At 35.9% G+C, this 72,089-nt stretch overlaps 1 protein-coding gene and 1 pseudogene across 1 annotated transcript; both read left to right on the top strand.

The window, feature by feature from the left end:
* The first annotated feature begins 37,649 nt into the window (after positions 1-37,649).
* LOC118913533 (olfactory receptor 4F3/4F16/4F29-like) lies at positions 37,650-46,214 on the top strand (annotated as a pseudogene).
* Positions 46,215-56,859: 10,645 nt separating this feature from the next.
* Positions 56,860-57,834, top strand: LOC118913497 (olfactory receptor 4F3/4F16/4F29-like). The gene has a single exon (XM_036887530.2). It carries the CDS (start codon positions 56,863-56,865, stop codon positions 57,832-57,834), a length of 972 nt encoding a protein of 323 aa, XP_036743425.2. The 5' UTR covers positions 56,860-56,862.
* Positions 57,835-72,089: the final 14,255 nt, after the last annotated feature.

Raw genomic sequence — 72,089 nt, 5'->3', positions numbered from 1 at the left:
TACAACGGAACTCACCAATTTTCCTGAAATTGATTTCAAAATAAAAACTATAAACATGCTATGGAGGTACAGAAAATATTCAAGAACTCAGGCACAAATTTATGTCTGAGATTTCATTATTAAGAAATTCCATATCTGAAATGAAACATACAATGGAGGGATTTAAAAGCACATTAGATGTAGTAGAAGAGACAGTAAATGGAATAGAAATTAGAGAGGAGGAATACAAAGAAGCTGAGGCACAGAGAGAAAAAAGGATCTCTAAGAATGAAAGAATATTGAGAGAACTATGTGACCAATCCAAATGGAACAATATTCACATTATAGGGGTATCAGAAGAAAAGAAGAGAGAAAAAGGGATAGAAAATGGTGTCATGGAGGAGGTAATTGCTGATAAGTTCCCGAAACTGGGGAGGGAGATAGTCTCTCAGGCAATGGAGGTTCACAGATCTCCCAACACAAGGGAACCAAGGAAGACAACATCAGTACATATAATAATTAAAATGGCAAAGATCAAGGATAAAGACAGACTTTTAGAAGTAGCTAGAGAGAGAAGAAAGATCACATATAAAGGAAAATTCATCAGGGTATCATCAGATTTCTCAACAGAAACCTTACAGGCCAGAAGGGAATGGCATGATATATTTAATGCAATGAAGCAGAAGGGCCTCGAACCAAGAATACTATACCTGGCAAGGATATCATTTAAATTTGAAGGAGGGATTAAACAATTTTCAGATAAGCAAAAGCTGAGAGAATTTACCTCCCACAAACCACCTCTACAGTGCATTTTGGAGGGACTGCTATAGATAGAAGTATTCCTAAGGCTGAATAGATGTCATCCAAGGAATAGACAACGAGTACAGAATATGACTCATAACATAAAGAGAATGGAGGAGGAAAGGCAGAATATAAAAGAACCCTTAGGTTATGCTTGTAATACCATATGAAGTGAGTTAAATTAGACTGTTAGATAGTAAGGGAATTACCCTTGAGCCTTTGATAACCATGAATCTAAAGCTTGCAATGGCAATAAGTACATACCTATCAATAATCACCCTAAAAGTAAATGGTCTGAATGCACCAATCAAATGACATAGAGTTACTAAATGGATAAAAAAAGAAGACCCATCTATATGCTGCCTAAAAGAGACTCACTTCAAAGGCAAAACATACACAGACTGAAAGTAATGGGATGGAAAAAGATATTTCATGCAACTAACAGTGAGAAAAAAGCAGGAGTTGCAGTGCTTGTATCAGACAAAATAGACTTTAAAACAAAGAAAATCACAGAGACAAAGAAGGACATTACATAATGATAAAGGGGTCAGTCCAACAAGAGGATATAACCATTATAAATATCTATGCACCCAACAGAGGATCACCTACATAAGTGAAACAAATACTAACAGAATTAAAGGAGGAAATAGAATGCAAAGCATTCATTTTAGGAGACTTCAACACACCACCCATTCCAAAGGACAGATCAACTAGACAGAAAATAAGTAAAGAGACAGAGACACTGAACAACATATTAGAACAGATGGACCTAACGGACATATACAGAATACTCCATCCAAAAGCAATGGGATACACATTTTTCTCAATTGCACATGGAACATTTTCAAGAATAGATCATATACTAGGCCACGAAAAGAACCTTACTAAATTCAAAAACATTGAAATTGTACCAACCAGCTTCTCAGATCACAATGGTATGAAACTAGAAATAAATTACACAAGAAAATGAAAAAGCCCAGAAACACATGGAGGCTTAATAACATGCTCCTAAATAATCAATGGACCAATGACCAAATAAAAACAGAGATCAAGCAATATATGGAGGCAAATGACAACAATAATTCAACAACACAAAATCTGTTGGACGCAGCAAAGGCTGTGCTAAGAGGGAAATATATTGCAATACAGGCGTACCTCAGTAAAGAAGAACAATCCCAAATGAACAGTCTAAAGTCACAGTTAATGAAACTAGAAAAGGAAGAACAAATGAGTCCCAAAGTCAGTAGAAGGAGGGACATAATAAAGATTAAAGCAGAAATAAACAAAATTGAGAAGAATAAAACAATAGAAAGAATCAATGAAAGCAGGAATTGGTTCTTCAAGAAAATAAACAAAATAGATAAACCCCCAGCCAAACTAATCAAGAAAAAAAGAGAGTCTACACACATAAACAGAATTAGAAATGAGAAAGGAAAAATCACTAAGGACAGCACAGAAATACAAAGAATTAGGAGAGAATACTATGAAAAATTATATGCTAAGAAACTGAATAACCTAGAATAAATGGACAACTTTCCAGAAAAATACAATCTTCCAAGACTCACCAAGGAAGAAACAGAAAATCTGAATAGACCAATTACCAGCAAAGAAATTGAATTGGTAATCAAGAAACTACCTAAGAACATATCCCTGCACCAGATGATTTCACTGCTGAATTTTATCAAACATTTAGTGAAAACCTAATACTGATCCTCCTTAAAGTTTTCCAGAAAGTAGAAGAGGAGGGAATACTCCCAAACTCATTCTACGAGGCCAACATCACTCTAATACCAAAACCAGGCAAAGACACCACAAAAAAAGAAAATTACAGACCAATATCCCTGATGAACATAGATGCAAAAATACTCAACAAAATATTAGCAAACTGAATTCAAAAATACATCAAAAAGATCATCCATCATGATCAAGTGGGATTCATCCCAGGGATGCAAGGATGGTACAACATTAGAAAATCCATCAACATCATCTATTACATCAATGAAAAGAAGTACAAAAACCACATGATCATCTCCATAGATGCTGAAAAAACATTCGACAAAATTCAACATCCATTCATGATAAAAACTCACAACAAAATGGGTATAGAGGGCAAGTACCTCAACATAATAAAGGCCATATGTGACAAACCCACAGCCGATGTTATACTTAACAGTGAGAAGCTGAAAGCTTTTCCTTTAAGATTGGAGACAAGACAAGGATGCCCCCTCTCCCCACTTCTATTCAACATAGTACTGGGGGTCCTAGCCACAGCAATCAGAGAACACAAAGAAATAAAAGGCATCCAGATTGGCAAGGAAGAAGTCAAACTGTCACTATTTACAGATGACATGATATTGTACATAAAATACCCTAAAGAATCCACTCCAAAACTACTAGATCTAATATCTGAATTCAGCAAAGTTGCAGGATACAAAATTAATGCACAGAAATCTGTTGCATTCCTATACACTAATGATGAACTAGCAGAAAGAGAAATCAGGAAAACAATTCCATTCACAATTGCATCAAAAAGAATAAAATACCTAGGAATAAACCTAACCGAGGAAGTGAAAGACCTATACGCTGAAAGCTACAAGACACTCTTAAAAGAAATTAAAGAGGACACTAATAAATGGAAATTCATCCCATGCTCTTGGCTAGGAAGAATTAATATTGTCAAAATGGCCATCCTGCCTAAAGCAATCTACAGATATAACGCAATCTCTATCAAAATAGCTACAGCATTCTTCAATGAACTCAAATAGTTCTAAAATTCATATTGAACCACGAAAGACCCTGAATAACCAAAGCAATTCTGAGAAGGAAGAATAAAGCTGGGGGGATCATGCTCCCTGACTTCAAGCTCTTCTATGAAGCCACAGTAATCAAGACAACTTGGTGCTGGCACAAGAACAGACCCATAGACCAGTAGAACAGAATAGAGACTCCAGATATAAACCCAAGCATATATGGTCTATTAATATATGATAAAGGAGCCATGGATATACAATAGGGAAATGACAGCCTCTTCAATAGCTTGCGTTGGCCAAACTGGCCAGCTACACGTAAGAGAATAAAACTGGATTATTGTCTAACTCCATACATAAAAGTAAACTCAAAATGGATGAAAGACCTGAATGTAATTCATGAAACCATAAAACTCTTAGAAAAAATATAGGCAAAAATCTCTTGGACATAAACATGAACAACTTCTTCATGAACATATCTCCCCGGGCAAGGGAAACAAACACAAAAATGAACAAGTAGTATTACATCAAACTAAAAAGCTTCTGTACAGCAGAGGACACCATCAACAGAACAAAAAGACATCCTACAGTATGGGGATGAATATAAATGACATCTGGTAAGGGGTTGACATCCAAATTATATAAAGAGCTCATGCACCTCAACAAAAAAAAACAAATAATCCAATAAAAAAATGGGCACAGAATCTGAACAGACACTTCTCCAAAGAAGAAATTCCAATAGCCAACAGGCACATGAAAAGATGCTCCACATCGCTAATCAACAGAGAAATGCAAATTAAATCCACAATGAGATATCACCTCACACCAGTAAGGATGACCACCATCCAAAAGACAGACAACAACAAATGTTAGCGAGGATGTGGAGAAAGGGGAACCCTCCTACACTGCTGGTGGGAATGTAAATTAGTTCAACCATTGTGGAAAGCAGTGTGGAGGTTCCTCAAAAAGCTCAAAATAGAAATAGCATTTGACCCAGGAATTCCACTCCTAGGAATTTACCCTAAGAATGCAGCACTCAAGTTTGAAAAAGACATAAGCACCCCTATGTTTATCTCAGCACTATTTACAATAGCCAAGAAATTGAAGCAACCTAAGTGTCCATCAGTAGATGAATGGATAAAGAAGATGTGGTACATATACACAATGGAATATTGTTCAGCCATAGGAATAAAACAAATCCTACCATTTGCAACAACATGGATGGAGATAGAGGGTATTATGCTCAGTGAAAAAAGGCAGGTGGAGAAAGACAAGTATCAAATGATTTCACTCATCTGTGGAGCGTAAGAACAAAGCAAAAACTGAAGGAACGAAACAGCAGCAGATTCACAGAAGCCAAGAATGGAGTAATAGTTACCAAAAAGAAAGGAACTTGGGAGGATGGATGGGACAGGAGGGATAAGGGGGAAAAATGGGCATTACGATTATCACACATAATGTAGTGGTGGTGGTGGGCACAAGGAAGGCAGTATATACAGAGAAGACAAGTAGTGATTCTATAGCATCTTACTACACTGATGGACAGTGACTGTAATGGGGTATGTTTGGGGGACTTGATAATAGGGGGAGTCTAGTAACCATAATTTTTTTCAAGTGATTGTATGTTAACGACATAAAAAAAATAGAACGGTGTTCTGGAATACTGGAAATCAGTATCACAATCCTATTTCCAACTATTACCTCACTTTCTGGCTTTTCAGTTACTGAACACCCTTTAAGTTAACATATCCATCATCTCACATAGTTAGCTTTTTTTCTTTTTGAGGTGAGTACACTTAAGATCCACCTTCTTAGTAAATTTCAGGTATACAATACAGTGCTGTTAACTAATACTAAATGTTACATCCCCAGAACTTATTCTTCTAAGTGAAAGTTTGTACCCTTTGACCAACATCTTCCCATTTCTCCTAGACCCCAAGCCCCAGCAACTACCAATCTATTTTCTGGTGAGTCCAGCTTTTTTAGATTCCACAGACAGGTGAGATTCTACAGTATTTGCCTTTCTGTATCTGGCTTATTTCACTTAGGGTAACTTCTGGGTGTATTGCCAAAGGAAATGAAATCAGTATTACAGCTGCTTTGCTCAGGCAGACAAAAGGAGTGACTGGAGTTTACATTCCTTCTGCACGAGTCCTCTCAGTCCTTAGCTGCTGCACAAGCATGAAACCCCAGCTGCTTTGACTCCACTTGGGATAAACTCTAAACTCTGAGTAATAATTTACATTCCAGAGGTCTCCTGCAGGATCTGTCTGAGGCCTGGACTTTGTGTAAGACTGCACACTTTCTTGGCTTTCTTCTTTCCCTGTCCTGCTTCCCCAGTGCCCTTAAGTAGTTCCTCTTGGGAGCATTTTCTTTCTTTCTCTCTTTCCCTCCCTCCCTCCCTCCCTCCCTCCCTTCCTCCCTTCCTTCCTTCCTTCCTTCCTTCCTTCCTTCCTTCCTTCCTTCCTTCCTGCCTTCCTGCCTTCCTGCCTTCCTGCCTTCCTGCCTTCCTGCCTTCCCTCCCTGCCTTCCTTCCTTCCCTCCCTGCCTTCCTCCCTTCCTCCCTCCCTCCCTCTCTCCCCTCCCCTCCTCTCTCCTTTCCTTCCCTCCTTTCTCTTTTTTGGGGCAAGAACTCAGGAAATATTGCTCCCATGAGCCATTTAAAAAAATTTACTTTTTCAATAGTGATAAAATTGACATGCAACATTGTATTCATTTTACATGTAACATAATAAATAAAAAATTTCAAGTGTACAACATTCAGTATTCATATATATTGTGAAATGATCACCATAATGTCTAGTTAACAATCCACCACCACACATAGTTGCAATATTTTTTCTTGTGATGAGAATTTTTAAGATCTACTCTCTTAGAAACTTTCAAATATATAATATGGTATCTTATAACTGAAAATTTGTACCTTTTGACCACTCTTGCCCATTTTCTCACCTGTCACCCCCTGCCTCTGGCAACCACCCATCTTTTCTATCTATGAGTTCAGCTTTTTTAGATTCCATATATAAGTGAGATCATATATTATTTGACTTATATCACTTAGTAATGCCTCAAGGTCCATCCATGTTGCTGCAAATGGCAAGATTTTCTTATATTTTATGGCTGCATAATATTGTATTGTATATGTATGCCACATTTTCTTCATTTGTTCATCTGTTGATGGACACTTAGGTTGTTTCCATGTATTGGGTAAATAATGCTGCCAACATTTGGGGAGCATTTTCTTAATGAATCGCCTGAAGATCAACCTTTATCTCAGCTGGCTGCTGGGACCTGCCCTAAGAACTGCAGAGCTTGCTTCCGACTCAGGGCCCTTGGCCTTGCTTGGCTTCCTTCCTTCCTCCACCCAGATTTCTTTTTCAAGGCCATCCCCTCAGAGGGGCCCTACTGAACCCCCGATATATAACAGCACTTCTCCTCCCTTCCTATCTTGTTCCTGCTGTTGTCTTCCATCTCAGTAACTTGTTTTATTTTTTATTTCATAGCACTAATAGCTCACTGAATTGCATATGTACTTTTTTGTTTATTGACTGTTTCCCTGGTGTCTGCCCCATGAGGGCAGGGACTTTGTCTCTTTTGTTACTGCTGCTCTAGAACAGAGCACCTCGTGAGCTTAATAAAAATCACTTAAATGAAGTATTACTCTTTAGTACAGTCTGGAAATACAGCAGTGGAAATTTGGGTCAAAATAATAAAATAAAATTACATTACTAAAACTTACATTTTCCTGAAAGTCATATATAATCTTTAGAACTACTCATATTTTTTGGTTACCTCTCCACTGCCCCCCTCTGCCCCATGCAATCTTTGTCAGAAAATGTATTAGTGCTACATGGCTTCCCTGTAGGGGCCCAAATACTAGTGTCATCTTCCAAGTTCTTCCTGAGACTTAACGCCATTTTATATCATATAAATGAAAATAAACTGCAGTGGGAAGAACACAGAATGGTAGTTGTAGCCCTTGTTTTCTGCAAACTAGCTCTGTAGCCTTGGCCATCATACCCTTCCTGTAAAATGACTGGGTTGAGCTGGATCAGTAGTTCTTAAACTGTTGTGTGCTTTCACATAGTTGAAAATTTCCTGGCCCAACCTGAGATATTTTAATTCAGAGGTCTAGGGTGGGCTTCAGATCTGCATTCTTTCCATAAGCACACCAGACAGAAACAGTCTATAGACCACACTTTTAGAAAACTGGGCAAAATGTGTTCATTTATTCTGTCAATCCTTCCACAAACTTTTATTGATCACTTACTATGTGCTATGTGTTCTAGAGTTGGGGATGGAGCTATGAACAAAATAAACCAATCTCTGCTCTCCTGGAGTTTTATTCAAAAGTGTGTGTGTGTGTGTGTGTGTGTATATGTGTGTCTGTGTGTCACACACACATATGATGGGGAATACAGACAAAAAAGATCCCCATAAAAAAAGTATCTACAGTGTTAGGTGGCACTAAGTGCTAAAAAGAAAAGTGAAGTAAGGATGGGGCATAAAGAGTGCTGAGCAGGTTGAAGTGGCGGTGCTTGGGGCTGTAAACAGGCAAGACCCACTGAGATGGCATCTGAGGAGAGGCTGGAGATGAAGCAATCTTGGAGAAGAGCACACCACACAGAGGGAAGAGCACGTGCAAAGGCTCTGAGGAGGGAGGCTGCCTGGTGTGCTGGAGGTTGGCAAGGAGTGGGGGGATGGGGGAGAGCAACAGGAGATGTGGTGGCAAGATCCTGAGAGGCCTTGTAGATCATTTTATAGTCTTGGTTTTATTCTGAGCAGGATCAGAAGCCAAAGAAAAGTTTTGAGTTGGGAAGAATCATGGTTCATTCTACTTTAAAAGATTCACTTCATAAGGGGGCCGGGGTGGAAACAGACTGTGCTAAGTGCTTTATATGTGTTAGCTAATCAATTCTCACAACAATGAGGTTTCACATTCTATTACCTATTGGTTGTCTGAACTGGTGAAAAATATAAACAATTTACTTTATTCAGTTCTTTGTCTTTGTTATTATTGTTTATGTAACTTATTCATTCTCAATGGTGTATAATTTCCTGACCTTTTTTGGGCAGAGGTGTGGTAAGACAAGAGGTAGGAGAGTCACTCTTTCTTCCCTCCTGACACTTCCTTCCATGTGGATGGACATAAGTTCACCCAACACTGTGAAGGTGGGGGATGTCATGCATATCTGATGGGTGAGCTTGGAGGAAGAAAGTGAATATGCCTCTCTCTCCTTCCTGCCCTCATTCATTATTCTCTGTTACTCCAGACACTAAATTTTATAAGGATAGACTTCCACTTGGGAAGGTCTGTGGTGGTTCAGCACTGTTTGTACCTGGGTGGGGTTTACCATCGGGTACATACCTCTATCCAAGATGCCTGGACATCTTGCTTTATCAATAGCAACACTGGTATTTGACCTTTGACCACCTTATTTGTTATCTCTGTCCTTATTGGTCACAAGGTAGAAAAGGGGTATAATTCTTGGGTCTTCTTAAACCCTTGTGATATTCAGCACTTAGTTCTTTGTAAAATAATGTTTGTGGTTTATTCTAAGTTTTTCTTATATAAAATACCTTGTTGGCTGGTCATTCACAAAAATTACAGTAGGTGGCAGACACACTCCATCAAAATCAACTACCACTGTGGTTCTATTAAGGAACTAGCTAGTTTTTGCAATGTCCTATTAAAAACCAGAATGTCTTAATTCAGGCCACTGTAACAAAGTACCACAGACTACGTGGCTTTTAGACAACGGAGCTTTATTTCTCACCATTCTGGTGACTGGGGTTCAAGATCAGGGTGCCAGCATAGTCGAGTTCTGGTGAGAACCCTCTTCTGGGTTATGAACAGCTAATGTCTCATTGTATTCTCATATGGTGCAGCTAGGTTAGGCTGCTTTCTATACCACAGCATCATATGATCTGTACATAGATCTCCCTTTGAGCAGGGAGAGTCTGCAGTACTAAACTTGGGGTGCTAAGAGTAATAGTATAATGAAAGCAAGAAACAGTTATTAAGCATTTACTAATTTCCAGGCAGGTGTTGACTGCTTTGCATGTGCTATCTAAATTAATGCAACAGTCTTATGATGTAGGATTTACTATCTTTGCTTTGCAGGTGAGGCATCTGAGGCCTAGAGGGTTTAGGGAGGGTGTTCAAATTTTCCAGCTAGTAAGTGGAGGTTTCCCCAACACATGTACTGAATCTCTGCATCCAGTTGCCTCAGGGGATTCCAACTTTGTTGAATGAAAGGAACCCAAGGATGAAAAGAAGACTCAAGGGTGATGTGAAAACTGCATTTAAGGATTTGAGGGGCTGCTTTTTGATGTGAAAACTGAATTTAAGGATGTGAGAACATGCTTCCTCTGTGCACCTTCAGAGAGTAGACCCAAGCCAGTGTACAGGCAGTTTCCCCACAGAGGTAGATTATACCTCATCACAAGGAAGGTTTTCCTAACATTTAGAGCAAACATGGAATGGAGCACTTTGTGAAGTAGTGAGCATCTGTGCTTGGAGAAAGGTTCTATCTCTTTTGGTTGTTTTATTAAATTCTCAGTATAACATTACAAAAAAGTCATGCTGGTTGCCTGGCATTGATGTTCAATTTGGTTTCACATCCTGCTACTTGAACTGCAGCAGCACCACTAGGTGGTGTTGACAGAACAGACTTGCCATCTAGATCCTCACCAGATGGGTGACATTAGGCAAACTGCTTAATTTCTTTGTGACTCAGGTCCCTCACCTATAATGGGAATGGTATAAGATTTGTCTCATAAAGTTGTGGGGATTGAGCTAAGTGGCCTCTAGTAAGTACTTGGTAAACATGAGCTATTATTTCCTGACTTGTGATTGTCACTGTTAAGGACTGAGTATTTGTGGCCCCCAAATCCATATGTTGAAGCCCTAACCTTCAGTGTGATGATATTAGGAGGGGAGTCTTTGGGAGGTGGTCAGTTCATGCAGGTAGAACCCTCATGAATGGGAGTGGAGCCCTTATAAAGGAGACCCAAGAGAGCTTTCTTATTCTTTCTACCATGTGAGGACACAGTGAGAAGTTGGCCACCTGTGAATGAGGAAGCAGGCTTTCACCAGACACTGAATCTGCTAGTGTGTTGACCTTGGCCTTCTAGCCTCCAGAACTCTGAGAAATAGATGTTTAAGCCACCCAGGCTACAGTATTTCCTATAGCAGCTTGACATGACTAAGAGAGTCACTGTAGCACTTGTAGAATAAAAAGTGTTTTCATGTTTCTAAATCAACATTGCTGTTATTATTATTATTTTTTACTTTAATCAACATTATTTTTTGTAATTTAAGACCAGTTTTAATCTCAGGGTTGGCAGAGTCCTTTGGATATCTGTAAAAGGAAGTGACTGAAAACTAAATTACATTTTTTGAAATAGTCAAAGTTATTCAGAGCCAAGTCTTTCACATAAGAAAAGCCATTAATCTGGGTTTTTGATGTGTGTCAGGATAAGTTTTGGAATTATTAATTTGTATTTTGCCTTGTATTTATTTCTGCTTCTCCAACTCAAATACACAGCTGAGCCCTTTAGAACTTCCTTGCTTCAGATATTTTCTTTTGTAGGATATAAATACAAATTTTGATGGACTCTTACCTCCACTGAGTATACTTAAGTCCTCGAGGGGTAAGAAAGAGAGAATAAAAGACAAACTGAGAGAGATAAAGAAAAGATGGTGGAGTGGGATGGATATAAAAGTCACCGGGACTTGTGTTTTAGAAACTTGGGCACAGGGAGTCCCCACCTTCCCTAAGACTCAGCACTCAATATGTGCACAGAAGAGGAGAGATGCTGGACTGGAAGGGCTAATCCATTGGATGACAGGCTTCTTAGCAGTCTGGACAGACTACTGAGAAGCTCACTCAGTCATCTACTGCTCAGGATGAAAGATCCTAGGACCATGGCACAACCTGGGAATGTGGAAACCCAAATAATGGATGGAATGGCCTCTCTCTACCAGCCTGGCAGAATGTGGCTGAAAGATTTAAGATGATTTTTAAAAAAGAAAATAAGGCAACACACTATTTCTTGTATCCTCGAATTTGTGGACCTAGAGTCATACTTGCTAGAAATATTTTTTTGGTAAATACAATGTTATGTCTCTAACATAATCAATATTTATTTCTCCAGTTCTACAGTGTTTCGTAAGTCTGTGAGGGCCTCCCATTTTCTGAACAATGACAGTATTATTAGAATATGTATTAAATTTTCTTGGTAGTTATTTGAAGGTCAGTTCTCTTTTGCCTAGACTATTTAAAAAAACTGAGTTATAATCAACATAATGCCCACATAGATTATTAACATAAAACCAGTTTCATTACTTTAATTGTTTTGTTTCATTCTCTGAATTCCTTTGTCTATTATGAGGGATTCTTTGGAAAAGCCTGAAATTAGGCTTGAGATCCTATCATCTCCATGTAATGATATTTTCTTCTCACAGATGTAGATTAGACTACTAGAATATAGCCAATTAGCTTGGCTAAGATCGTACTCCTATAAGAACAATAATAGTGCTGATTATTATGATGGTGAACTAATTGAAGTGACAGAGACAAATGAGAAAGCTACAAAATAAAATCAAAGAAATTGTATTTTTAGATTTATTATTGTCATTTATTCAATGAATACTTTTCTAGAACTTACTGTATGTGCTGTATACTTTTCTAAGCACTTTACCAATATTAACTCACTTAAGACTCATAACAATTTTACTAAGTAGATACTAGTATCTTCTCTACTTTAAAAATACTTCTTTAAAGACACTAGTATCTTTTCTCCTTTAAAGATTCCTTTAAAGAGGAATAGAGGCATAGAGAGCTTAAAGTAACGTGTTTAAGGTTTTGCAACTAGTGATGGAGTCAGGGTTTAAACTAGGAGGGTTAACTCTGGAGTCTATGTTCTGAACCACTATACTACTCTGCCTCTCTCTAACAGGGTCTAATGAGCAGCTGAGAGCATCTTTTTAAGAGAAATAGGAAGGTATGGGTGATCTGTACAATAGGTAAAAAGAGCTTATTCATTCATTCATTCATTCATTCACTTGGTTTCTAGGCTCACATTATTTGGATCTCAGGGTCAATTGCTCTTCAGATGGTTTATGAATCAACTCTGTTACCAACTGTCCCAATGTAGTACTCAGGTGATGAATCTGCCCATCACTTCTGGAGCCAGTTCATGGCTTCACTGGTATTATTGAGTGATTTTTCCTAAGATCAAGAGTCATATTTCTGTCTATGGATTTATCATGCAATGAATGATATAAAAAGAGACCATCTTTATACCTGACATCCTCTTTCAGAGAATCTCTTGAAAGGTCACATACTACACATCTCAATTGTTCTGTTAACTAATGAAGGTTAGGATAATCACACCAATCATTACTCTTTGCCACAAACTGCAATTGCTTCCATTGACACAAGTATCTAACTTTAATTATAGACTCTAGAATCTCAGTTTTCCTCTGGTTTGATACTTATTTTTGGCTGATTGTTTATCTGTAGGTAAATGTAGAGTGCAATGCAAGTTCCTAAGGGCATAATGTTTTGTATAAGTCTCAAGTGTCTAATCAATATACTTGTTCTTTTTGAAGACATCTTGAAACAAAGGGGAGGCTTGGTGACCCACAGTCTCCTGGGACCCTCAAACCAGAAGAGCAGGAGAGGGCAGCTCTAACCACAGGCTGGAAGAAGGTAAACCAGTAGTTAAGCTTACTGTTGTCAGACAGATCTTGGAGATATTTTTTTCTAGACAGTTATTGTCTATGACTATATATGGTTGACACGAACCATTTGTGACTGCAAGGGAGTGTCTATGCAGTCTCTATTATTCTAAGCAGATATCTGCACACTGTCTCTTTCCTGGTAGCCAGTTTCTTGTCTCATCACAACACAGAAGGAATTTGTTTTCTGTGTAGTTCATTACCAAGTAGATAAAAACCTAGAGTGAAGACATGATACAATGTGGTCTCAGTAGATTGTACTACTATTTATAACCAGAACTACTTTACCTACCAGAATAGAAACTTGTGTAGTAATTTGTGCTCAGGATAAATTTGACATTTGTCTAAGTTTTGAGGTTTCCAATACTGAAGTAGATACTATGAAAATCTTGGATACCCCTTATATTATTTTCCTCTCTTTTTCAACTTTCTGAGGGTTCATCATAATTTTTCTCTTTCCTTTTCCTCCACTTTTCTTGTTTAAAAATGCTTCATTGTCTAAAAATCTCCTTGAGTCAGGTCTCAGTTTAAATGACTTTCCCAGGGAAAGCTTTTCTAATGCCAAGATTAGATTGGGTAGCCCCATTAAAAGTATTCATAACTTGTACAATCAATCAGTTCACTCACTTATTAATGGTGTGTATGACAGTTTATATTTTTAATGTCTATCCTCCTATCTACCATTAGACTCAACGAGGGCAGAGATATATCTGCTTGTTTCATTGCTAAGTTTCCAGGGCTGGCACATAGTAGTAAGTATCAACAGTTATGTGCCACACCTTTTCTGATGGTTTAAAAAAATTCCCCTGTTTTTTTCCTCTGTTTCATCAGATACCTCAATGTATTTATGTACAATACAGAATATTAAACCTGGAAGACACTATCAATGGTTATGTAGTATCTAATTCTCCACTCTTTCCTGTAATTTAAATAAGAGAAGTAGGTGCAGATAGATGAAGTGACTTCCACATGGTTACAGAGAACACAGGAAACAGAGCTAGGACCCTCAATCCAATTCTCCTTATGCCATATTACATTGGTCCTCTCCACCCCCTTACTTTCTTTTTTGTCAATCCAGGTATCTAATGAGTAAGAAAAAAAATCTGTCCAAGATGAAGGGAATATTTCTCTTCTCTTTAGTTTAGTCTGAGTTAAGTTTTCATAGCCTTATTTGGGGATGATTTAAAACATACTTTTGAAGTATAGAAAACAGTTAAGGAACAAACATTTTCATAATTCAACATTACTAGGCCAAGTATACATAAAACCATCAGCCCTGAAGGTATAACTTTCCTTAGAGTCACATTGTTATGATGGGAAGGAGGACAAGGTAGTGCCTGGGATGCTAGAATAATCTGACAGGGAATTCATAATCCTGTAGGTCACCGAGGTTGACCTGGCCAGCAGGAAAATAGTCTTCTCTTAACAATACAGGAGCCTTTCTAAGTCAATGTAATTTCCTGATAGACAACATTTCACCCAGAGGAGGAACTAGGGATCTGAAAAAGTCATCCTGAGCAGGAAGAATTATGAGAGGTAATAGGTTTATAGGTATTCCAGAGGGGATATTTGCCTAACAGCCAATGGCACTGCTATTAAAATAGTTCTCCTTATTCTTATATGGAAATGAGTTTGTATAAGAGTGCTTGTATGATACAGTGATGTCTTAATGGTAAGTCACTTCCAAGAACCAAGGGGAAATAATTTTTTATTCAGCCCTAGGTTTTGTTTTCATAAACTGTTACATTGCATTTTTTAAAAGCATGGTTTAGAAATAATACAATAATTGAAGAGATGAAAACAGTTAAAAATGTTGATTACTTGGATGGAAAGTTAAAGGTTAAAGAGTGACTCAAGAAACCTTTAAATGGAACTTTGACCAGTTGTTTTTTATATATACATAATAGAAATTAAATAATAAGTTTGCTACATAAAGAGCTAATTATATGGCATATAAAGATATTTTCTTGATATGATTTTAAAAACACTGTGAATAGCTACCTGAATTCAGTATTTTAGGGACTGACTTTTCTGGAAGGGAAAGGTGGTTATATGACCAACAGGCAACTCTTGAAGCTTGGGGAGTTTTTATCGCTTGTTTTGTTAGCAACTATGGCTGAAATGTATTTTGAGGGGGACTTTGTAGAATACAATTCTAAAACAAGAAAAAAAGACCTGTTTTTTTCTTTAACTTACAGAAAACTCTTGAGTGTTTAAGGAAATGGAATCAACTATATATTTAAAGAAAGTACTAAACAGAAAAGAAGTTCTTCTCCTAGGTAATCTAAGTAATCTACCCCAAAAGTCACTTCAGTTTTCTATTTTTCCTGCAAAATGATAGTTCTAAGTTGGACTGAATCAGCCAAGTAAGATACGATTTTCCTTTTTCCTTGTTTATGATTTACAATCATTCTTTGGAGAATGTCTCACCAAACCTTATAATAGATCTTTAAGGAGCAGAGTAGATTATGATAGTGTAAATTCTAGGACAAAATCCAACACTATTTAAAGTAATACAACAAAATGCAATACTCAACAATGTAAAACACAATGATTAGGCATGCAAAACAGAAAAACATGACCCCTGAAGAAAAGTAAATCAATAGAAACAGATTCAGAAATGAAAGATCAGAAAAGGATGTTAAGAGCCCACTAAGGCATATAACAATTAAATTGCTAAAAACCAGTGATGAGGATAAAAATTTAAAGACAGCTAGATAAAAAGGATTCAATGTATATGGAATGAGAGCATATGTCCTCTCATCAGAAACTAAGCAATCGAGAAGACAATGGAGAAATACTGTTCAAGTTTCAAAAAAACCAAATAAATATACTCTCCATCCCAAACTCACAGTCAACTGTCATCTGGAACTCTCTGTTCAGTAAAAATTATGTCTCACAATTGAAGATGAAATAAACATTTTTAGATCAACAAAAGCTTAGAGATTTCATCTGATGCAGACCCACACTATAAGCAGTGTTAAAGTACTTCAGGCAAAAGAAAAATGATGAGATGGAAATCTGAATGTACATAAAGAAATGAATAGTCATATAAATGTAAATATGTATGTAAATATCTGACTTAACCCCCAATTTTAAATCTCTTTAAAATACTGTTTAAGAGAAAATAGTAACATTGTGTCATGGGGACAATAACAATGTAGAAATACATTATATGACACTACAGAAAGGACAAGACAGGAAATGAAAGTTTCTTCTACTATATGTGAAGTAGTGTAAAATTATTTGACGTTATACTGTAATCAATTAAAAATGTATTGTAAACCTTGCAGTAACCACTAAAAAAAGCCAAAACAAAACCCAGATACTAAGACAAATCACACAAGCCAACTCTTTGTAATAAATATATCGATATTTATATATCTATCTATCTATCTGCCTATCACCTCCTACTGGCTCTGCTTAGCTGGTTAACCCTGACTAATATATGAGTACACACCCATCATGCCGAAATAAGAAAATAAGAGAAAAGTGGGCTTCTAATGTGCTTTTAAGACATGGTGGGATATGAATTATTTTGTTACTGAATTGTGTAATAAAGCATTGTATTATTAGGTGGTGACTAGCTTGCCTTCCCGGCTCCCAAAAGCTACCTCAAGGATACAGCCTTGAGACTGTAATGTGTGAAGACTATCTGGATGGCATATTTAATGGAACCCCGGTAAGTCCTCTATATAATAAACTTACAAGATTTGGAGGGTGGGTGTGGAGATCACTTGTCTTGTGGCCACCGTAGACAAACCTTGTAAATTCTGTTGCTTATTGAATCTGCCATTTACTAATCTGGAGTGGCACTACTACCTCTCTTTTTTGGTCGTTCCCTGTCCTTCCACTGGGGATTGGCTTCAGATTACACCTGGGAAGCCCCCAAAGTTGCAAAGTGTCTAGTGTCTATCAGATTATTATAACAAAAAAAATTAAAAACCAAATTATATGGAAACCCAATAGATGAATTTGAAGCTTCGGGGATAAGTTATCCATCGAGTTCCAGTCTAAGGAGCATGACATGGAGCAAAGGATACGCTTATGCTCCTGTTTTTTTTTCCCAACAGTTTTGCCAGTATTTAGATTTAGACAGAAAAAGTAAAAAGTAAGAGGAGTTTAGGGACAAATAATGAGGAAGAATCACATTGCTTGAAGATTCATATTAAGTAAAGGATATTGGGTTTCCCATTCACAATCCCTCACAGCTAATAAAAATTCAGGATTTTCTAATAAAAACACAAGGGGAATTACAATCCGACATTGCTTTGTATTGCCAATGACCAGTCCCCCTACTGACTCCAGCCTTTGTGCTGTTGAAAACAAATGATCTGTGATTTTTGGTCATACCTTCTCTCATTACCCAAGGTGCCCACAGTTATTTGCAAGAATCCTCAGCTCTTCACAAACCATGGTCTTCCATATACAAACTGGCAAGCTTCTGCACGTGCTATGCTATGATTTTTATATCTCTACATCTTCAACACTTAAAGCCAAGTTGTCACCTGGCTATTGCCTCTTTGATGAAGCCCTTTCATACATTCCAGTCATATTTCATACTTACCTTCTGTATGGACTTTTTAATACTACACTTATCACTCTATTTAAAATATTTCACATGTTTCTCTTATTCATAGACTGAATTTTTTAAGGGAGATCCTGTGTCTGTGTCTCCTCTTCCTCCCCCTCCTCTTCTCTTGTATAATTATCGCCAATAATAGAACTTAATATATTAGAATCTCAATGAGTGTTTTTAGAAGTGATCTGAACTCCACGATCCTTTCACCGTTTTCGCTCTCATCTTTACAATGGTCTATGAACATTTGAAGAAAAATATTTTGTCAAGGGTAGTTAGACATTGCAAATGCCACAAATGAAACAGAAAATACACCCCAACTTATAAAAATCTCTTAAATATTTACTTGGCAGAGCAATAGGCATTTAGAGGTAAGAATATTGATGAAAATCCTTAGATCGGCAAGTGGATTCAGGATAACTGGTCCTTATATTTTTGGTGGCTCATTTTCTTGGATTGTTTGTTTTTCCTAAACCCCCACATATACTTGTATTTCTTTTTCCAACTTGCCCAAATGCATGTATCTAGAAAATAAATATCTAGTTGTGTATGTTTGTGCCTGTCTCATGTGTATGTATATGTGAGTACAATAAAGATGATTTTCATTAAAAAGTAATTAAAAGATATTTTCACGAATCTTAGGAATCTTCACGTCAAGTCCTGAGGTAAAAAATAACCTGATAAAGCATATTTATTCATGAAGTATCCCATCCCCTAGGTGACTCATTAGTTGGCTCCTATGTTGCTCTGTGAAAAATCAGTCTTACTCTGTGTGACCGTTCCCAGCACAGAATGAAGTCATACTGGCTTTCTCTGGTCTATTTGATACCACTTTTCACTACCTTATGATTGCTAAGAGGCTATTTCTTTTCTACTCTGGGGGAATTTCAAATAGCTCCATATGCCATGTGATTTTTCTAAAGATGTTGCTATTTCAGACCTGCTAAAAAACAGGTGAGTGAGAAGGATGAGCAAAAACAGATTCAATCAGATTGTTGTGTTTTGCCAACTAAGACATTTTTTGGAAACTAAATCACAGTTTGAAACCACCACTGAGATTTCAAGCTGTGGTTTAGTTGTGGAGGAGAGGAGGGCACCCAGAGAAGGAATTGAGAACATAGTTGAGTCAAGGACCGGGTTAAAAATGTTCTGCAGGGAAATGACTTTGGTCTTTAGACAGGGAAAGAGCAGGTATTAAGTATTCAGGGATAAGAACCATGATGTGGGAGAGTCAGGCATTGCCCAGGAGGCACACAGGAGTATAAATAAATTCCATGCATATGGAATATTTAGGTTTTGCCCTTGATTCAGATTAGTTTAGCAGTAAACATCCATTCCAGAGTTGGTATTGGTACTGGGTCTTGGTTGTGGAAGACAAGTCGCATGTGGACTAAGCAAACAGAAGTAGGCCATTTAGGCTGTGTTCACCAAAGAAGCAGGAATTGCATGTTTTCTCCTCCTACACTGGCCATTTAATCAGTTACTATAATAAATGACTGAGGAGAAAAAAACCTGAAGTGACAGCTGAGGTCAAATTTTCTAAATTCATTCAGTTGGATCCCAGTCTTCCTAAACTACTCAGAGAACCTTGATATCTGTGTTATCTGTACATCCATTTTTAAAAATTCAATGAAAAACACTTCTTCAACTTAGTTATGTTTCCAACATTGTCCAGGGTGCAGAGCAAATGTCACAATTTCTTCTCCCCAAGAGCTCACAACCTGGTGTGGGGGACAGACTCAGAAACAGAAAGCGACGTGTATCACTGTGAGCCCGGAACAAGAAGAGCTGAGAAGTGCAAAGGTAAGGAAGGGAGGAAGACTTTAGAAATATCTCATTGGAAAAGAAGTGGAAAGAATGGGTGAAACCTTGGCTTCAAATTAAGGACCTGTCATTCTCTATGGCACATGAGGCTTTCTGTTAAGTATTTTCTGAGAAGGAAAACTCAGGTCCTGTGTTTGTGAGGTTAGCATTTCCTTCTGAAGCCTTTCTCTGGGTGTTAGCTGGGGCTCTTAGGAATTCTGAAGATGTAAGCTAGTTTTTATTCCTTTTCTATATTTTCCATCTGGACATGTTACTGTGTCCAGAACTTGAGGGAAGTTTCATTCTTTTTTCTATTCTCTATCTCTTCTGCATTATTCTTTTTTTTTTTTTAATTGAAGGGTAGTTGACACACAGTATTACATTACATTAGTTTCAGGTGTACAACACAGTGATTCAACATTTATATACATGATGATTCTAGGTACCAGCTATCACCATACCAAGTTGTTACACTATTTTGACTATATTCCTTATGCTATACATTACATCCCGGTTACTTATTTATTTTACAATTGGAAGTGTGTTTATATATATATATATATATATATATATATATATATATATATATATATATATATATTTTTTTTGTGAGGGCATCTCTCATATTTATTGATCAAATGGTTGTTAACAACAATAAATTTCTGTATAGGGGGGTCAATACTCAATGCACAATCATTAATCCACCCCAAGCCTAATTTCCAAGCCTAATTTTCGTCAGTCTCCAATCTTCTGATGCATAACGAACAAATTCTTACATGGAGTACAAATTCTTACATAGTGAATAAGTTACATGGTGAACAGTGCAAGGGCAGTCATCACAGAAGCTTTCGGTTTTGTTCATGCATTATGAACTATAAACAGTTCAAATATGAATATTCATTTGATTTTTAAACTTGATTTATATGTGGATACCACATTTCTCTATTATTATTATTTTTAATAAAATGCTGAAGTGGTAGGTAGATACGAGATAAAGGTAGAAAACAGAGTTTAGTGTTGTAAGAGAGCAAATGTAGATGATCGGGTGTGTGCCTGTAGACTATGTGTTAATCCGAGCTAGACAAGGGCAATAAACATCCATGTATGCAGAAGATTTCTCTCAGAACATGAGGGGGGAGGTTCTAAGCCTCACCTCTGCTGCTCCCCATTTTCTCACCAGATGGCCCCCTGCGACTGTGCCTGTCTTAGGTTGTTCTTCCCTTGAGGAATCTTACCCGTCTCTGGCTAACCAGTCATCTTCTGGGGCCATACAGGGAAATGTAAAGTTGGTAAGTGAGAGAGAAGCCTTATTGTTTGAAAAGGTTAGCTTTTTACTTCTTTGCATATTTATGCCCTGTGGCTTCTATGCCCAGCATTTGTCTTGAGGTGTCTTTACCACTTGGAAGAATTATGATACTCAGTAAATTTGACATGTGGCATGAGTTCTATTTAAAGGTTGTGATTAGGTAGGAAGAAGAAAAGCTATAGAAGTAGCAGGCAGAAGAAAACCTGGGAAGATTGATGATTTCTTTGACATATCTTCTTGTAGAGTAACTTCAGCATGGATAGGTTTTAAACTACTAATTAAATTGTGCACACACATTAACATAATAGGAATATAGTTACATAACCAAAGCATACCTGTAATTACCAGCCATCTCCATTGAAACCAAGAAAACCAGTTAGGCACCTTAGGCATTTGTGAAAGCTTATCTATGATATGGTGGATATTGTCCAACTGAACTTGAACAGTCTGAGAGAATTCAGATAAATTAGAACAACCCATTCCTGGGGACTGTTCACATCCCATATGTTCTTTTAACAGTAAATAGTCTGTGGTTGTAAGATTTTGGAGTGCTACAATTTGCACTTCTCTTAATTCTTGGTTGAGTTACAACAGTATAGATCCAGTCCAAATTTGTTGTTTTACTGTATGCACAGGCCAGCTTAGATATCTCCTTCATCATTCCCATGGCAAGTCCAGGAACTGGTGGGATGAGTGCATCTACACCTGTGGCAGTGCATGGATCTTTGTTGGGTTTTTTTTTGCTGATCAATTTCTGTCATGAGTCTTCCCGAGAGTGCTGATGTTGGAAGTTCTTTTTCATATCGTATCTTAGTTCATTTTCGGGGTAGTCAAATTAGGCTTTGATCCTCTGTATAAACACAAACAGACCCTTTGCCTACACTTTTATATGCCCTTTATATCATTGTGTAGAACTCATTGGAGGTCACCACACAGGAACAGCTTTTTTTTTTTTTATCATTAATCTACACTTACATGACGAATACTTTGTTTACTAGGCTCTCCCCTATACCAGGTCCCCCCTATATACTCCTTTACAGTCACTGTCCATCAGCGTAGCAAAATGTTGTAGAATCACTACTTGTCTTCTCTGTGTTGTACAGCCCTCCCCTATCTCCCACCCCGCTATGGATGCTAATCTTAATACCCCTCTTTTTCTGCCCCCCCTTATCCCTCCCTACCCACCCATCCTCCCCAGTCCCTTTCCCTTTGGTACCTGTTAGTCCATTCTTGAGTTCTGTGATTCTGGTGCTGTTTTGTTCCTTCAGTTTTTCCTTTGTTCTTATATTCCACAGATGAGTGAAATCATTTGGTATTTCTCTTTCTCTGCTTGGCTTGTTTCACTGAGCATAATACCCTCCAGCTCCATCCATGTTGCTGCAAATGGTTGGATTTGTCCTTTTCTTATGGCTGAGTAGTATTCCATTGTGTATATGTACCACACCTTCTTTATCCATTCATCTATAGATGGACATTTAGGTTGCTTCCAATTCTTGGCTATTGTAAATAGTGCTGCGATAAACATAGGGGTGGACTGATCTTTCTCATACTTGATTGCTGCATTCTTAGGGTAAATTCCTAGGAGTGCAATTCCTTGGTCAAATGGTAGGTCTGTTTTGAGCATTTTGATGTACCTTCATACTGCTTTCCACAATGGTTGAACTAACTTACATTCCCACCAGCAGTGTAGGAGGGTTCCCCTTTATCCACAGCCTCGCCAACATTTGTTGTTCTCTGTCTTTTGGATGGCAGCCATCCTTACTGGTGTGAGGTGATACCTCATTGTAGTTTTAATTTGCATTTCTCTGATAATTAGCGATGTGGAGCATCTTTTCATGTGTCTGTTGGCCATCTGTATTTCTTTTTTGGAGAACTGTCTGTTCAGTTCCTTTGCCCATTTTTAAATTCGGTTATTTTTTTTTGTTTGTTGAGGCGTGTGAGCTCTTTGTATATTCTGGACATCAAGCCTTTATCGGATGTGTCATTTTCAAATATATTCTCCCATACTGTAGAGTACTTTTGTTCTATTGATGGTGTCTTTTGCTGTACAGAAGCTTTTCAGTTTAATATAGTCCCACTTGTTCATTTTTGCTGTTGTTTTCCTTGCCCGGGGAGATATGTTCAAGAAGTCACTCATGTTTATGTCTAAGAGGTTTTTGCCCATGTTTTCTTCCATCGAGTTTAATGGTTTCGTGACTTACATTCAGGTCTTTGATCCATTTTGAGTTTACTTTTGTATATGGGGTTAGACAATGGTTCAGTTTCATTCTCCTACATGTAGCTGTCCAGTTTTGCCAGCACCATCTGTTGAAGAGACTGTCATTTCGCCATTGAATCTCCATGGCTCCTTTATCAAATATTAATTGACCATATATGTCTGGGTTAATGTCTGGATTGTCTAGTCTGTTCCATTGGTCTGTGGCTCTGTTCTTGTGCCAGTACCAAATTGTCTTGATTACTATGGCTTTATAATAGAGCTTGAAGTTGGGGAGTGAGATCCCCCCTACTTTATTCTTCTTTCTCAGGATTGCTTTGGCTATTCGGGGTCTTTGGTGGTTCCATATGAATTTCTGAATCATTTGTTCCAGTTCATTGAAGAATGTTGCTGGTAGTTTCATAGGGATTGCATCAAATCTGTATATTGCTTTGGGCAGGATGGCCATTTTGACGATATTAATTCTTCCTAGCCATGAGCATGGGATGCGTTTCCATCTGTTAGTGTCCCCTTTAATTTCTTTTAAGAGTGACTTGTAGTTTTCAGAATATAAGTCTTTCACTTCTTTGGTTAGGTTTATTCCCAGGTATTTTGTTTTTTTTGATGCAATTGTGAATGGAGTTGTTTTCCTGATTTCTTTTTCTGTTGGTTCATTGTTGGTGTATAGGAAAGCCACAGATTTCTGTGTGTTGATTTTGTATCCTGCAACTTTGCTGTATTCCGATATCAGTTCTAGTAGTTCTGGGGTGGAGTCTTTAGGGTTTTTTATGTACAGTATCATGTCATCTGCAAATAGTGACAGTTTAACTTCTTCTTTGCCAATCTGGATTCCTTGTATTTTTTTGTTTTGTCTGATTGCCGTGGCTAGGACCTCCAGTACTATGTTAAGTAACAGTGGAGAGAGTGGGCATCCCTGTCTAGTTCCCGATCTCAGAGGAAATGCTTTCAGCTTCTCGCTGTTCAATATAATGTTGGCTGTGGGTTTTTCATAGATGGCCTTTATTATGTTGAGGTACTTGCCCTCTATTCCCAGTTTGCTGAGAGTTTTTATCATGAATGGATGTTGAACTTTGTCAAATGCTTTTTCAGCATCTATGGAGATGGTCATGTGGTTTTTGTCTTTCTTTTTGTTGATGTGGTGGATGATATTGATGGACTTTCGAATGTTGTGCCATCCTTGCATCCCTGGGATGAATCCCACTTGGTCATGGTGTACGATCGTTTTGATGTCGTTTTGAATTCGGTTTGCTAAAATTTTGTTGAGTATTTCTGCGTCTACGTTCGTCAGGGATATTGGTCTGTAGTTTTCTTTTTTGGTGGTGTCTTTGCCTGGTTTTGGTATTAGGGTGATGTTAGCTTCATAGAATGAGTTTGGGAGAATCCCCTCCTCTTCTATTTCCTGGAAAACTTTAAGGAGAATGGGTATTATGTCTTCCCTGTATGTCTGATAAAATTCTGAGGTAAATCCATCTGGCCCGGGGGTTTTGTTCTTTGGTAGTTTTTTGATTACCGCTTCAATTTTGTTGCTGGTAATTGGTCTGTTTAGATTTTCTGTTTCTTTTTGGGTCAGTCTTGGAAGGTTGTATTTTTCTAGGAAGTTGTCCATTTCTCCTAGGTTTCCCAGCTTGTTGGCATATAGGTTTTCATAGTAGTCTCTAATAATTCTTTGTATTTCTGCGGGGTCCGTCGTGATTTTTCCTTTCTCGTTTCTCATACTGTTGATTTGTGTTGACTCTCTTTTCCTCTTAATAAGTCTGGCTAGAGGCTTATCTATTTTGTTTATTTTCTCGAAGAACCAGCTCTTGGTTTCATTGATTTTTGCTATTGTTTTATTCTTCTCAGTTTTATTTATTTCTTCTATGATCTTTATTATGTCCCTCCTTCTGCTGACCTTAGGCCTCATTTGTTCTTCTTTTTCCAATTTCGATAATTGTGACATTAGATCATTCATTTGGGATTGTTCTTCCTTTTTTAAATACGCTTGGATTGCTATATACTTTCCCCTTAAGACTGCTTTTGCTGCATCCCACAGAAGTTGGGGCTTAGTGTTGTTGTTGTCATTTGTTTCCATATATTGCTGGATCTCCATTTTGATTTGGTCATTGATCCATTGATTATTTAGGAGCGTGTTGTTTAGCCTCCATGTGTTTGTGAGCCTTTTTGCTTTCTTTGAACAGTTTATTTTTAGTTTTATGCCTTTGTGGTCTGTAAAGTTGGTTGGTAGGGTTTCAATCTTTTGAAATTTACTGAGGCTCTTTTTGTGTCCTAGTATGTGGTCTATTCTGGAGAATGTTCTATGTGCACTTGAGAAGAATGTGTATCCTGTTGCTTTTGGATGTAGAGTTCTGTAGATGTCTATTAGATCCATCTGTTCTAGTGTGTTGTTCAGTGCCTCTGTGTCCTTACTTATTTTCTGTCTGGTGGATCTGTCCTTTGGAGTGAGTGGTGTGTTGAAGTCTCCTAGAATGAATGCATTGCATTCTATTTCCTCCTTTAGTTCTGTTAATATTTGTTTCAGGTATGTTGGTGCTCCTGTATTGGGTGCATATATATTTATAATGGTTATATCCTCTTGATGGACTGAGCCCTTTATCATTATGTAATGTCCTTCTTTGTCTTTTGTTACTTTCTTTATTTTGAAGTCTGTTTTGTCTGATACCAGAATTGCAACACCTGCTTTCTTCTCTCTGTTGTTTGCTTGAAATATCTTTTTCCATCCCTTGACTTTAAGTCTGTGTACATCTTTGGGTTTGAGGTGAGTCTCTTGTAAGCAGCATATGGATGGATCTTGCTTTTTTATCCATTCTATTACTCTGTGTCTTTTGATTGGTGCATTCAGTCCATTTACCTTTAGGGTGATTATTGAAAGGTATGAATTTATTGCCATTGCAGGCTTTAAGTTTGTGGTTACCAAAGGTTTAGGGTTAGCTTCTTTACTATCTTACTGTCTAACTTAACTCGCTTGTTGAGCTTTTATAAACACAGTCTGATGATTCTTTATTTCTCTCCCTTCTTATTACTCCTCCTCCCTTCTTCATATGTTGGGTGTTTTGTTCTGTCCTCTTTTTAGGAGTGCTCCCATCTAGAGCAGTCCCTGTAGGATGCCCTGTAGAGGTGGTTTGTGGGAGGGAAATTCCCTCAACTTTTGCTTGTCTGGGAATTGTTTAATCCCTCCTTCATATTTAAATGATATTCGTGCTGGATACAGTAGTCTTGGTTCGAGGCCCTTCTGTTTCATTGCATTAAGTATATCATGCCATTCTCTTCTGGCCTGTAGGGTTTCTGTTGAGAAATCTGATGATAGACTGTTGGGTTTTCCTTTGTAGGTAACCTTTTTTTTCTCTCTGGCTGCCTTTAATACTTTGTCCTTGTCTTTGATCTTTGCCATTTTAATTATTATGTGTCTTGGTGTTGCCCTCCTTGGATCCCTTGTCATGGGAGTTCTGTGTACCTCTGTGGTCTGAGAGGCTATTTCTTCCCCTAGTTTGGGGAAGTTTTCAGCAATTATTTCTTCAAAGACATTTTCTATCCCCTTTTCTCTCTCTACTTCTTCTGGAATTCCTATAATTCGTATATTGTTCCTTTTCGTTTGGTCACTCAGCTCTCTTAAAATTCTTTCATTCCTGGAGATCCTTTTATCCCTCTCTGCATCAGCTTCTCTGCGTTCCTGTTCTCTGTTTTCTAGTCCATTAATGGTCTCTTGCATCTCATCCATTCTGTTTTGAAGTCCTTCCAGAGCTTGTTTTATTTCTGAATTCTCCTTCCTTAGTTCTTGCATATTTCTCTGCAAGTCCATCAGCATGGTTATGACTTTTGTTTTGAATTCTTTTTCAGGAAGACTGGCTAAATCTATCTCCCCAGATTCCTTCTCAGGGGAAGATGTAGCAGATGCCGAAGCTGTCTGGCTTAATCTTGTCTGGATCATATTTTTTTGCCTTTTCATGTTGACAGGTGCTATTGACTGTCAGCTGGGAGGGCCAAAATTTTCACTTGCTACCTGCCTTTATTTTCTGGGACAACTGCGACCCCTAGTGGCTTGTGTTGGGTAATTACGTGTAGAGTGGGTCTTTGTGTCTTGCCTGCCCGGAAGGGAGAAATTTCCCTTTCTGTGGGTGGAGTTTGTCTCAGGCTGCTTCTCTGCTTTCGCAGCGCCCGGAGGGGTAATGGATGGGGGGGGGGCGCTGCTTGACTGTTTTCCTCCATGAGGGGTCTCAGAGCTGTTTCCCAGGGGGTTAGTGCACCCGGTTTTCCCTGTAACTTCCAGCTGCTGTACTGTGACCTGGGTTGTTTCCGTCAAGCTGTTAAGTCCCTGTCCCTTTAAGACTTTCAAAAAGCCCCCGCTTTTCTTTGTCACAGGGGCATCAGCTTCAGCACCCGCTCAGAGGTCTTACTGCCCGGTTCCCCCAGTATCCAGGGCCCTCCGCCCACGCACTGTGTCTGTGCTCTGGTGGGGGTGGCTGGTGCTGGGTGTTCAGCAGTCCTGGGCTCCGTCTCCCTCCCGCTCTGCCTATTCTTCTCCCGCATGGAGCTGGGGGGAGGGGCGCTTGGTTCCCGCCGGGCCCGGGGCTTGTATCTTACCCCTTTCACCAGTCGCTGGGTTCTCGCTGGTGTAGCTGCAGTCTGGCCACTGTCCTGCGTCTTCTGGTCTCTCTTTTAGGGCTAGTTGTGTTTGTTGTATTTTCAAAAGTATATATGTTTTTGGCAGGAGATTCCCACTGTCCTACTCACGCCGCCATGTTGGCTCCGCCTCTGCATGATTCTTTTTACCACTGACTTTCCCTATTTCTTACTCCTTTGCTTAATTTTTCCTGTTTTATCATTGTATTTTTTTTTCTCCCCACCCCTCACCATCTTTCAGCTTCTTATCTTTGTATGCTTCTTTTATGTTCATCTTTTAAATTACCTTGTTTTAAACAATTAAATTGAAATCACAAAGGAATTAATTCAAAATAATTCAGAAAACACTTACTGATTTCCTAGAACTGGCAATTCTACCCTCTGAAACTATCCTAGGAGCTAAGAATAAAGACAGAGATGAATATTGCAGGGATCCTGTTTAGTGCTTGGAAACAGAGGAAAGAAGTTATGCACCTGTAACTGTACTACAGGGCAAAAGGTGCTATCATACCTTTGAAGTGTTATGGGAAAGTAGGGAACAAGATTTTTTTCTAGGTAGGAGAATTGGAGAGGTTTCATGAAATGGGTGGCATTTAACAGGCCTGTGAAAAATGAGCAACGTTTCAACATGGATGAGGAGGAGGGGATATTTTATGTGCAGGGGATAGACTGAAGAAAAAGAGGAAAAGATAGTTTCAGAGATGGGGAAGGGACTGATCTGGCTGAAGGTAGGGTGAGATAGTGGTGGGGCTAAAACACAGGGGCCCTAGAAAACCATGGTTGCTCCTTAGCCAATGGGAAATCACCAGTTTTGAGTAGTAGAGGCATAGCTACTTTTTGGGATATTGATCTGCTATAGATTGGGCTGGGGTGGGCAGAGACTGGGGACTGGGAACAGTTTGAATTTTGCAGGACCCTAGTATATCCTATTTTCAGCTAGTGAATCATCACTACTGTAACATCTTTAAGCTCTGATCTACTGGTTCATTCCCTGTTTCTTATTTCAATCTCTTTCCTGGCTCCCTGAATCTCACTCTATCCCAAGCAGATTCCACATAAATCTTTGGAAAATTTTGATTTCTTTTCTTTCTTAAATTCTCAAACTCCAGGATATCTGATGATCTTTCCCTTGTCTTTTGGATTATTCCCTTATTTATTTGATGGTGATATGATTAAATGAAAAAAGGGAAGGTAATACACAGAAATAATTTTATATTACCTGTGAAACTCTGAAGTTCAAACAATTCATTGACAGTATAGCCATTAAAAGATAGCTTTTCTGATTTCTAGTACAGTTCAAATGCACCTGTCACTACTTGAGTGTTCTTTTCACTATAACAAAAGCCATTTAATACTTAACATTTCTTTGTATTTTTACATATTTGTTTTCTTTACCCCTCCTGATCCACAACAATATATATCCCTTTTACTTTGCAAGGCGACCCCTTCTTTTTATTTTTGATTTCATCCATTTCTGCTACTCCAGAACCTTATGATCAATGACCTCTGACTGCTATGCATTCTCACATTTCCTTCCACTGGCTGCTACAAATGCTCACTTTTCCTGTTTATTTAGTTGTTAAAAAGTCCTTTTATTTTGGACTTTCTCTTCAAGGAAAGACGTGTTGTCCAGCTGTGGGAAATGCCATCAGGGAACAGGCTGTAGCTGTCAGCTTCCTGGCATCTGCTTCAGCAGCAGAGAGCAGGTCACACCCTGTCTGGAGCTGCGCACATGTGGTGAATGACTGGGTAAAGGAAGTACAATATCCAACTGTTTCCACCCCATGTGGGCAATTTGCAATTTGATGGAACAAAACTCCATGCAGAGCTCAGGGCAGTGGGGCTTTGTTGAGTCTGCAATGCAGTTACACTTCTTCTTTTGCTCAATCCTGCTTCCTCTGACTTCCCTTTAAACATGTTGACCTCTCATAGGCCTCTTGTACTCTGAGCTCTGTGTTTGTGGGAAGATTTAAAATACTACATTTAAGTTATTTAATTTTTCTAATACAGTTATAATCATTTATGTTTCCTATTTTATCAACTCTGGTGCCCACAGAAAACATAGCATTCCCAAGTAGAGTATTAGAGGGAACATTAATAATGAAAAGAGTATTTAGAAGGTGAGGGTAGGATTAAGGGAAAGCAGTAAGGAGCTGTGAAGCACCCTGGGAGGTTGCTGGAACCTCTAAAGAAAGGAGAGGGCTGCCCGATTGGAGAGAAAGGCAGCCATTACCAGCCTCAGGCCTGGAGGGGACAAAATCAGATTAGTATTCTTATCTTTCACTCTTTCTGGCCTCTCATTTCTTGTCAATGCCTCTTTGACCAAAACCAACCAGCAGCAAGCCCAAAGGAGCCCAGTTTATGCAGCACTTAAAAGTCAGCTCCAGAGGTACACAGTGGCACGGAGAAGGTGGACAGAGATCTAGAGTGCCCAGCAGAGTGAGTTTTAGTAAGTTATATTTTGGTAGGTTATTTACTCTTATTACCAAAATTTCCAAGTATGTTGGCACCAAGTTGTTTATTATAGTCCCTTATGCTTTTAATGTTTGTAACATCTCTACTTATGTTCCTCTTTCATTCTTGATATTAGTTATTGTGTCATCTTTCTCTTTGCATTGATCAGTGTTTATGAGAGCTTATGGTACAGCATATGGTAAATTTTGGTAGTGTTCTATAGTTGCTTGAAGAGAATGTGTATTTTGCATATATTGGTGACTGCACTCTATGTAACTCAATTAATTATGTTTTTAGAACTTCTCTATGCTGACTGTTATTTTGTCAGTTTGTCTTATTGTTCACTGAGAGAAGTATGTTTCATTCTCCCATTATTTCCACAAATATCAAGGATTTTCTCTATTTCTTTTTGTGTTTTTGCTACTTTATTTCTTTATATGTTTTTAGGCTATGCTATTAGGTGCCTATGAGTTATTACTTGTTATGTCTTTTTGTGGAATTGAATTTTTTACATTTTGAAGTAATCATTATATTTAGCAATGCCTTTTGCCTTAAAGTTTATTTTAATGACATTATTACTAGCCACATCACCTTTCTTTGGTTAATATTTGCGTGGTGTACCTTTACCATACATTTACTACTAATCTTTCAATTTTTCTGTTTCCTTGGTGTGTTTTATTTTATTATTAAAAATTTTTTTTGGTGGGTCAAGTTTTTCCACCATTTAAAAAAATTGAGGTACAGATAATAAAAGGCACAAATTTTAGTGTACAGCTTGATGCATTTTGACTTGAGTATACACTGTAACCATCACCTAGGCCAAGATAGAAAACATTCTAATTTTTCCCCTTCACCTTCTTGTAATTTAAGTATGTCTCTTGTAAATAGCATATTGTTGAATTAAAAAAAAAATCTGACCGTTCCTCTTTTTTTTTTTAAACTGGAGAGAATGTAGTCCATTTACATTAATGGTAATTTCTGATCTGTTTGAATTTGTTTTTATTACCTTGTTTTGTACTATCATTTGTTCCTTTCTCCTAGCTTGCCTTTTTTTTGGATATAATATTCATTCTTATTAAAAAAATCATCTACTTAGTTTGTAAATTACATATTTTATTTTTATTCTTTCAGTGATTATACTAGAACATTAACATTTGTACTTTTTAAAGTCGAATACAGACCTATCATGGAATACAGTGTGAATAGTGCTTCCTGGAGTTGTGCAGCCTGGTGACCCTGAGGACCTCGTGTATTTTAACTCCATTTGCTAACCTCCAATTTACATTCTGGAGCTGCCATGTGTTCAGAGTCTTTATTTAGATTTGGCCACATATTTGCTCATTGTTCCTTTTTACATTTCAGAACTTCCATCTGGGATTACTTTCTTTCTTCCTGAAGTACATTCTTTAGCATTTTCTTTGGTTATGTTCTACTATTGAAAAGTCATTATGTTTATGTTTGAAAACATTTACTTTTGCTTTGGTTTTGAAAGATAGCTTTGTAGAGTATAACATTTTAGGATGACTGTTACATTTTACTCAATACATTAAAATACATAGTTCTCTAGATTTTGTTGCTAATGAGATATTACTTAGCACAATTGTCGCTTTTTCTTTGAAAATAATATTTTCTGTGGCTGCTTTTAAGCTTCTCCTTCACTTTGAGATTCTATTGTGTGGTTTTACCAGGTGAAATACAGGATTTCCATTTACACTTGAATTTCAGATAAACGGTGAATCATTAAAAAAAAATTTTTTTTAGTGTAAGTTTGTCCCATGCAAATTAGGACATACTTACACTAGAAGCTATTAACTTGTTTTTAGATTAAGGTATCATTGATGTACACTCTTATGAAGGTTTCACGTAAAAAACAATGTGGTTCCTACACTCACCCATATTATCGAGTCCCCCCCATACCCGACTGCAGTCACCGTCCATCAGTGTAGTAAGGTACCACAGAGTCACTAGTAGTCTTCTCTGTGCTACACTGTCTTCCCCATGATCCCCCCCACACCATGTGTACTCATCATAATACCCCTCAATCCCCTTTTCCTTCCCTCCCCACCCACCCTCCCCCACCCCTCCCTTTTGGTAATCGCTAATCCCTTCTAGGAATCTGTGAGTCTGCTGCTGTTTTGTTCTTTCAGTTTTGCTTTGCTGTTATACTCCACAAATGAGGGAAATTATTTGGTACTTGCCTTTCTTTGTCTGACTTATTTCACTGAGCATAATACCCACTAGCTCCATCCATGTTGTTGCAAATGGTAGGATTTGTTTCTTTCTTATGGCTGAATAGTGTTCCATGGTGTATATGTACCACAAGTCTTTATCCATTCATCTACTGATGGACACTTAGGTGGCTTCCATATCTTGGCTATTGTACATAGTGCTGTAATAAACATAGTGGTGCATATGTCTTTTTGAATCTGAGAACTTGTTTTCTTTGGGTAAATTCCTAGGAGTGGAATTCCCGGATCAAATGGTATTTCTATTTTGAGTTTTTTGAGGAACCTCCGTTTTGCTTTCCACAATGGTTGAACTAGTTTGCATTCCCACCAGCAGTGTAGGAGGGTTCCCCTTTCTCTGTATCCTTGCCAGCATTTGTTGTTCCTAGTCTTTTCTACATTGGCCATCCTTACTGGTGTGAGGTGATATCTCATTGTGGTTTTAATTTGCATTTCCCTGATAATTAGCGATGTGGAGCATCTTTTCATGTGTCTGCTGGCCATCTGAATTTCTTCTTTGGAGAACTGTCTGTTCAGCTCCTCTGCCCATTTTTCAATCAGGTTATTTGCTTATTTGGGTGTTGAGGTGTGTGAGTCCTTTATATATTTTGGATGTTAACCCCTTGTTGGACATGTCATTTACAAATATAATCTCCCATACGGTAGAATGCCTTTTTGTTCTGCTGATGGTGTCCTTTGCTGTACAGAAGCTTTTTTGCTTGATATAGTCCCATTTGTTCATTTTTGCTTCTGTTTCCCTTGCCCAAGGAGATGCATTCAGGAAAAAGTCTCTCATGTTTATATTCAAGAGATTTTTCCCTATGTTTTCTTTTTTAAAAAAGTTTTTATTAAGGTATGATTGATAAACAATCTTTTGAAGGTTTCACATGAAAAAACAATGTGGTTACTACATTTACCAGTATTATCAAGTCCCCACCCATACCCCAATGCAGTCACTGTCCATCAGTGCAGCAAGATGCCACAGGTTCACTATGTGCCTTCTCTGTGCTACACTGTTCTCCCTGTGATACCCTATACTATGTGTACTAAACATAATACCCCTCAATCCCCTTCTCCCTCCCTCCCCACTTGCTCTCCCACACCCCTACTACTTGGTAACCACTACTTAATTCTTGGGGTCTCTGAGTCTGCTGCTATTTTGTTCCTTCCGTTTTGCTTCATTGTTATACTCCACAAATGAGGGAAATAATTTGGCATTTGTCTTTCTCCACCTGGCTTGTTTCACTGAGCATAATGTCCTCCAGCTCCATCCATTTTTGTTGCAAATGGTAGGATCTGTTTCTTTCTTATGGCCGAATAGTATTCCATTGTGTATATGTACCATCTCTTCTTTATCCACTCATCTACTGATGGACACTTAGGCTGCTTCCATACCTTGGCTATTGTAAATAGTGCTGCAGTAAACCTAGGGGTGCATTATGTCTTTTTGAATCTGAGAACTTGTATTCTTTGGGTAAATTCCAAGGAGTGAGATTCCTGGATCAAATGGTATTTCTATTTTTAGTTTTTTGATGAACCTCCATATTGCTTTCCACAATGGTTGAACTAGCTTACATTCCCACCAGCAGTGTAGGAGGGTTCCCCTTTCTCCACATCCTTGCCAGCATTTGTTGTTCTTAGTCTTTTTGATGCTGGCCATCCTTACTGGTGTGAGGTGATATCTCATTGTGGTTTTAATTTGCATTTCTCTGATGATTAGTGACGTGGAGCATCTTTTCATGTGTCTGTTTGCCATCTGAATTTCTTCTTGGAGAATTGTCTCCTCATATCCTCTGCCCATTTGTTAATTGGGTTATTTGCTTTTTGGGTGTTGAGGTGTGTAAGTTCTTTATATATTTTGGATGTTAACCCCTTGTCGAATATGTCATTTACAAATATTTTCTGCCATACTGTAGGATGCCTTTTTGTTCTTTTGATGGTGTCCTTTGCTGTAAAGAAATTTTTAGTTTGATGTAGTCCCATGAGTTCATTTTTGCTTTTGTTTCCCTTTCTTGAGGAGATGCATTCAGGAAGAAGTTGCTCATGCTTATATTCAGGAGATGTTTGCCCATGTTTATTCTAAGAGTTTTATGGTTTAATGACTTACATTCAGGTCTTTGATTCATTTTGAGTTTACTTTTGTGTGTGGGGTTAGACAATAATCCAGTTTCATTCTCTTACATGTAGCTGTCCAGTTTTGCCAACACCACTTGTCATTTCCCCATTGCATGTCCATGGCTCCTTTATCCTATATTAATTGACCATATATGCTTGGGTTTATATCTGGGCTTTCTAGTCTGTTCCATTGGTCTGTGGGTCTTCTGCCAGTACCAAATTGTCCTGATTACTATGGATTTGTAGCAGAGCTTGAAGTCGTGGGGTGAGAAATTATTAACTTTTTTAGTATGTCCTAAGCAATATTTAGAACATACTTATATTAAAGAAATTATTCATCACGTATCTGAAATTCAAATTTAATTGAGCATTCTGTATTTTTTTATTTGCTAAATCATCCTTGTAGTGACATTGATTTATGCAGATATGTTATTTTTTGTTATTCCTATGAGGTATTATTGGAAAATTTAATATTGTGGAATTTGGATTTTAGAAAGTTCTCCATCATCTCTCTTCAAATATTGCTTCTACCCCATTTTCTCTCTCATATTCCAGGGCTTCAGTTAGATTTATAAGGTTTTTTACTCTGTTCTTCATGTCTCTATCTTTTATGTTTTTCAATTCTGTTCTCTCTGTTGTATCTTCAGATGTAAACTTCCAACCCACAAATTCTGTCTTTGACTGTATCTTCTATGCTGTCAGTTCTTTATTGAGTTCTAAATTTTAATGATTTTACTTTCTGGAAGTTTTATTTGCTTCCTTTTTAAACCTGTTTTTTTCAATCCTTGTATTTGCTTGTTCTCTGTTCATATTTTCACCTGTTTGTTAAACATAGTGATTTTATTCTGCATCTGATTCTTCTAATATCTTAAGACTTTGTGGGTTTGTTTTTGTTTCTTCTCTTTCTCCTATTTGTTTTCTATATGTTCCTAGTTTGTGTGTGTGTGTGTTTATTTGGTTATATGTTTGTAAGTTGCTCTTTTTCTCCCCCTTGCAACTTTCTGGTAATTATTTGAGGCCTTCAATGAAGATCATGATTCAAAATGCATACAGTTTTCTCTGCAAGCTTTCTGAGGGCATGAGATGGGTGTTTATTCCTACCTTACCTTTAAAGAAATAAGATGTTTTGGAGTCCCAAATTTATGCTTGTTTCTATAAATTTCTGAACCACAAATTTGACTCTTAATATGTTCCATTGTTTATTACTGTTCAATTTGGCCTATTTTCTCAGGCTTTAAGTCCTTTGTGAGGAGGAACTTTATTTTATATTTTTTGTTTCTTCACCAACCACAGTACTCTCTAGAGAGCGAGCGTACTGTTTTGAATACAGTTGATGTTTCTTCTTAAATCTATTGTAATTATGTTTTAGTTGAAATTATATAACTCAAAACACTTTTCAGAAGGTGTGCTAGACATGCTGAGATGAATGATTTCCACACAGCACATGTCAAATTTCAAATTTGATCAAACTTTAGTTCTCTTTAAAAAGAGAAAGGAAATTAGAGAGTCAATTTGATGAAAGAAAATGATTTTGGGTTAGCAGTGAAATCCCAACTGGCCAAATGAAATGCCATATTCATTCATCATCCATACATTAATCTATCCATCAAGCAATTCAACCATCCAGTCATCTACCCAATAATATTCACTGAATGTGTTCTACCACTTGGCTTGTTGGTAAACACAAATATCTTTTATGTTATTAAAGTATGTTTGTGGGGTCCCTGGAAACTTCCAGATGTCCAATGGCTAGAAAAAATCTACATTTAATTTTTAAAAATTTTAGTAGTTTTACAAATTTCTGAGTACTCCAGCATGCCAACTCAAAACTTAGATCAGTTTTCACAAATTTTAGGATTAGTCTTGGATGAAGAACTGGAAATCATATCAGCTTTGTGATTTGTTCCTATGTGGGAGTCTATTTGGAATATTGATAAGGTGACCAGAATGAGTCTCACTTAATAGACTCCTGATGTTATTTTTTTCACCATCATGAAGATGCCCAGATTGTTCATAGACTAATTCTTGATCCAGACAGATCTCAAAATACCTGGAACAGGGAGAAAGCAAGGTCAGATTCCAGATTCTTTACCATTATGAAATCCCTGGGGACTAGAAGAAGCAAGAACTCATTGCCATACAGTACTTGGCACCTTTGTTTTCCTTTCACCCATAACTGTTTAAGTTCATTTTGCATTTCTCCCTTGAAGTGGCTCTGTGATGTCAGATGAGGACCTATGGTGAAATAATAACAAGGGAAGCTGGTGGGAGATGGAGTGAGATTAGGACCAGAGGATTTGGAGCCTTTGTCAGATCTATTTAAGTGCCACTGTGGTCGTGGTTTGACCAAATGAAAAGGGGAGACAGTTAATTTTCAGAATCTGTACATTCTGTTAAATAGCTAGTGTGGTGGTTTTATACTATGTCAGTTTGGCTAGGTTGAGTTACATTCCCTAGAATTCCTTTTTCTGAATGTTTCCAACTGGATGGGTTGCAAGAAAAATTCCTTTGCTATATTTGAAGGCGGAAGTGAAGCAGCAGCCATATTTGTAGCTCATATACTGTCATTTCTACTAGCTTACCTCATTAACGTGACTGCAATGGCCGGGACTGCAATTACCATACCTCCACTGACAGCCTACTTAGGTTCTCTGGCTTGTAGGCCACATGTGTGTTTAGCTCTGTGGTTGAAGGGCTGTGGTTCCTGTGGTACATCCACACCAGTAAGGTCAGAGGCAATGAGCACCAACGCTGGTTTTTTTCTGTCTTTGTGGTCTTTAGCTCTTGCTGTGGGCTCCAGTTTATTTTTGTTCTCCTTCATTTTACAACCACCTTCCCTTCCTGACTGCCTCTCCCATGGACTTCAAGCTACAGTACCAGATGCAAAGACAACAGACTTAGCAGATACTGCTGAATCAGCTTCCATGACTATGTAAGGTCAAGTCACTATCACAAACCCCTTGGAATATTATCTTTGGTGATTCTGCTTCTTTAATAGCACTGATACGGCCAGTAATCCCAATTTCTTATTTTTTCCTGTTCTTTCAGGCAAATTTGGAGCCCAACATGACTGAGACCATGGGGGGAGGAAATCATTCAGTGGTGTCTGAGATTGTGTTGGTGGGACTCACCGGTTCTTTGGAAATGCAGCTTGTCCTCTTTCTAGTTTTCTCCTTGCTCTATGTAACAGGCATGTTAGGAAACTTCCTCATTGTGCTCACAGTGATCTCTGACTCCCATTTACACTCCTCCATGTACTTTCAGCTGGCCAACCTCTCCTTTATTGACATGTGGGTTTCCTCCATTGCATCTCCCAAGATGATTTCTGATCTTTTCAAGGAGAGAAAAGTAATCTCTTTCCAAGGCTGCATTGCTCAGATGTTCTTCATTCATGTTATTGGAGGAACTGAGATGGTTCTGCTCATTTCCATGGCCTTTGACCGTTATGTGGCCATATGTAGGCCTCTCCACTACCTGAACATCATGGACTTCAGAACTTGTATTGTACTCTTGGTGGCTGCCTGGACCATTGGAATCATCCATTCATTGATCCAACTTGTATTTGTTGTAAACCTACCATTCTGTGGCCCCAATGAAGTAGACAGCTTTTACTGTGATTTTCCTTGATTCATTAGGCTTGCTTGCACAGACACCTACAGATTGAAACTCATGGTCACTGCCAATAGTGGCTTTATCTCTTTGGGAACTTTTTTCATTTTGATTATCTCCTATCTCTTTATCTTGGTCACCATATGGAAACGCTCGTCAGGGGACTTGTACAAGGCCCTTTCTACTCTGTCTGCTCACATCACAGTGGTGGTCTTATTTTTTGGTCCCTGTGTTTTTGTGTAGTCATGGCCATTTCCCACAGTGCCAGTGGATAAATTCCTTGCCATTTTTAATGTAATTATTACCCCATTTCTGAACCCTGCCATCTATACTTTTAGGAACAAAGAGATGAAGGTGGCAATGAGGAGACTATATAGTCAGGTGCTGAGATTCAGGAGCACTTTTAAGTGAGTTTGATCAAAAAAGGCAAGTATCTCTAACATTCCCTGCCCATGCCACAGGCATGAATCCAATGAAACACCATGGATGCTTTACTTACTGGTTTAATTACTCATGTCTAAGATTTTCTAAATGTGTGTTCTGAAAGGAGGAAAACTGAGGAAGATACGGTATTCTTTTTTCTTATGTGATATGATGAAATAAAAGTATTAGTATGACTGTTTTTATTTCTACATTTCCTTGCCCCTCCTTGACAAAGAGGATTCTGGGCTGGCCTCTTGTATCTCTTTTCCTACTCTGTGACCTGAGGAGGATCCTCTCTCATCAGATTGATTTTTGGGGTTTGTGATATAGAATTTAAAGAAAAGTGCTTTGGAAATATGACAAAATTTACAATTATTGGGGAATTTTTTTAAAGGTCTGTAGTTAGATCTGTGGGAGCAGCTGTAATGTGTGAAGAAAACAGATAAATGATAAAAAGGGGATTTTAAAAAGATGTTTTCTAACTTCCACCCTTCAATATATTCTGTTCTTCAATAAATAAAAGCAAAGAGCTAAAGTTATTTTGAATTGTTTTTGATTTTAAAAAATCACAAACATCAGCCTGAAATTGAATCACTCAGTTATGGGTTTTTAAGCATTTCAACTTGTATATGTGATAACTATGAATTAAGCTTTATAAAGTTCTTTTAAAAGCTGTGTACTGGTACCATCAGGGAATTTGAACAATGGGGGGGCAGGTAATGGGCAAAGACAATGACCTATCTAATAATTCTATACCAGCTAGTGCTAATCCTTACCCCAATTACACTGAAATCAGCAATGATTCCTTAGAATTAGGTTAACTCTTCTTTTTCAATGACATGGTTATAAGCATAGACTCTTGAACCAGACTCCCTGACTTCAAAACTTTGCTTTTTACTAAGTAAAAATTGCTTAACCTCTTTATGCCTAAATTCCATCATCTGTGACATGGAGATAAGTTCAACCATCTGAAATTTCTGTAATTTGACTGTTTTTGACTTACAAAAATGGCAGTTTCTTATGGCTAAAGGTACCTTTCTTATAAGGCTATGATAATTGACAATTAATATTTGTGAAGTGCTTTAAACAATGCTTGGTCTTTAGTGTTATATTAATGTCTGTTCAATAAAATGAAATAAAACATTAAAACCACTTCTCAGTTTTGGTGCTCTTTTTCCAAGATGTCTACAAATTATTTATTTACTCTCTACTGTGTTCATTAGACCTTGATCAAACATCTGTTCTTTCCCTAACAAGACTAGAGTATTTTATTTTATTTTATTTTATTTTATTTTATTTTTGTAGATAATTATTTTTTTATTGAAGGGTAGTTGACACACGGTATTACATTACATTAGTTTCAGGTGTACAACATAGTGATTCAACATTTATATACATGACAATTCTAGGTACCAGCTATCACCATACCAAGCTGTTACAATATCTTGACTATATTCATTACATCCCGGTTACTTATTATTTTACCATTGGAAGTGTATACTTTTTTTTTTTTGTAAGGGCATCTCTCATATTTATTGATCACATGGTTGTTAACAGCAATAAATTCTGTATAGGGGAGTCAATGCTCAATGCACAATCATTGATCCACCCCAAGCCTAATTTTCGTCAGTCTCCAATCTTCTGAGGCATAACAAACAAGTTCTTACATGGAGAACAAATTCTTACATAGTGAATAAGTTCTTACATGGTGAACAGTACAAGGGCAGCCATCACAGAAACCTTCGGTTTTGCTCATGCATTATGAACTATAAACAGACTAGAGTATTTTAAATGACAAAATTCCTTGAATATAGAGACTTCAAAATGTCACAATTAAATTTATTTTCTACAGTTTCTTTCTCTTATATTCAAATTGCTTTCTTATATGCTATACAATAGTTCTGTGAGCTTGTTTTGATTCTCTATGGTGCTATTAAAAAGTGCTAGAAATTACCAAGCTAAGTTATGAAAAAATTAAATAAATAGAAATTCAATTAATAAAAAAAGGCATTGAATACTCACTAGCTTCTAAGTCTTGTGCCAGGAACTGTAGAAAATTGTGTTAGAAGTATACAACTCAATTCTAGGAAGGGACTAATGGGTCCTTCAAAAAAATCACTGCAAGGGTGTGGTAGGGTGGCCTGCTCAGCAAAGTGGTTTGAGCAGAGGGGATTCATGAATTTGTGAATGTTTTGAAATGGGGCTAGAGTGCATTGCTGGTCAGTCTTCTGAGGTAAGTGCATGCCCTGGGAAGGAGAGAAATTAACAGAAAGCTCTGGAGGCTAAGGGCAGATACACATCACAGTGTGACAGGGAATGGATATCTATTCTATCTCATTGCCTAACCAGGGTCTCCAAAGCCTGACAAGATTTGGCCATGCCAGCTTCATTGGCTCTTACTCACTGTTCTTAGCTATTTTGGGCTTTCTGTTGCTGTAATATACCAACCATGCGATCTGAGACCTGTACGTTGGCCCTTCTCTCCACCTGCAAAGAGCTTTGTCTGGGTAAATGCAGGTCTAGTTTCTCATAATTCAGGTTTCAGCTCGAGTGTCAACTCCATAAAAAATGACTTGCTATCTAAAGATCTTCCCTCTTGCCTTTCTGTAACAGTCATTATCATATACTTTGTTTAATGTCTTCATAATTTTATTTCTCTTTGAAAGACTGTTTAGTTTTGTTTCTCTCCGCAGGAAAAAAATGGTCCATAAAACAGTAAACATGACTTTTTATTCTTTCTACCTAAAGGGGTGTCTGGCCTACAGTGGGAAATCAATAATTTTTTGTTTTTGTCCAAAGAGCAATGGTAAATAAAAGCTGAGAGGGAGAAAGAAACAACTCCTTTTCCAAATCACAAGGAATAGAAGGGGTAGATCTAGTAGATTTAGCAGAAATGTTAGAATAAACTTACTCAGGATAACAAACTGGTAGAGTCTAAAGTACATTTGTAGGTTACTATGTAGTACATAGATAAGCACAAGGAAGAAAAGAAAAAAAAATCACTGAAAGTTATTTCACTTAACTATAGCTGTCAAAATTTTGCTATATGTCTTTTAGTATTTTCCTCTGTGCATTTAAAATTATAGAAAATGTTCTATATACATGTATATGTAATATGTATAAACATATATGTATATACATGTTATATATATATGTAGCTCTACAATCCACTTAACGATATGAAATGTAAGTCATTTAACAATATAATATTTGTCATTTAACAGTATGATATGTGTCTTTTCATGTCAATAAACCTACTTCTATCATGTAGTTCTTGGTGGCTATATAGTAATCTATTATATGGATACAGTCATTGCTTTAGCTGATACTTCATTGCTGACTTGAAGTTACTTCCAATTTTTAGTTAGAAACAGCTCTTCTATGAAATGTACCTCCTTGTATACACATACAGCTTTGATTACTTCTACATGAAACCATAATAGAAATAAAACTGCTGTGCCAAAATGCATTTGTGAGGCTTGATAGCATATTGCAAAAATGCCGTTAACACAGTTGGGTTGACTTAAAATTCCATCTCTCGTAGTGAATTAGAGCACTGCTTGCTTTACCTTTGCAAACAGTGGATATATAATGAATCTGAATCTTTGCAAATATGAAAGATAGTTATCTACTGGTCTGTTTAAAATATTTCCTTTTTGTTATAAAATATTACATGCTTAAAAGATATGTAACATATATTTGAGTTAAAAAGCATGATAAGAAAATGCTTGTCAGCTAACATAATACATGGCAAAAAGCTGAAAGCTTTTCCTCTAAGATCAGGAGCAAGACAAGGATGTCCACTCTCACCACTTTTATTCAACATAGTACTTGAAGTCCTAGCTATGGCACTCAGACAAGAAAAGAAGATAAAAGTTATCCAAATTGATAAGGAAAAAGTAAAACTATCACTATTTGCAGATGACATGACATATAGAAAACCCAAAAGACTCCACCAAAAAACTATTGGAACTAATAACTAGATTCAGCAAAGTTGCAGGATACAAAAGTAATACACAGAAATCCCTTGCATTCCTATATACTAACAACAAACCAGCAGAAAGAGAAATCAGGAAAACAATTCTATTTACAATGGCATAAAAAAGAATAAAATACCTAGGAATAAACCTAACCAAGGAGGTGAAAGACTTTCACTCTGAAAACATGAGACACTCATGAGAGAAATGAAAGAAGACACAAATAAATGGAAATCTATCCCATGCTCATGGATGAGAAGAATTAATATTGTCAAAGTGGGCATCCTGCCCAAAGCAATTTACAGATTCAATGCAATCCTTACCAAAATATCAATGACACTTTGCAGTGAACTAGAGCAAATAATTCTAAAATTCACATGGAACCACAAAAGAACCCCAATAGCCAATGCAATCCTCAGAAAGAAGAACAAAGCTGGGGGTATTATACTCTCTGACTTCAAGCTATATTACAAAGCTACAGTAACCAAACAAGATGGTACTGGCAAAAGAACAGACCCATAGATCAGTGGAACAGAATAAAGAACCCAGATATAAACCCATGTGTATATTGTTAATTGATATATGATAAAGGAGCCAAGAATATACAGTGGGGAGAAGACAGTCTCTTTGATAAATGGTGTTAGGAAATCTAGACAGCAACATGCAAAAGAATGAAACTGGATTACTGTCCAACTCTATACACCAAAGTAAACTCAAAATGGATCAAAGATCTGAATATAATACATGAAACCATAAAACTATTAGAAGAAAACGCAGGCAAAAATCTCTTGAACATAAATATGACCAATTTTTTTCTGGACATATCTCCTCGGGCAAGGGAAATAAAATCAAAGGTGAACAAGTCAGACTACCTCAAACTACAATCTTCTGTACATCAAAGGACACCATCAGCAGAACAAAAAGGCAACCCACAGTATGGGAGAATATATTCATAAATGATTTATCTGATAAGGGGTTAACATCCAAAATATCTAAAGAACTCATACACCTCCACACCAAAAAAACCAAATAACCTGATTGAAATATGGGCAGAGGACCTGAACACACTTTGTTCCAAAGAAGATACACAGATGGCCGGCACATGAAAAGATGCTCCACATTGCTAATCATCAGGGAAATGCAAATCAAAACCACAATGAGACATCACCTGACACCATTAGAATGGCCACTATCCAAAAGACAAGATATAACAGGTGTTGGCGAAGATATGGAGAAAAGGGAGCCCTCTTACGCTTGTGGTGGGAAAGTAAATTAGTGCAACCACTATGGAAAGCAGTATGGAGCTTCCTCAAAAAACTGGAAATAGAAATACCATATGGCTCAAACAGAATCACAGACTCCAAGAAGGACTGGTGGTTACCTAAGGGAAGAGGTTGGAGGGTGGGTGGGGAAAGAAGGAGAAGGGGATTAACAGGCATTATAATTAGCACACATAATATATATTAGCACACATAATTTAGGTAGTTCATGGGGAACGCAATATAGCACAGAGAAGACAAGTAGTGACTCTGTAGCTTCTTACTACGCTGATGGACAGTGACTGCAATGGGGTATAGGGGAGGACTTGATAATGTGGGTGGATGTTGTAACCACAGTGTTGCTCTTGTGAAACCTTCATAAGATTGTGTATCAATGATACCTTAATAATAATGAAAAAAAAGAAATACCATATGGCTCAGTAATTTCACTTCTAGGAGTTTACCTAAAGAAAACAAAATCCCTGATTCAAAAAGACATATGTACCCCTATATTTACTGCCATATTATTTACAATAGCCAAGGTATGGAAGCAACCAAAGTGCCCATCAATAGATGATGGATAAAGAAGAGGTGGTACATATACACAATGGAATACTATTCAGCCATAAAAAATAAATCTTTCCATTTGCAATAACATGGATGGACTTAGAGGATATTATGCTCAGTGAAATAAGCTAAATGGAGAAAGACAAATACCATATGATTTCACTTATCTGTGGAATCTAAACAAAACAACAAGTGAACAAAACAGCGTTAGACTCACAGACACTGAGAAATGACTGGTGGTTACCATGGGGGAGGGGTTGGGGTATTAGGTGGGGGAATAAAAGGCCACAAAATTCTCAATAATAATATAAGTTGGTCATGGGAATGGAAGTGCAGCATGGAGGATATAGTCAATGGTTTTGTAACATCTTCCTATGCTGACATATAGTAACTATACTAGTTGGGGTGAGGATTTAATAATGTGTGTAACTATTGAACCACTATATTGTATACTTAAAACCAATATCATATTGTGTTATCAACTATATTTAAAAAAAAAAAAGAAAGAAAATGCCTGTGGCTCATCTATATTCATCTACTCTCCCAATCCCTATCTCTTTAACCCTACCTCCAACCTGGAAGTAATCACTGTTCTGGATTTGTTTATTCTTCTTTCACTTTCTTGAAAAATAATTTTATTAAAGAAGTATAGATACACAAATAATATGTTGTTTAATTTTGCTTATTTATAATATTTATATAATTCTTCTTTAAAATATGTATAAATAATCAGAATTCACTCAAGAAAAATATAAATATATTTTACATATTTATATTTTATGTATTTATATTGAAAGAATTTGTGTCATCTTTTCAGTTTTAAATTCATTGGCATAAAGTCTCTTTATAGCAGTTTACTATTTTAAAAGGAATTAAATACATCATGTAGATATAGTCCCTTCTTAATCATATTTCTGTGTCTGTTTTTCTCCCCCATTTCTATTGCTGGGTATTTTGTATCATATATGTATATGTATAAATATAAATATGTAATGTGTATATATAAATAATATATATATACATATGACATATATATCAGCTTTATTGAGATCTAATTGCTATACAAAGCACTGCATTTAATGTCTACAATTTTATTAGTTTTGGTACATGAAAATACCCATGATACTATCACCACAATGTATTAGACATATGGAACACTTCCCAAAGTTTCCTTGTGTCCCTTAATTTTACTTAATCTTTCTTTTGTAGTTAGAACACTTAACATAAAAGGTGCTGTTTTAACAAATTTCGAAGACCATATTGTTAACTATAGGCACTATTTTGTACAGTAGATCTCTAGAACTTATTTATCTAGCATACCTGCAATTTTATTGCATTGGAAAACTCCCTATTTCCCAGTCTTGGCAACAACTGATTCTATAAGTTTGCCTATTTTAGAAACCTCATCTAAGTGGAATCATATAGTATTTTTTTGTTCTGTGAATGGCTATTTCACTTACCAAATGTCCTCCAGTTTCATTCATGTTGTTGCAAATGGCAGGATTTCCTTCTTTTTTAAGGCTGAATCATAGCCATTTGACTGTAAAGACCACATTTTCTTATCCATTCATCTACTGATGGACACTTGGGTTATTTCCATATCTTTGCTATTGTGAATAATGCTGCAAAAAACACAGTAGTGCAGATATGTCTTTGAGATACTTATATGGCAGTTCTCTTAATTTTTTAAGGAACCACCATATTGTTTCCATAATGGCTGCACCAATTTATGTTCTCACCAATAGCACCCAAGATTTTTAATTTCTCCACATCCTTACCAACACACACACACACACCAACACATGCATATGCAAATGTGTGTGTGTGTGTATATATACAGCCACATTAAGAGGTGTGAGGTGATAACTCAGTAGTTTTGATCTGCATTACTCTGATAATGATGCTGAACATCTTTTCCTACCTGTTGGCTATTTTTATGATTTTGAGAAAGAACAACATTTGAGGCATCACACTTCCTGATTAGAAATTATATTACAAAGCTACAGAAATTAAAACAGTATGGTATTGGCATAAAGACAGACATATAGATCAATGTAACAGACTACAGAACCCATTAATAAACCCACACATATATGATCAACTGATTTTGACAATGGTGTCAAGAAAACATAGTGGGGAAAGGATAATCTCTTCAATAAATGGTGTTCAGATAATCTCATCAACAAACCTATGCCATACACAAAAATAAACTCAAAATGGATAAAGGCTTAAATGTATACCTGAAATATAAGTCTTCTAGGAGTCATATAAAAGAAAAGCTTCTTGATGTTGGTCTTAGCAATGATTTATTTGATATAATTCTAAAAACACAGGTAACAAAAGCAAAAATAAAGAAGTGGGGTTATGTTAAACTAAAAATCTTCTGCACAGCAAAGGAAACAGTCAACAGAGTGAAAAGGTAACCTATAGAATGGGAGAAAATATTTGCAAACCATATATATGATAAGAAGCTAATTTCTAAAATTAAATAACTCAATAGCAAAAACCCACAAATAACCCAATTAAAAAATGGATGAGGGACATTAACAGATATTTCTTCAAAGAAGACATACAATTATAGTTTTATTTTGCTGCAGTTAACAAGAAGATTGTCTAATTATTAGTCTTTTAAAATAGCCAGCTTCTGGTTTTGTTAGTTTTCTCTATTTTTTATTTATTTTCAGGATCCTTGATTTCTGCTCTTACCTATTCTATTTTACTTACCTGAATTTACTCTGTTCATTTTCTAACTTCTTATACTGGGAAGTTAGATATTTAATTTGTTGACTTCTTTTATCATATATGCATTTCCACTGAAGCTCATACAGGCTTTTCTACTCCACAAGTTCAGCTCTAAGTATCCACAAATTTTTCATTGAAACAAAAATTACTTAGAAGTTTTAAAATTTGAAATGTATGAGAATTAGAAAAAACTCTTTTATAAACTATAACTTGATATTGTGGTCAGAGAATCAGGTCTAACTGATATTTCTTGATATATGTTAAGACACGTTCTCTGTCACTTTTTGTAACTGTTTCACATGTTTGAAAAAAATGTGTATTCTTTAATTGCTGGATACCGAGTTCCATATATTTCAGCTAGGTCATGATTGTTTATTTAATCATTAATATTGCTCAAAATTGTTCAACTCCATAGCATTGTCATTTTTCTTTTTGTTTACTTGACTTATAGATGGTGTAAGAAATGCATGGAAGTTTTATGTTGGAAAAAATGTTATTTAACCAATTTTTGCTTTTTCTATTTTGAGACTAATATTGTATACAAGCTTAGAATGTTCCTGATGAACTGAATCTTTTATTATGTTGTAACACTCTGTACTCCTAATAATGCTTTTGAACTTAATATATATTATTGTTTGATATAAATTCAGCCATGCTAGTGGGTTTTTTTTTGATATATCATTTCCCTATTATTTTACTTTTACCTTTTCTGTATCTTTATTTAGGTATGTGTCTTGTAAATAGCCCATACATGGATTTTCAAAGTCCATTTTGATATTCTCTACAAATATGTAAAGCCCAGAAAATAGCTTTCCTTCACTGAGTTATTATAGCTGATTATTGATAGAAGTTGTCTCTGAACCATTTGGATACATTGATTAATTATAAAAATTATTCTAGCCTACATCAGAAATAATTAATAAAAATATTTTTAACATGAATATTATTACATATTAACTATGTGTTCTGCATTGGGCACGACTGCTTGTTTGCCTTTTGTCTGGGTTATGGCAGGGTGTGGTGGAAGTGCCAGAGCCAATCAATTTTAATTCCTTTTAAGAGTTAATACAAGGCAATAATATCTGAAGAATGATGGTAGTAACAGAAGCAGAGGAAAAGATTATAGGACAATGGAAGAAACATACAAGAACCTCTTATTAAATGTGGTCAAGGAAGGCTTTTCTGGAACAGGTATATGTATTTTCAGACTTTCTGACATAACAATTCCTCTTATACTCCAGTAATTCATACTTTATCACTTAACAGCACTCTGGTGAAAAATCTAAGGTCCTGGGTTTTGTCTGTGGGACTGAAAAGCATCTAGCAAGCCAAAGTTCTTAAGGATAAGACAGCATTATGCTCCGTGGTTTCTCATTTGCTGTTACCGCGTTCTCATTGAAGAGGGTGTTTTTCCCATGAAATCTCTAACAGTACTAGAGTAGAATAATATTCTTTTCCTTTCAGGGTGCTTCTCAAGCATTCTAAAGTGTTCGATTTCTTAGTACTTCTAGTGACTCATTTTAAAGCAAAATGTTTCTTTATATCCATCTAAGGCACCATTAAATCTGGTACCCAGAAGCTACTTTTTTTTTCTTCGGTTCTTTTGTCCTTTTTATTCCCTGGGTGAAAATCAGTGTGGACTCTGAGGTGTAATTCCCAGGAAAATCCAATCAAGGAAGGGCTGGCTATTCCCAAGACACACTATCATTTGGTCACCAGTATTCAAGGTTGCTAATTAGAATCTTTTTTATTTGAGAAAATCAATATTAAACTCTTCTTTTTGGAAAAGTTTACAGTTTCAGTCAGAATATGAAATTGTCCTTCCCTGAACTTAGAAAAATGCTCCTTCTTCATGTACGATCATGTAAAATGTATGTAAAACAAATGTTTTACAGACTGAACATTAATCCAACCTACCCTCAGGTCTCTCTCTAATGACCGCTTAGTAGTTATTTCCCTTCCTAATCTACAGTTTAATTGTTATTCGACATATTTGTTGCGTATGTATTCTGGGCAAGGCACAGAGAGAAGTATCAAGATGAGTAAACTAAGGCTCTTCTTAAGGGTACTGGGGGAAGGCTTTTTTCCGAAGAGATGACACTAAACTGGAGTGTGAAACGGAGGGTGGGATTTTGACTAGAACAGGGTGTTACAGGAGGAGGAAACAGCATGATATTTTCATCTTCTCTATTTTTATTCTCTTCTATTCTTCCATTCAGTATTTAGTGTTTCATCAACTCCTAAGTGACGTTTTCAGTTTCTGTTTTTTTATAAGCTCCCAATTTCTCTCAGTTGCTTTTCAGCATCCATCAAACTAATTCTTTTTTTTCTCTTTTAGAAATTATAGCTCTTATATAATAGGAGCTTTCAATCTTCTCACAAAATTTGGAGGGAATTGATCTATTATCTGAGAAGAATAATTCTTTGGTCTAATTCAGGTAAGAGTGAGTTCTAGTTCCCATAGCCTTTCTTTGCAAATAGGATTAATGACATTTTCATCATGAGTATGAGTCATTTGTAGGGCTCAGAAGCAGTCAGTGGAATGCAGTAAAGTATAATTCTCATGTTAAAACTCCACTATAGGGAGCTAAGATCAGGTATAGGCTACATTTCAGAAGTGGGGTGAAAAATTGTTGATGTCTCTTTCTGGTATGCAAGGAGAGCAGGTTGAGAGTGGGAGAGTTTTAGCAGCCTGGAATAGTCAGGAAGCATGGCATAGTTAGGGACATATATAACAAAAATTAAAATAGTATATAAATCCAGGTAAGTGCATTGATTTCCTCTTAACACCTCATGTAGGAATGGTACAGTATATAAATGGTTTAACTGAGAAAGATCTAGAAAGGATAATTCTGGAGGCTAGGAACTTAGAAGAGAGTAGATTTGGATAAGAAAGCCATAGTGAAGGTCTTGCACAGTCAGAGACAGTGCGAGGATAGTAGATAACTGAACAGGAATAGAAGTCAGTATGACAACAGATGGCAAAGGAACTGGTAGACACTTGAGATCCACTTTGCCTTCTGTGAAATTTTATCAAGTGGCAAAATCTACTTCCTCATGTTCTTGAAGTTATTTTTGACTTTAGGTTATCAGTGACTCACAGAATAGTGTAGTGACTCTGGAGTCAACTTGTTTTTTAATATTTTTTGTTTAAAGAGAAATATATGTGCAAAATAGAAAATTTATGAAAGTATAATGAGAAAAAATCATCCATTGCTCCTTCCTAGAAAAACAGTGTTAAAATGTTGACATTTGATTCAGGTACTTGCATCTTTGCAATTGCAAGAACTGGGTTTGAATTTGACATTTAGCTGTGCAAAATCAGGCAATTTACTTAGTCTCTTTGAGTCCTTGTTTTCTAATCTGTAAAATATGAACCATAGTTTCTTTCCTATGAGCCCAAAGAGTATTAGGCTATTTTTGTAACAAAAGATATGAAAGATATGAAAGGTTTTTAGAAGCTGTAAACTTATAAATTTATGGGAAAAAAAATAAGTTACTGTTATAAAATTTGCTATTTGTATCCTGTAGGAAATGATTAATAAGACAAAAAAAGAAATTGCAGCATTTATGCTCAGATGGAACTTGAATTGTTTTAGTTGCAATTATGTGAAAGAATGGGAGCATTTTCAATTCAGATGAGTTTATAACTCATAGGACTCATAAATCATGAGGACTAGTGATATTTTAAAATACAGTATCTTTATTCCCAGAGGATACAGTATGGCTGTATAATATGTAATATTAACATAATATTGTTTTCTAAAGCCAGTATGAGATCAGAGTTAACAGAAATATGACCTGCAAGATACAGGAAATAATAATTTATAACTAAATAGACTTTCATTAATATTTTACAACTAAGACATTAGAAGATTATGAAATGGAAATGATGTATAGATAGTGAAGTAGATAAAAAAACTGCTAATATGCTAAAAAGAGTTGAGAAAGTAGCTGCCATTAATAACAAAATATATCTATTCTGGATATCATAAGATTAAGGAGAGGTGTAATATTTTTTATTAAAAATATTATATGGCTGAGTTACTGCCCAAATGGCTTCTTTGGCATTTTTTACATACATAAAGGGTCAATATTGGTGAATAATAATAGTTTCCATCTCTACTGAGGATTCAGCAGAAGTAAATAGTCCTAAAAAATCATCCTAAATAAATTATGTCTGATGATTTGGAGAGTAGTGAATCAAACTTTCTGAAACTCTCAAAAGGATGCTCAAAGCAGTTTTTAGTATTTACACATTTGCATGTATTTAGGCATTTATTTAGGCATGATCTCCTATATTTGGCCTCCAGACCACAATTTAAGTTGTTCCCAATATTAATGAATCTAGTTAGAATTCCTTTTTTTTTCTTTTTTCAATTGTGCCCACATTAAGAATGAGAGAAGGAGAAATTAAATAAGATGGTTTTGCTTAACTATCTAGAATAAAATTACATTAGCATCAGATAGTCTAATATCTAAACCCTTGGATTTCTTTTTCCCTGAGAACATTTTTGTATGTTCAATTAATAGATATGTCTTTGGCTCATGTAATGGGAATAACTTTTGATATTTTTTTCAACTATAGACTAGGCAGACAAAAAAAAAATAAGCCTTTCTTCCCCCATGGAGTGACAATTCAAGCCTCCTATAAAGTCCATACTGCCCCTCACCCACTACCGCCAGTTGTTTTCTGTCCTTTGTTGAAAGAGCTCTTTTTTTTGTCTTTTAAAAAATTGAAGTATAACTGACATATAACATATTAATTACATAACAACACAATGGGGATTTAAATCCTTAAGGATTTAGGTCCTCTCTATTAAATGACTCTAGTTAGAATTCTTATTTGAGGAGTTCTTTTTTAGGTCTAGCCGATAGAACAGACATTACCAAAAGGGACAGAGATGCACACACCACTATCTACAATATTTCTCAGGAAGTAGGAAATGGTTAACAGTATGAAGTGATGCAGAGTGATGATAAGGATGGTGATTTAGCTACTCTGAGGTATTTGGTGACCTTTATGAGACCAGTTTAAAGAAGGTCATCTATGGGCAATAGAGCAGATAGTATATAGGGGGAATAAATATTTCTTGAAAGTAGAAACATAGAAGGAGATCATCCTGGCAAAATTGTATGAAGCCAAATTATAGCAGTATATTCTAAATTAGGAATTTGTACTTTCAGAGGCAATGAGAACTAGTGAACAATTTTTTGGTGTTGCTTCTTAGGAAAAGTAATTTGATGGCTACATTCAAGTTAGATGGAGAAAGATCAATTGTCCTGTATTATAGCATTTCAGTAATGGTTAGTAAATAAAGGACTTGAGAAAAGCAGAATAGATGAGATGCCTGTAAAATATATTACAATATTGTAATATAATACGATGGCATAATAGATGATTACTAGTTTTGTTGCAGTCATTATATTTTGTTGCAGATTAATATATAAGCATCTAGGTGATCGAATTTAGTAGGTTATGGGAAATATGACTATATTGTTTAGGATAGAATTAGGGATGATTGATATACTCACTTAGATTCAACCAGCATTTATATGCCAGTAAAACTACTAGATCCTTTAGTATATATTGCCTTTCACGCAGTGGTCAAGCTTTTGGGGAGGGTAAAATTAGAATACAATGAAAGCCCACAAGAGGAAGAGAACAAGGCAAGATCTTAAATAATGTTATTATTTATATAATAAACTGTAAGGGCCCAGGGAAGCTGTCCCCAAATGTGCCACAATGGCATATTGATTACTTTGAATTAAAATGACTGGAGAAACCCCTGGTGCAAGAGGGATACTCTGACCCTCCTCTCTCACCCTGAAACCAGGAAACAAATCTTCTATGTGAAAGGTACCCTCCTTGAACTAGGAGGTACAGAGACGTCTTTATCATCAGACATAGGGAATTTAGATCCAGGAAGACTGCATAAACAAATCTTACTTTTTTTTTTTTTTTTCACTAGTTTACTACTCCAGGCCAAATGCTATTTAGAAATCCTTACTAATTGAAGACCCCAAGCATAAGTTTTCTCTGTCCTTTTAATTTATCATGGTTTTATTGTCTGTCTAAAATGTATAAAAACTGCCTGTCTTGGTCATTTCTTTGGGTGTCAATTTTCCTATTGGGCCTCCATGTGCACATAATTAAACTTTGGCTTTTTTCTCCTGTTAATCTGCCTCATGTCAACTGATTCCTAGACCAGCTGGAAAAACCTTGAAAGGCAGAGGAAAATTATTCCTCCCCAAGAGAACAAAAGATGAAAAACCAGGGATGACAAAAGGAGGAGTTTGAGAATTAGGACTACCAGGAAGGGTTTACTGTCGCTAAGGATGGTTATGGTGATATCATAGTTACTGAATTCTTGCTATGGGTCAAATACTGTTCTAATCTTTCTACTCATGACAGTTTTTGAGGCCAGTCTATTATTACTCCAATTTAACAAATGAGTGGACTTAGACACAATAAGATTAAGTAACTTCTCTAAGGTCAATGTAAGTGGTAGGGCAAGTGATTAAGTTTAAACCCAGCAGTCTGATTTGTGATTCATCATTTTAAACCAATTTTCTACATCTGTTTCTCCAGAAATTAAACACAAGAAGGCAAATAAATGAATCAATTTGAATAAACTATATAGTTACCCAAATTCATGTATTCGGAGGTGATTAACAGGGTTGATTTTTATTTTAAATTCTAGTTCTTTGTTATCTTGTAGAGAAAATTTCACTTGCCTTTAAGAGCAGACTTCGCTGTGACAGGAAATATTGGGGATGACATTAATTCTAAGTCTGGAACCTTAAAAAAAGCAAACTCTCACGTGAGCTTTTGTTTAATTGCTTCATTACACAGCAATACATAGGAATACTGTTCTGCAAACACTGATGTCATGATATTTATTTCCCAGATTTTTAGGCACTTTTCTATTGTCAAGTTATTATTCCAACACCTCTTAACAAGGAGTCTAACACTGTATTAGGTGGCATTTATGTACCTGTAGGGTATTAGAGAGTTAAAGCTGTATCAGACTAGCCTGGATATATTAAATGAATCTTGGAATTGACTGGTTGATACAGATGATCTCTGCAGGTTCATCTCAAATATTATAATTCATATGTATAAAGCACATATTAAGTGTATATGTTATTAGGCTGATGTTGGGTACCAGGCTGCTGGAAGAAGCAGATGCCAATTTCAATAAAAAATAATAATAGCATGTAAAGGGATTTCATGATCAACATAAACAAGACCCATTGGAGCGGAGCAATTCAGATGAATTTAAACAGAGGATGATTATCCTTGAAATCCAAATTTGAGGCTAGAAGGTTAGGTGCAATGAATATCTTAAAGCACATAGGATAAAGATGATAAGATAGAAATCATGAAGGGAAACAAAATAGGGATGATAGATTCAGGAGTCATTACATGTAAAACAATTAGAAGTTCCAGAAAGATAAAAAGGAAACTTTTTTATTATACATGTGGAAAGGAGAGGAAATAGGGGGGAGTATTTTAAAGGTCTCATTTTAATTAGAGTTTGGGGAAAGTATAAAGGAAACGGGGGGAGTATTTTAAAGGTCTCATTTTAATTAGAGTTTGGGGAAAGTATAAAGGAAACAGAACAGATTGGTAGGGAAGATAGTTGACATGTTAAAGTAACAGTAGAGGAATGTACTGGAAAAGGGATGATAAACATGAAAAAAAAAGGATAGAATAGTTGGACTCCATGTTAACACGGGTGTTATGAAATGAATACTATCTTAATCAAACCAGCAAAAATTAAATATGAAAAATTACCACTTTTTGCTGATGACATTATTATAAATCTAGACAACCTGACATTTCATTAAAAAACTATTACATCCAATAACAGAATGTAGTAAGATGACTACATATAACAGACAAAAAGAAATTATTTTTCTTCATTCTACCTAGAAAAATCTAGAAATGACAAAGAGAAAAGATATTGCATTCATAATGCCAAGAAATAAAACTATAAAATATGTGGGAATAATTTAACAAATAAGGCATAGAATGAATATAAAAAATTGGAAAAATCTTATTGAAGGTCGTGAAATAAGGTTTGAATAAATGGATGGGTATATTATGCTCTTAATGAGAAGACACCATCAAAACAGTATTGCTTCATTAAAAGTTTATACATAGATTCAATGCAATTCAAATAAGAAGACCAGTGGAATTTTTTGTGGGATTGGATAAAACAATCTTAAAGTTTACATGGAATAATATATGCTCAAAAACACAGCTGAGAAAAATATGAAAAATAAGAACAGTAAAGGAAGAACTTGCTTTATCAGATATAGTGACATATTGTAAAGTCACTGGTGTGAAATACTCTGATATGTCTACAGGAATAGATGAATATGTCAGTGGAAACAGACCCCAAAATAAGAGAATTTCATACAATGCAAAAATGGTAGTTAAATTCAGTGGAGAAAGAATGGGCCATTTAACATACAGTGCCACTACATTTCTGTTCACCTGAAAGAAATTAGCAATGGACTTATATTTTAAGACATATACAAAAATGATAGAGCACAGTCCTAAATAGAGATAAAAAAATAATAAAATATTGAAAGAAAATCCAAGCATGTGCACAGGTGATCCAGGAGCAAGGGAGATCTAAACTAAGACTAAACACAGTTTCTATGAAAGAGTAATACCTGTATTTAACCATACAACAATGAAAAACTTGGGTGTAGACAAAGAAACCATAAACAGAATTAGTGGATAACTGATTTAGAAAAAAGTATTTAACAAATGACAAAAGCTTAATATAGTTTTATATAAAAAGAACTGTTACAAATTGACAAGAAAAAGACAGCACAGTGGGAAATGGGAAAAAACATGAATAGACAATTCGCAGAAGAGCAAATCCAAATTGCAAGAAGATTCAAGTTTATTGGTTCTCGGGGAAATGAAAGTTAGAGTTAACAGTGAGCTGTCACTTTAAATCTACTTACCGGCAACAATTTAAAAAGTGTTAACATTTAATTTTGTGGAAATATGTGTTGGTATAGCCTTTTTGGAAACAATAAGGCAAAACTATTAAAATTAAAAATAAGACATAGTTAAGCTACTGATTTCACTCCTGGGAACCGATGATACAGAGGAAAAGCATCAGTACACAAGGATGTATGTATAAGGATATTTATTTTCAGCATTGTCTGGAGGAGCCAAAAAACTAGAAACAAGGTAAATGCTTATTACTTCATAAATAAATTATGGTCTATCCACACTGTGAATATTAGGCAGCCATCAAAAGGAATAAATCAGAGCAACTTCTAGACATTTTCTGGTGCCTTTTTGCACATATTTCCATTTTGTTGCATATTTCAGTATAGAAAGTAGAAAGTATAATTCTACTTCCTGATGCACCTCTCCTTAAATTCTTAGGTGACTACATTTCCTTTCTTAATTATGTGCTGAAGACCAAACTAAATTTGAGGGACATGATTAAATGATACCAAAGGTCTAGAGATGGAAAAATGCCTGGTGCTGGCTGGCTGTGATCCTGTAGTATGTAAACTCTTAACTTTGTACAATGGCAAGGTGATTGTTAGTTTTGGACATTCATTTAACTCTATAGCCAGGACTGCCTTTTCAACTTAAAAATTATCCTTTTCTCCCTCTTATGCTCTTATTCAGAGCCAGCCTAGAATACGAAGTTGATGGATGGAGGAAATCACTCTATGGTGTCTGACTTTATGTTGCTGGGACTCACCAGTTCTTGGGAGATTCAGATTCTTCTTTTTCTGTTTTTCACAACATTTTATATAGCAAGTATGCTTGGAAACCTTCTTATTGTGCTCACAATCATCTCAGACCATCACTTACATTCCCCCATGTACTTTTTGCTGGCAAATCTCTCTATCATTGACACAGGTGTTTCCAGCATTGCAACCCCAAAGATGATTTATGACCTTTCCAGAAAACATAAAGTCATCTCCTTGAAAGGGTGCATTACTCAGATGTTCTTTATTCACACTGTTGGGGGTACAGAGATGGTGCTGCTCATAGTCATGGCCTATGACCGATACACTGCTATCTGTAAGCCCCTCCACTACCTGACTATCATGAGTCTAAAAATGTGTATTTCTCTTTTGGCTGTTGCTTGGACCATTGGACTCATCCACTCTGTGGCCCAACTGGCTTTTGTTGTAAACTTACCCTTTTGCGGTCCCAACAAAATGGATAGCTTTTATTGTGACTTTCCTCGGTTCATCAAACTTGCATGTACGGACACATACAGACTGGAGTTTCTGGTCACTGCCAACAGTGGTTTCATCTCCATGGGCACCTTCTTCATCTTGCTTGTGTCTTACATCTTCCTTCTGGTCACAGTTCCCAAACACTCTTCAGGTGGTACATCCAAGGCCCTCTCCACTCTCTCAGCTCACATCACCGTGGTGGTCTTTTTCTTTGGTCCTTGCATTATTGTCTATGTGTGGCCATTCCCTACCTTACCCATAGATAAATTTTTAGCTATCTTTGACGTCCTTATAACTCCTTTTATGAATCCTATTATCTATACATTTAGAAATAAGGAGATGAAGGTGGCAATGAGGCGATTGCTTGTTAAGGTTTTAAGCTTCAGGAAGACTTCTTTCATGCATAGCCCAAGAAATTCAGCTTCATCTTGACTACTCTTGGAAATCAATCTTTTTACACTTTTCACATGTCTTTTCAACTTAGTTATTGATTTCAATATCCACTGTGAAATCTCTAAAATAACTCTGTTCTGATCTGGTCAGTTTTTCATCAGGACCCTGAAAATTTTGAGGAGGGAATTCAGCCTTGGAATGTAGTGTCTTTCCTGCTTATTGAAGACTGGTGAAGGCTGAAATTCTACATACTGGGCACATTTTTCCACCAAAACGAAATGCTGGATACCTTTCTCTTTGGTAATGATTCTCAGAGACATAGATCTTCTAATCTACATGTGTATCAACATTCATGTTCTCTGAGTTTCTCAGTGTCCTTAGATCTGGAGGAACTAGCAAAATGAACACAAATTGCCAAGGTAGATTTGAGAATTTGAGACTTCTAAGATCTAGTTTTACCCAAACACACTAGTATTGAGTTATTACTAAGGTTTTTAGATTTGGTTAGGAGTGGAAGGTGAAATTTGGGATAAATCATAAAATAATAGCTTAGGAAATGTGATATTATTAATATGTAAATTCCTACAACAGTTGTATGATAAATATATTGTATCCTAACTATATCCTAAACAACAGTCACTATTTTTATATGGCAAAAAGAACTATGTGAATATTAAGAGATAATAAATGTATTGAATATTTTGGAGTTACAAAGAAATGACACTGGTTTATGAATAAATGAATAAAATGTAAAAATGATTTCTATATTATGTAAAACAGGTTTATAACTAAAACATCAAATACAAAATGTAGACATTACAAAAGAAATTTATTACAAAACTGTTTACAAAGAGATTAAAATGATAAGAGTGAATTAAACTTTCCATGTGATAAAGTACATTATATGTAATTATTTTAAAAAATAAATACATTGCATCTTTTGCATCCATGGATGTTTTGTTGCCCTTGTCTAGCTTGGATTAATACTTAGTCTATAGGCACAGACCTGATCATGTAAATTTGCCCTCTTACAGCACTAAATTATCTCCCTCTCCACTTTGTCTTGCATCTACCTACCACTTCAGCATTTTATTAAAAAAAAAATAAGGGAGAAATGTGGGATTCACATATAAATCAAGTATAAAAATCAAATGAATAATCATATCTGACTTGATTGTTTATAGTTCATGATGTGTGATCAAAACTGAAAGTTTCTGTGATATGACTGCCCTTGCACTGTTCACCATGTAAGAACTTATTCACTATGTAAGAACTTGTTCACCATGTAAGAACTTGTTCATTATGCTTCAGAAGATTGGAGACTGTTGAGAATTAGGCTTGGGGTTGATTAATGATTGTGCATTGAGTCCCCTATACAGAATTTTATTGTTATTAACAACCATTTGATCAATAAATATGAGAGTTGCCCTCTCAAAAAAAAAATAAATACATTGCTCAGAAGTATAAATAACTATTCAAAGAGTATCTCACTGTTCTTTTTGGGTTACTATGTCAGTAGGGACAGGTGTTGAATGATGGCCTTATTATTCATGAGTAAGTTAGGCAACTTGTTATGAAACTGGCTTTCATCCATGAGCATGCAAATGATCACTGACAGCAATAGATTATTATTAAAATAGGGGAAAACTAATGTGCAAGGCTGAAATTAATGTTTCAGACAAATCTTTACACAAATTTTCAGGTGAACCTTAGCTAAAAGATCACCTCTCTCAAGTTTAAGAGATGTGTTGGCATTCCTCTTGGGAAGTTCTCGCCTTCATATATTAAAATTTTTCATCCTTTCAAAAATTGAGATATAATTTACATTTAACATTATAACAGCTTCAGTGTACAATGTAATGATTCAATATTTGTATATATTATGAAATGATCACCACAATGCCTAGTTAACATCCATGACCACACACACTTACAAACTTTTTTCTTATGGTAAGAGCTTTTTTTCTTGTGGTAAGATCTATTCTCTCAGCAACTTTCAAATATATAATGTGGTATTATTAACTACAGTCACTATACTGTACATTACATCCCAAGGACTTATTTTATAAATGGAAGTTTCAGCTTTCCTTTGGTGTATATATAGTTATCAAATTTTACTAATAAGAAGTATACTATAATACCTCACTGTGTACTTTTTTGATTATTTTCTCAGGATAAAGTCTTTGCTATATAATGATTGGGCAAAAAATAACCATATTCTTAAGACTTTTGGTTCACATTACTAATTGTCCTCCTGAATGAGGATTTTGTTGAAAGATTTAGACACTGATCTAAATGTTTTCATTTTCATTAAAAAAAAAATTCAAAATTTTCTTGAGATTTCTATTTTGATCCATAGATTGCTTAGAGATAGATTCTTTAATGTAAACACATTTTGGGGGTTTTACAGATATTTTTCTGTTATTAATTTCTTATATATTTTCACTGTTGTCAAAGAACACATGTATTATCTCAGTTCTTTGTGACATTATTGAGGTATGCTTTATTGTCCAGAATAATGGCTATTCTTATGATACTTCACTTAAAGAATGTGTGTTCTGCTGTTATTGGTGGAATACTCTATAGATACCAATGAGGTTAATAGTGCTTTTTAAGTCTTCTACACATTTCTTGATTTTTGTCTGCTTGTTTATTAATAGTGAAATTTTAAAGTGTAGTTATGGATTTGTCTATCCCTTGACTTTTATTTGTTTTTGCTTCTTGTAATTTGTAGGTTTGTATTCAGCACATACACATTTAGGATTATTATGTGTACCAAGGATTTGAGTCCTTTATAATTATGAAATTATTATGAAATTGAATTTTCACTTTCAATGTTCAAGTTTCCAAGTTCAATTTCAATGATTCCATCCTATCTTCACTATTATCTTATTAGCTATGCATCATCATTTTTACTATTTGCTTTAGGATTTACAGTATACATATTTAGCTCATAATAGACTCATTTCAAATAATATTATGCCACTTAATATATAGTGTAAGAACCTACAACAGTCATCCTTTGTTTCATGCATTTTACATTCACGTTATAATTGTTACATTACTTTTTGCTTCAAAAATTTAATCCCCTCAGCTGTTTGTCTGAAAATGTCTTTTTTTGTCTTTTCAAGCTGCTTTTTATTTATTTATTTATTAAGATATCATTGACGTACAATCTTACGAAGGTTTCACATGAGCAACACTGTGGTTAGAACATTCACCCATATTATCAAGTCTCTTCCACATACCCCATTGCAGTCACTGTCCATCAGTGTAGTAAGATGCTAGAGTCACTACTTGTCTTCTCTGGGCTACACTGCCTTCCCCCTGCCCCCACTATATTATGTGTACTAATCATAATGCCCCTTCTTCCTCCCTCCCCACCCACCCTCCTCACCTACTTCCTTTTGGTAACTGCTAGTCCCTCCTTGGAGTCTGTGAGTCTGCTGCTATTTTGTTCCTTTAGTTTTGCTTTGTTGTTCTACTCCACAAATGAGGGAAATCATTTGGTACTTGTCTTTCTTCACCTGGCTTATTTCACTGAGCATAATGCCCTCTAGCTCTATCCATGTTGATTTGTTGAAAATGTCTTTTTTTAAACTTCAGTTTTGAAATATATTTTTGCTATGTAAATAACTATTAGTTGACATATTTTTTTCTTTCTTTAAAGTACTTTAAAAATGTCTGGTATTGTTTCCTGGCTTGAATAGCTTCTCATGAAAAGTTAACTTTAGTTCTTTGTTCTCTGTACCTGATGTGTCATTTTTCTCTGGATCCTTATCATTTTCTGTTTTTGGCAATTTGATTATGCCATTTGGCCTGAATTTTTGCTATGTTTATTCTGCTCAGAGTTGCACTCATATCTCTTTATAGCTTTTTTTTTTTTTTTTGGTAAAATTTGGATGCTTTAATTATTACTTTTTGTCTCCTTTCCTTACTTTTTCCTCTAGGTATCCAACTGCATGTATGTTAGGTTCCTTGATATAGTTTCACAGATAGTTGATGGTTTGGCGTTTTTTTTTTAATGTTCCCCTTTTCGCCCCTCTTCTTTATTTGGATAATTTCACTGCTATGTCATTAACTTCACTGATTGTACCTTCTGAAGTGTTTAATCTATGTTCATTCTATGTAGTGAATTTTTCATATCAGATATTGTTTTTTTCTTTTTTTCAGTGTTCCACTTGGGTTAAAAAAGAAAAAACCTTCCATTTCTCTTTTCATCCTGTTCATGTTTTCTACACTCTAGCATGCAGAACTACTAGTTTCAGGATCTCTCTTATTTCTGGTTCTGTTCCCATTTATTTATTTTTTTCTTGATTCTTTGCATGCTGGACATCGTGATTTTACACTGCATTTTTTATGTTGATTCTGTTAACTGGTTTGGGTTTTCTTTTAGTGGGTAGTAATGTCATGTGGAATCAGATGGATTCTTTAGAGTCTTGTTTGTAAGATTTACAGCTCTTCCAAATTTTCTGTTTGATACCATCAGTCTCTTTGTCTATTTCTGTAGTTTTTATATACAGAGGCTTTTAATATATGTTAGGGTTTCCTTCTTCCTCCTCCTCTCCATGATTTTCCTTTGCAAGGTTTTTGAGCTATTTTTGTTTGGTCTTTCAAATGAAATTTATAGTCAATTTACCTAGGTCCTGAAAAAGCCTGGTGATACTTTCACTGGGATCACACTACATTTAGAGATTAATCTAGAGAAAATTGACATCCTTGTGTTTTTCTTTTTAATTCTTTCCTTTTACATATGTCTTTCTGCCAAAGTGTTTCAAATTTTTAAATTATGTACTTAAATCTCACAGACTTTTCTGGAGTCTCCTCCCACCACAACTGTCTACTGAAGGTTTAGAGGAAAGGTTAAAATCAAATACTAGTGTCTCTATCGCTAGCTATAGGGAAATATTGATAAAATAAACTCCTTGGAGTAAATATTTTCTCTTATTTTTTAAATGAAAATTGTTGAATAGGAAATTTATATTAAAAAATTAGAAAAGGTTATTCAAGGATCCAATTCCTTTTCCTAGAGGCTAGCAATTTTACCTTTTCTTTTGTATTTACTTGCATGTGCATGTATACAATATTATCTCCCATTCCACCTTCCTTTTCTTGTAACCAATGGTTTCCTACTAGTCATTATCCTGTACCTTGTTGAGAGAATTACATATCCACACAGAGCTCCCCCAATCTTTCCTTGCAGCTCTACACTATTCATTTATATGGATGTTCCACAATTTATATAGCTATTCCTTTATTGATGAACATTCCCACTTATCTTGTGCAGTTATAAATATTAAAAAATCATTTTGTTTAATAAAACACATATTAAATCTCTAATGTCATCTAATACATGTCTGTTTTCAATTTTCACAGATATCTCTGTAGTTCCCCCCCACTTTTTCATTAAAGCAGAGTAATTTTTTTCAGGTTTTAGTTTATCTTTTTTCTGGCTTTATTATAATTTTTTGAAAGGCCATAAATTTTATGGTTGCATTTTATAAAATTACCAGAATAGGCAAATCTATAGATATAGAAAATCAACTAATGCTAACTAATGGTTGCGGCATAGGGGAATGGGGATTGCCTGGTAATGGGTATAAGGTTTCTTTTGGGGGTAATAAAAATGCCAAAATTAGATTGTGATTGCTCAGCTCTGTAAATTAAAAAACACACTGAGTTGTACGTATTAAATGAATGGATAATATAGTATGTTAATTATATCTCGATAAAACTGAAAATAAGGAATTAAGTTGAAATAATGTTATTCTCAGAAGGAAAACCATAAAAATTTGTCATAACACCAGATTTTAAAGAATAGTTGAAAAAGTTGTTCAAGAGAGCAGTAATGAGAAAACAAATCCTACCATTTGCAACAACATGGATGGAGCTAGAGGGTATTATGCTCAGTGAAATAAGAAAGGTGGAGAAAGACAAGTATCAGATGATTTCACTCATCTGTGGAGTATAAGAACAAATAAAAAATGGAAGGAACAAAACAGCAACAGGCTCACAGAACCCAAGAATGGACTAATAGTTACCAAAAGGAAAGGGACTGGGGAGGATGGGTGGGAAGGGAGGGATAAGGAGGAAAAAGGGGCATTGTGATTAGCACACATAATGTATGGGAGACATGGGGAAGGCAGTACAACAGAGAAGACAAGTAGTGATTCTATAGCATCTTACTATGCTGATGGACAGTGATTGTAATGGGTTATGTGGGGGAGACTTGATAATGGGGGAGTCTGGTAACCATAATGTTGCTCATCTAATTGTACATTAATGTTACCTAAATAAAAATTAAAAAAAAGGGAACAGTAATGATAAAACAAGGATATTTGTAATATCAGAACAGAAAAACAATAGAATGATAAATGTAGCAGTCTGTTTTTCTCCTCTTGACTTTTATGCTGAGTTTGTAAAATATGTTTGGGAGTGTTCCCTCCCCTTCAGTTTTCTTGGAAGAGTTTAAGGATTGATGTCAATTCTTTAAATGTTTGGTAGAATTTCCCAGTAAAGCCATCAGGTGCTGTGATTTTTCTTTGTGGGAGGTTTTTGATTACTGATTCAGTCTCATTATTGAAATCTGTTCAGGTTTTTTATTCCTATATGATTTAGTCTTGGTAGTTTACATGTTTCTAGAAATTTATCCATTTCTTCTAGGTTATCCAATTTGTTGACATATAATAATTTATGGTAGTCTAAGAACCTTTGAATTTTTGTGGTGTCAGTTGTAATGTCTCCTCTTTCACTTATGATCTGAGCAGACTTTTTTTTAAAGTATAGTGAAAAGTTTTTAAATTTTGTTTATTCAAAAAAACAGCTCTTAGCTTTGTTGATCTTTTCTATTTTTAGTTTCAATTTCATTTTATTTTTGCTCGAATCGTTTTTTGCTATTTCTTTCCAAGAACGTTGTTCTTTGTTCTTTTCCTATTCCTTGTAGCGTAAAGTCAGGTTACTTGAGATATACATGTTTTTCTTTAACCAGGCATTTATTGCTATAAACTGCTACTTAGAACTGCTTTTGCTGTATCCTATAAGTTTTGGCCTGTTGCATTTCCATTTTTATACTAAGCTATTTTTTGATTTGGTTGTTTGACCCACTGGTTGTTCAGGAGTCTGCTTTTACAATTTAATTAAAATTTTCTTAGATTGTGATTAATGTATGTTGTCTATACTAGTTCCTTTTTTTCAGAAATTTATTGTGATTTAATAAAAATGGTCATATAAATGGTTTCCATGGGTACTTGAAAAGAAGGAATAGTCTCAGTTTTAGGTTTCAGAGTATGATGTTACATAGATGTATATTATGTACGTATTTCAGATCTATTATATCCTCTTACATATTTTTGTCTATTTGATCTGCTATATGAGAGACACAGAGAGTTATCTGACCCATAGATTAATTCATTCCTGTTATATAATCATGTTGAATTTCACCTTACAATGATAACAGGTACAATCCAAATGAATATAAAACAGATAAATATCTGTGGACAAATAACATAGCTGTTTGTTTTGTATTTGCATTTTTGTCTGATAAATGAGGCTTAATATTTTTATTCTAGTGTCTGATGAAATTTAAATATTTAGTCACTTCCACTTCTTTATTTTCACATCCAATTTGTATTATTTTACTTTACTTATCTTTTCACTATTTAGTAAATCAAAACATCCATTAGTTGATTTATAATTTTAAATTATGTATTTTGACCACAATTCTGAAAGATGAGGCAGTTATACTATCAACACTACTCATTATCCCCTTTGCCTTTCCGTCTTTTACTAGTATCATTTTATAATGTCAAGGTTCATAGTTTTCATATACAGTTCTATAATAATTATTCCTACTTTCTAATTTTAGCTTTAGTTCTATAATGAAATAAACTTAATGTTTATTCTGGTTGACTGAAGTTTGCACTCTAGTAGTTTTTTCAAGATGATCTTCTGGAATACTTTTTTACATTTTTACATTTATCATGCTCAAAAATATTTTTCCTGTAATGTTTATACTTGGAAGATACTGTGGCTGTGTATGAGTTTCTTTTTTCCTTGAGGTTTTTGTAAGGATTCCTTCAATGTTTTCTGATGCTGAATGACACTATGGCAGGCTTAATTTTTCTCCCTTATTAGTAATTAAAAATTTTGCCTATATGGTCATATCTTTTTTCAGTTATTTCTTGTGTTGAACATTTTGTGTCAGGCTTTTTTGTTTTCATTTTTGTTTTTTGGATGGGACATTCAATCTGGAACGTCATCTTATTCCTGCATAGTCTTCTTAAGCAATAACCTTAAAGATGTATTCTGTTTCTTTTGAGTTTTCTTCTTTGGGATTCCAATTATGTATATATTGAATATTTCAGATCTGTATCCTCTCTCTACCCCTTTTAATCTCTTAATTTGCATTTCATTGGATTCATATCCCTGTTTTGTTTTGTTTCTTTTTACCCCATCTTATTTCACATTCGGCAGTGTCTGTTTAACCCTGCTCTTTTTCCAATTTTACGTTGATATCTGTGAGTAAATTTTTTCTATTATTTCTTTCTTGAAGTTTGTCCATACTTAATCTCTTTCTGAGTGTTTTGTCACATCTTTTTGAGCTTTTAAATCTCTAATCATGTCTTTTTACAATAAAGTTGATCAATCCCATATATTTAAAGAATTCATGGTGAAATATTTGGTCCTGATTTTCATCTGCTCTGTGGCAATATTTTTTCTGGGGTCTTTTCCCTGCCATTTGTTTCATGTTTACATTCTCTTTTTTGTTGTGTGGATCTTGTGCTGGCTTTAAAATTCTTTTTAATTAAAAATTTTAATTTGTTTTCTTTTAAAAGCTACTTTTCCTTTGTTTAGTATTTTATAGCTTAGAATGTAGAAATGTTTGTCCATAGTAGTCTTACACTCTTTTCTATTACCAAATATTAATTTGCTCTAAGATCTTGTTTTATGAGCTCTTTTACCCTCTTTCTATTTCCTCCATTCACTTCTTTCTCTTTTCTGTTTCTGAGGCTCTTTTCTGGTGAAGATTTTGCTTAAGCATTCCAAATGAATAGGTTTTTCCATGTGCCTAGCTTAGGGTCTACTGTTCATTCTGCATCCTTGTCATTGAAGGATGAAGTTCTATCTCTGAGGTTGGATGGAGGTATGTGAGGAGAAGGCAGAATGATGTTCCATGCATAGAGGCATACTGCTCAGGTCACTTCCGACTGACATTCTCTTCATGCTCTTTCCCCTACATTCTTAGTTCTAGGGGAAATGTAGTGTCTCTTTTTTCCCCTTCCCTTTTTTGTCTCCTGTGGTGAGTACTTCCAAAATCTACTCTCTCAGCTGATGGCTTTTTAAAAAATGGGATAAATTTTCATGCATCAACTTTTTGTACAAATTTCATGTCAAGGAACATATGTAACTGTGTTCTAGTTTAGTAGGATTTCTTTTCTTAGCTACTTTTTCCTTTCTTTGCATAAGCTTTTTTTCTTCTTTACTTCTATGAGCCATTGGAATTACTCAGGCAATTATAGGGATGTACATAATACAAAAGGATTTTCTTCTCTTCCCTTTACATAAAACATATACTACTTAAAATTTGCATTTACAACTTCTATAATAATTAGTAAAAAATTCCAGGATTGTATTTATTTTCTGCATTTTCTCTCTTGTTTGCTAAGTCATATGTGTAAAAATAGACATGATATCTGATACTTTTTATTTCATGTTTTTCTCCTCTTTTTTTACTTTCTTCATTTCTCCCATGAATCAATAAGAATGCTATAGCTGTATACAACATAGGAAGCCTTGGAAATGGAAGGCACTGTAGGAATTATTTTCTATAGTCTTCTCATTTTACAGATGAGGAAATAACCCTATAGAGATATGAAATAAGTTATCTGAAGTTGTGGAGTGAGTTACTTATTAAACTTAAATAGAATGTAATTCTCTTCTCTTCTGATTCCTAATCCATAATTAAATCCAGCACACTACAGTTGTTTCTGACTTTATGAAACTCTTATCCGTAGTGTGAAGTTGTGGATCTACAAACAGTTTCATATTATGAATATGATAGCATTTGATGTATAGCAGAACAGATTTACAAATAATACACACACACACACACACACTGAGAATTCCTATGAAATTTCTTGTTTTACCAGCCAAGGTTCTTGGGTGGCGTTGGTTTATTCATTTTAATTAATTAATTTTTATTTTGATATCATTAATGTACAATTACTTGAACAACACTATGGTTAATAGACTTCCCCTATTATCAAGTCCCCCCCACAAACTCCATTACAGTCACTGTCCATTAGTGTAGTAAGATGCTATAGAATCATTACTTGTCTTCTCTGTATATACTGCCTTCCCTATGTCCCCACCCCCCTACATTATGTGTGCTAATCAAAATGCCCCGTTTTTCCCCTTATCCCTCTCTTTCCACCCATCCTCCCCAGTCCCTTTCCCTTTGGTAACTGTTAGTCCATTCTTGGGTTCTGTGAGTCTGCTGCTGTTTTGTTCCTTCACTTTTTTCTTTTTTGTTATATTCCACAGATGAGTGAAATCACCTGATACTTGTCTTTCTCCACCTGGCTTATTTCACTGAGCATAATACCCTTTAGCTCTATCCATGTTGTTGCAAATGGTAGGATTTGTTTTCTTCTTATGGCTGAATAATATTCCATTGTGTATATGTATCATATCTTCTTTATCTGTTCATCTACTGATGGACACTTAGGTTGCTTCCATTTCTTGGCTATTGTAAATAGTGCTGCAATAAACATAGGGGTGCATATGTCTTTTTCAAACTGGGTTCCTGCATTCTTGGGGTAAATTCATAAGAGTGGAATTCCTGGGTGAAGTGGTATTTCTATTTTGAGATTTTGAGGAAACTCCATATTGCTTTCCACAATGGTTGAACTAGTTTACATTCCCACTAGCAGTGTAGGAGGGTTCCCCTTTCTCCACATCCTTGCCAACACTTGTTTGTCTTTTGGATGGTGGCCATCCTAACTGGTGTGAGGTGATATCTCATTGGGTTTTAATTTGCATTTCTCTGATGATTAGCGATGTGGAGCATCTATTCATGTGTCTGTTGGCCATCTGAATTTCTTCTTTGGAAAAGTATATGTGTTCCGATTCTGTGCCCATTTTTTAAATTGATTTATTTGCTTTTTGTTTGTTGAGCTGTGTGACCTCTTTATATATTTTGGATGTCAACCCTTTAGCGGATCTGTCATTTATAAATATATTCTCCCATACTGTAGAATGTCTTTTTGTTCTACTGATGGTATCCTTTGCTGTGCAGAAGCTTTTTAGTTTGATATAGTCGCACTTGTTCATTTTTGCTTTTGTTTCCCTTTACTGGGTAGATATGTTCATGAAGAAGTTGTTTATGTTTATGTCCAAGAGATTTTTGCCTATATTTTTTTCTAAGAGTTTTATGGTTTCATGACTTACATTCAGGTTTTTCATCCATTTTGAGTTTACTTTTTTGTATGGGGTTAGACAATAATCCAGTTTCATTCTCTTACATGTAGCTGTCCATTTTTGCCAACACCAGCTATTGAAGAGGCTGTCATTTCCCCATTGTATATCCATGGCTCCTTTATCATATATTAATTGACCATATAAGCTTGGGTTTATATCTGTACTCTCTAGTCTGTTCCACTGGTCTACAGGTCTGTTCTTTTGCCAGTACCAAATTGTCTTGATTACTGTGGCTTTGTAGTAGAACTTGAAGTCAGGGAGCATAATTCCCCCTGCTTTATTCTTCCTTCTTAGGATTGCTTTTGTTATTTGGGGTATTTTGTGGTTCCATGTGAATTATTTTAGAACTATTTGCTCTAGTTCACTGAAGAATGCTGTAGGTATTTTAACAGGGATTGCACTGAATCTCTAGATTCCTTTAGGCAGGATGGCCATTTTGACAGTATTAATTCTTCCTAGCCAAGAGCATGGGATGAATTTCCATTTATTAGTGTCCACTGTAATTTCTTCTTTTTTTCTTTTTTTTGTAGATAATTATTTTTCTTGAAGGGTAGTTGACACACAGTATTACTTTAGTTTCAGGTGTACAACACAGTGATTCAACATTTATGTACACGATAATTCTAGGCACCAGCTATCACCATACCAAGTTGTTACAATATTTTGACTATATTCTTTATGCTATACATTACATCCCGGTTACTTACTTATTTTACAATTGGAAGTGTGTACTTTTATTTTGTTTTGTTTTGTTTTGTTTTTGTTGTGAGGGCATCTCTCATATTTATTGATCAAATGGTTGTTAACAACAATAAAATTCTGCATAGGGGAGTCAATGCTCAATGCACAATCACCCCAAGTCTAATTTTCATCAGTCTGCAATCTTCTGAAGCATAACGAACAAGTTCTTACATGGAGAACAAATTCTTACATAGTGAATAAGTTACATGGTGAACAGTACAAGGGCAGTCATCACAGAAACTTTCGGTTTTGCTCATGCATTATGAACTATAAACAGTCAGTTCAAATATGAATACTCATTTGATTTTTATACTTGATTTATATGTGGATACCACATTTCTCTCTTTATTATTATTATTTTTAATAAAATGCTGAAGTGGTAGGTAGATACCAGATAAAGGTAGAAAACATAGTTTAGTGTTGTAAGAGAGCAAATGTAGATGATCAGGTGTGTGCCTGTAGACTATGTGTTAATCCAAGCAAGACAAGGGCAATAAAACATCCACATATGCAGAAGATTTCTCTCAGAACAGGGGGGTGAGGTTCTAAGCCTAACCTCTGTTGATCCCCAATTTCTCACCTGATGGCCCCCCTGCGACTGTGCCTGTCTTAGGTTGTTTCTCCCTTGAGGAATCTTACCCGTCTCTGGCTAACCAGTCATCTTCCAGGGCCATACAGGGAAATGTGAAGTTGGTAAGTGAGAGAGAAGCCTTATTGTTTGAAAAGGTTAGCTTTTTACTTCTTTGCATATTAATGCCCTGTAGCTTCTATGCCCAGCATTTGTCTTAAGGTATCTTTACCACTTGGAAGAATTATGATATTCAGTAAATTTGATATGAGGCACGAATTCTATTTAAGGGTTGTAATTAGGAAGGAAGAAGAAAAGCTATAGAAGAAGCAGGCGGAAGAAAACATGGGAAGATTGATTATTTCTTTGACATATCTTCTTGTAGAGGAACTTCAGCATGGATAGGTTTTAAACTACTAATTAAATTGTGCACACACATTAACATAATAGAAGTAAAGTTACATAACCAAAGCATACCTGTAATTACCAGCCATCTCCAGTGAAACCAAGAAAACCAGTTAGACACCTTAGGCAATTGGTAAACTTATCTATGATATGGTGGATATTGTCCAACTGAACTTGAAGAGTCTGAGAGAAATCAGACAAATTAAAACAACCCATTCCTGAGGACTGTTCACATCTCATATGTTCTTTTAACAGTAAATAGTCTGTGGTTGTAAGATTTTGGAGTGCTACAATTTGCACTTCTCCTACTTCTTGGTTGAGTTCCAACAGTATAGATCCAGTCAAATTTGTTGTTTTACTGTATGCACAGGCCAGCTTAGATATCTCCTTCTTCAATCCCATGGCAAGTCCAGGAACTGGTGGGATGAGTGTATCTACACCTGTCGCAGTGTGTGGATCTTTGTTGGGGTTCTTTGATGATCATCTTCTGGCATGAGTCTTCCAGAGAGTGCTGTTGTTGGAAGTTCTTTTTCAAATCGTATCTTAGTTGATTTTCGGGGTAGCCAAATTAGGCTTTGATCCTCTGTATAAACACAAACAGGCCATTTGCCTACACTTTTATATGCCCTTTATACCCTTGTGTAGAACTCGTTGGAGGTCACCACACAGGAACTGCCTTTTTTTTTCTTTCTTTTTTTTTTGTATCATTAATCTACACTTACATGATGAATATTATGTTTACTAGGCTCTCCCCTATACCAGGCCCCCCCTTTACAGTCACTGTCCATCAGCATAGCAAAATGTTGTAGAATCACTACTTGCCTTCTCTGTGTTGTACAGCCCTCCCCTTTCTCTCACCCCCCATGTATGCTAATCTTAATACCCCCCTTTTTCTTCCCCCCCTTATCCCTCCCTACCCACCATCCTCCCCAGTCCCTTTCCCTTTGGTACCTGTTAGTCCATTCTTGAGTTCTGTGATTCTGCTGCTCTTTTTTTCCTTCAGTTTTTCCTTTGTACTTATATTTCACAGATGAGTGAAATCATTTGGTATTTCTCTTTCTCCACTTGGCTTGTTTCACTGAGCACAATACCCTCCAGCTCC

Source organism: Manis pentadactyla, chromosome 11, assembly GCF_030020395.1.
Source record: "Manis pentadactyla isolate mManPen7 chromosome 11, mManPen7.hap1, whole genome shotgun sequence".
Classification (NCBI taxonomy): domain Eukaryota; kingdom Metazoa; phylum Chordata; class Mammalia; order Pholidota; family Manidae; genus Manis; species Manis pentadactyla.
This window is presented reverse-complemented; position numbering and strand designations above follow the sequence as displayed.

Coding starts and splice junctions, on each gene's coding strand:
- LOC118913497 (XM_036887530.2), top strand. CDS start 56,863: ATGGATGGAGGAAATCACTCTATGGTGTCTGACTTTATGTTGCTGGGA.